Source organism: Pteropus medius, unplaced genomic scaffold (genome assembly GCF_902729225.1).
Source record: "Pteropus medius unplaced genomic scaffold, Ma_sr-lr_union100, whole genome shotgun sequence".
NCBI classification, from domain to species: Eukaryota; Metazoa; Chordata; class Mammalia; order Chiroptera; family Pteropodidae; genus Pteropus; species Pteropus medius.
Genome location: NW_024351732.1, coordinates 271,125 through 343,213, shown reverse-complemented (window position 1 = coordinate 343,213; position 72,089 = coordinate 271,125). Strand labels below are relative to the sequence as shown.

At 38.0% G+C, this 72,089-nt stretch overlaps 1 protein-coding gene across 1 annotated transcript; it reads right to left on the bottom strand.

Annotated features, from left to right (window-relative positions):
• Positions 1–38,972: 38,972 nt before the first annotated feature.
• On the bottom strand, positions 38,973–67,225 carry ZNF527 (zinc finger protein 527). Its single transcript, XM_039846242.1, has 5 exons — positions 67,074–67,225; positions 64,338–64,412; positions 60,561–60,687; positions 59,853–59,948; positions 38,973–41,479 (listed from the first exon to the last, which is right to left on the bottom strand). Exons 2-5 carry the CDS (start codon positions 64,368–64,370, stop codon positions 39,924–39,926), a joined length of 1,812 nt encoding a protein of 603 aa, XP_039702176.1. The 5' UTR covers positions 64,371–64,412; positions 67,074–67,225; the 3' UTR covers positions 38,973–39,923.
• Between the last annotated feature and the right edge of the window lie 4,864 nt (positions 67,226–72,089).

Sequence of the window (72,089 nt, the reverse complement as noted above, 5' to 3'; positions counted from 1 at the left end):
TCTGCTGGTGGGAATGTAAATTGTTACCGTCAGTATGGAAAACAGTATGGATGTTCCTCAAAAATCTAAGAATAGAGTTACTATATGACCCAGCAATCCCTTTTCTGGGCATCTATCCAAAAATTTGAAAATATTTATTTGCAGAGATGTATGTTCCCCTATGTTTATTACAACATTACTAATATAACCAAGACACAGAAGCAACATAAATGTCCTTTGGAGAATGTGTGGTATATATACAACGGAATACTACTCAGACATAAGAAAGGATGAAATCCTGCCTTTTGCAACAACTTGTATGGATCACAAGGGTATCGTGCTAAGTGGAATAAGTCAGATGTAAAATGAGAAAAACTATATGATTTCACTAATATGTGGTATATAAAACAGAAAGTAACAAATGAACAAACAAAACAAACAAACTCATAGACACAGACAATATGAAGGTTACCAGAGGGGAAGGTGGGTTGGGGGTTGGATGAAGAGGGTCAAGGGGATTAAATAAATAGTGACAGAAGAAGACTAGACATGAGTGATGAGCACACAATGATATATACAAGTGATGTATTATAGTATTATACTTGAAACTTATATGTTATTAACCAATGTCACCCCCAGTAAGTTTAATTAAAAAAGTGAGCATTTAAGTCTAAATTTTTAAGAATGCTCTTAAAGTATGGTGTTAGAAGAGCATTCTACAGATAACTTGGACCACCAGAAAGTGGGTCCTAAAGAAAACTAAGCCTGGAATATTACTGAGCACAAAAATGACAAAACTGAAGGTTTCCTATTTCGAGCACATCATGAGAAGGCAGTGTTTTTTAAAAAATACAATAATGCTGGGGAAAATAGAAGGCAGCAGGAAATGAAGAAAACTGAATATGTGATGGAGTACTTCTATAAAAGAGATCATAGAGGCTCTGAGGGGGTCTTGGTCAAAAATGGTGTTGACAGCAGGGTCCGGGTTTTCTGGGCTGCTAAGTCAGTTCCGGCCACAGCTGGCGCGACCCATGTCGGGTGGGGTTCACGGGGAGGAGGGCTCAGCTGGCATGAGGAAGACCCTCACCTACTTCGTCGCATTCCCCAGGGTGGGAATGAGCATGCTGAACATCTTCCCGAAGTCACACCACGGAGCACAAGAGACGCTAGTTCGTCGCCGACCCCCATCTCCAAATCAGGTCCAAGGTCTGGAATGGAGCCAAGAAATCTGCATTTAAATAAACATCTTCTCCCCCATACCTACCTCTGCCATTCTGATACTGCCCTTTCCCTGGGGAGATGGTAACCATAGTCTATTCTCTAATCCTCATGTGAATCCACTTCCAACTGGCTATGAAGATGAACAAAGAGAACCTGGATCACTACTCAGTGGGGACCAATGCACTGTTTTGGACCATTACTCTAAACATGGACCAGAAAAGTGTATGGGACTTTAGAATGACTTTCTCTGTATCAAATGACTATCAGTATACTTATCTTCCAGCCCTTTGCTTATGGCAAGAGATGGCTTAAATAAATAACTTCGATTGGTCATTAAAAAAAAAAAAAAAGACCATAGGCATGAGTCTACAGGTGCTGAGCAGGGCTGTGGAGGACAGGACATTGTGGACATCACTCATTGATAGGATTACTAGTAGTCAGAGCCAACTCAACAGCATGTGACACATACATTCAATTAAGTCTCCAACTACTGCTGTAGAACTATTTCTCCCTTTAATTCTGTCCACATTTACTTCACATATTTTGAGTCTATGTTGTTTGATGGATATTTATCTTAATGATAAGTTGACTCTATTATCCATATATAATTTCCTCTTTGTCTCTTGTAACAATTTAGATATAAAACCAATTTTGTATATTAATATAGCTACTTCAGATCTCTTTTGATTTCTATTTGCATGGAATGTCTTTTTTATCAATTAATTTTGAACCTATTTGTTTCTTTGACTCTAAAATGAGTCTCCTGTGAGCAGCATATAGTTACATCAGTTTTTAAAATTATCCAATTCTGCTTACTGTTTTTGTTAGTTTAATTTACTTATATTTAAAATGATTGCTGATAATGCAGAATTTACTGTCTTATTTGTTTTCTATGTGTCTTAAATTATTTGTTCCTCAACTCATAATAATACCTTTTCCAGTGTGCCATTTTCATTCCCTCTTTATTTTTTTAGTATATTTTTTAGTTATTTTATTAATGGTTATTATGGGGGTTATAATTAGCACCCTAAATTTAAAGCAATCTAGTTTGAATTGATACCAATTATTTCAATAACACATTAACTCTGCTTCTATCTATCTGTATCTCAAACTTCTGTTGTAATTTCACAAATTACATCTTTATACATCAAGTGCCCATTAACATAGAATTATAATTATTGTTTTATGCAGTTGTCTTTTTAATCATGTAGGAGACCGAAAGAGAGTTACAAATGAGAAATGCAATAATACTAGTGTTTTAAGTATACATCTATGTAGTTACCTTTATCGGTGATCTTTTTTCTTTGATCAGCTTTGATTTACTGTCCCATGTCCTTTTATTTCAGCCTTAAGAATTTCCTTAGCAATTCTTGCAGGGCATTGTCTAGTAGCAACTCTCTTAGCTTTTATCTGTAAATATGTTAATTTTTCCTTCATTTTTATGGAACAGTTTTGACAGTATAGAATTCTTATGTGGCACATCCCCCACCCCCATCACTTTAAATATTTCATCCCACTGCCTTCTGGCCTCCATTTTTTTCTGATGAGAAATCATCCATTGATCTTATTAAGGATCACTTGTCTATGATGAGTCCCTTCTCTTTTGTTGTTTTTAAGATTTTCTTTCTTTGTCTTTTGACAAATTTATTATACTGTGTCTCAATGTGGATCTCTCTGAGTTTATCTTACTTGCAGTTTGTTGGGCTTCTTGGATGTGTAACTTAATATCTTTCATCAAATTTGGGACATCCACCATGGCTCACTCATATGACTGTGCCAGCCATTGACTGGGAGCTCAGTTGATACAATTGACAGGAACACCCGTATATGTCCTTAGCGTGGCTTTTACTTCTCACACTATAGTGGCTGAGTTCCAATATGGAACATCCCAAGAGTGAGTGTTCTAAGACAGCTAGGCAGAAGGATCAGGCTTCTTATGACCTAGCCTCAGAAATCACATAACATTACTTATGCCCTATTCTATTGGTCAAGCAAACCATGAAGAGCATCCAAAATTCAAGAGATAAAGTATTAGATATCTCCTCATAATGGGAAAAATGTCAATTAATTTGTGGCCTATTTTTAATCCACCATAGATATCCTGTTATTGCTTGCCAGAGCAAGCAAATGATAGAGAAGAACTGTCAGGAATATGTTTCCTAGAGAGACTAGCCAAAATGGTGTAGAAGCTGGATGCTGTGCATCCTTCTTTTGCAATCACACCAAAATTACAACAAAACTATAGAGCAACCATAACGAGGAGTTGCCTAATGTCTAGCTGAACAGAAGTCCTTCAAATGGGAACCTACATAAGATGAGGCAGGTAAGAGAGGCAGATATGCAAAACGATGGGTCTCACAACAGTGTCTGGTGGTCAAGAATCGGGAGGTTTATCTTGGCTGCAGAGCCCCCTCCCCCACCCTAGGAGTGAGGGATCCCGGCCCCATACTAGGCTCCCCAGCCCAGGGTTCCACTGTCAGGAAGAGAAGTCCTCACAACCTCTGGCTGTGAACAACAGCAGAGATTATGGCTGAGTGAGATAGAGGGCTGCAGCAGTCACAGATGTTTCTTTTCAAGGGCCCATGCCTGGACTTACTTACTGACAGACTTGCACTGAAACCCAGCACTAGGATATACAGGAGCACCAGGGACATACAGGAGCACCAGGGACATACAAGGAGACACTGAGTTATCAGGATTCAGGGCAAGGGCTGAAGAGGTGGCTTTCTCCTGGAAAGAAGTGCTATCAGTATCTATTATTCATTAGTTGAGCCCTTCCCACTCCCAGTGTGTGGAAGCAGGCAGCTACCACACCTGACACAGGTCACTCTGCCCAGATGATATCCTGAGACTCCACCCCTCCCAATTTGCAGGCCTACCCAAGCTACCTCCAGTGGTTTCTCCATACAAATGACCTGGTTCAGCCCATGCTGTGGACTTCCCTAAAATCTTTCAAAGGCTCACAAAACCCAAAGAAGAAGCATCTGGCTTTGGCATGCCCTGTACCTCTTGATGAGCAGCACCAACCTTGGCACTAGTGGCAGCTGGCCTCGGTTTCTGGCTTGGCCTCTCAAGGCACCTATAAGCCCAGAATGAGTGGCATCAATCTACAGATTGCTTGGTGACTCTTACCAGGTGGCTCAGTGAGTGCATAAGCTGTGGCTGAACTTGACCTGTAGCCGGGCCTCTGCCAGGAGGCCCTTGGGCTGGCACACCCATTGGCCTACTTTGACCCGAGATAGAGCCAGAGCACCACCCAGGGCTGCACCTGAGGAGGACACACCCTAAGGGCCAGAGCCCTGCCAAAGTGAATCCTGCTCCATAGGGTCAACACCTCACTGGCCAATCCTCACAACCAATCAGCCCAAGGGTCACTCCCTCCCATTGACATTCAAACAGCAACCAAGGCTCAACTACATCAGGAGGGCACACACCACTCACACAAGGAACATGCCTTGAGCACCTCACTCAAGTGATCAGGGAAGACTGTGCCACTGAGCCCCACAGGACACCTACTATATAAAGCCACTTTACTAAGACTGGGAGATTTAGGAGTCCTACCTAATACATAGAAATAGAGACAGGGAGGCAGCCAAAATGGGGAAGTAAAGAAACATGTCCCACATGAAAGAACAGAACAAGAAAAAGAAAAATAACTCAACAAAGTGGAGAGAAGCAATCTACCAGATGTAGAGTTCAAAACATTGGTTATAAGGATGCTTAATGAACTTAGGGGAAGAGTAGATGAACTCAGTGAGAACTTTAACAAAGAGATAGAAAACATAAAAATAAAGATAGAAAACATAACAGGGAATCAGTCAGAAATGAGAACTACAATATCTGAGATGAAGAGTATATTAGAGGGAACCAACAGCATGGATAAAGCAGAGGATCGAATTAGCAATTTAGAGGATAGGGTAGTGAAGGACACCCAATTAGAACAGCAACAAGAAAAAAAAATCAAAAAAAAAAAAAAGAAAGAAAGAAATGAGGATAGTTTAAGGAGCCTCTGGGACAACACCAAAGGGCAATATTTGCATCATAGTATTGCCAGAAGAAGAGAAAGAGCAAAGAATTGAAAACCTACTTCAAGAAATAATGACTAAAAACTTCCCTAACCTGGTGAAGGAAATAGACATACAAGCCCAGGAAGTGCAGATAGTCCCAAACAAGATGAATCCACAGATGCCCACACAAAAACACATCATAATTAAAATGCCAATGTTAAATACAAAGAGAGAATCTTAAAAGCAGCAAGAGAAAAATAATTAGTTACCTATGAGGGGGCTCCCATAAGACTGTCCACTGATTTTTCAACAAATTTTGCAGACCAGAAGGGCTTGGCACAAAATTTTCAAAGTGATGAAAAGCCAGGACCTACAACCAAGATTACTCTACCCAGCAAAGCTATCATTTAGAATTAAAGGACAGATAAAGAACTTCCCAGACATGAAAAAGCTAAAGGAGTTTATCACCACCAAGGCAGTATTACAGGAAATGTTAGAGGGACCCTTTTAGGAAGTAGAAAAAAAAATGTATCAAAAATATGAATAAAGAATGACAATAACTACATATCTATCAAGTACTTCAAATGAAAAAGAATTAAATGCTCCAATCAAAAGATAGGGTAGCTGAATGAATAAGAAAACAAGACCCTTAATATACTGCCTATAAGAGACTCACTTCAGCCAGGCAATCAAGGGGTATCCCTTGCATAGCACCCACAAAACTGGGGCATAGACATGTATACAAGCTCCTTTCCAGGAGATACTGACACATTGAAGCAAGGCAGAGTGGGGTAACACAATGACGAAGCTTGCTAGCTTTTGTGGTATTTCAGTAGGCCCCTAGATGTGTGTTCCATTAGATAACCTACCCCTCAGGCTGAAAATTTAAGATAAGCAAATGGACCTCTTTCATAGAAAGATGGGGTGTTTAAGTTGGCTGCTTCTGTGTTGGGCTCTGAGGGGTAAGCTAGGTGAGTCTGCTTGAGCCCTTTAAAAACACTTTCTCAGTTTGCTACAGCCTTGTGGGTCTCAGGGATGTAAGCCTCATTGGTCTTTAAAGCTAGATGTATTGGGGGCTTGTCTCCCAGGTGCAGGCCTTAAAAGTTGGGGTGTCACGTGGGGTTCAAGTATTTACTCTTCAAGGAGAAGCTCAGAGTTGTGATTCCTCCTGCTTATGGATTGCCATGGGTGGAGTGTATGGTGAAATTGTCTCTCCTACCCATTTTAATGTGGGTTTTTTTTCTTGTTTGTGCTGATTGGAGTAAGTCATTTAGAGAAAGACAAATGCCATATGATTTCATGTACATGTGGAATCTAAAGAACAAAATAAACCAAAAAATAAAAAAAAACTCACCCAAATTTATAGATACAGAAAACATTTTGAGGGTTATCAGATGAGAGTAGGGTTAGGAGTAGATGAAAAAGGGGGAAGGGATTAAGAAGTACAAAATAGTAGTTACAAAACAGACACGGAGATAAATAAAATAAGGAATATAATCAATAATATTGTAATAACAGTATACAGTGTCAGATGAGTAATAGATTTATTGGGGTGATCATTTCATGAGATATATCAATGACTAATCACTATGTTGTACACATGAAAGTGACATTGTATGCCAACTATAATTGAAAAATAAAAAATATTATTTTAAAAAGTATATGTTTCATCTCCTGCATGGGAAGGGCAGGATTTGGAAATGTCCTACACCTGTACCAGTGGGAGAAACTACCCTGTATTAAAGTCAGAGATACAAGGAACTCAGAGATGAAAATGAACAAAGACTCTGCTTCCTTAGGATAAGAGAAAAACGAACTATCTCAATGATGCTTTTTGGGATGTAAAGCGGGAAAAATTATCAATAGGTGCAAGAAAGTAATTTGATTGAATTTAAGGACTAGTCACTAAAAAAAACTCTCTAACAAATTAGGACTAAATTAGATCCTTCTTAATGATATGTAACTTACACACCACAATCTCATGCCAAAATGTAGTTCATAATGAAGAAACTTAGACACAGGACAAGAATGACTGCTACTGCTGCTACTGTTTAACATTACTAGAATGCCTGAACAATGCTCTAAGACAAGAAAAAAGGATGTGTGAGGACTGGAAAGTAAGGAATAAAATTGTTAATATTTGAAAAAGTTAAGATATACTTAGAAAATCCAACCCAATCAACATGTAAACTATTATACAATTGTGAGAATTTGGCTAGTTTGCTAGATTCAAGATCATTTTATTAAAAACATTCGCATTTCTCTATATTAGCAATGAGTATCTAAGTATTAATAGACGTTTCTGTTAGAAGACCACATAATGAGATCTCTATGGAAAACCTTTAAACTCTTAAAGGAGTTTTGAATAAATGTAAAGATATTCCATGTTCTTGGGTCAGATGACCTAACAAAATAAAGATGTCAATTATTTCCAAATTAATATATAAATTCACTGAGATTCCAAATAAAATCCCAGGGAGGTTTTTTGAGCTACCTTATATTCTTACTCTAAAATCTATTTAGGGCAATAAAATCCATGAACAGCTAAGTCAGCTTTGAAAAGGAATATTAAGAAGTCACTTGCTTTATGAGATTAAAAGACACTGCAAGTCTGAAGTAAAAAATAATATTATGATGGCTTAAGATCAGACAAATAGAAAATTTAGCTCTGCCCAGAAAGAGATCTGGCCTTTTCCTTTGGCTTCTGGGAGGTAATATCTAAGCCCTTGAATGTCATGCCTTATAGGAATATTTTTGGGGGGTGCCTCGGATCACACTGCATAGTCCAATAATGTGATTTATAGTGGGGGCTGGCCACACCACGTAGTAACAATGTAGTTTAGAGTAGGGGTTTGGAGTATGCTGTATCAGTCAACCTCTGGATGAACTGGAGACAGGAAACTGAGGTCAGCCGTATGGACAATCATGCCTACATGCTGGAGTCTCAATACAAACTCTGAACATAAAGGCTTAGGTGAGCTTCAGTGGTTGGCAATACTCTGTGTGTATCATTACATGTTGATGCTGGGAAAATAACACTGTCTGGTGTTTGATGACGGGATCATAGAGAAAGAATAACAGAAGTTCCACATTTGGTACTTCTTCTAGACTCTTCCCTATGCACTTATCCTTTGACTAATTTTAATCTATATCCTTTCCCTGTAATAAACTATAATCATGGATATAAAAGCTTTCAGAGAGTACGGGGTGTCCTTCTAGCAAATTATCAAAACTGAGAGTAGTTTTGGGAACCCCTCAAACTTGTAGTTGGTGTCAGAAGTGAGGACAATTTTGTGTGGATTCTTCCCTCTAAGTTAATAGTTGCTAACTTTTGCATAGAGCAATGTAACAGAATAGAGAAATACACACCGACACACATTCTTTAGCAGTGAGGAAATGGCAAACAATTAGAAAATGATATTAAGAAACTAGTGTTGTAGCTGCCAGCCTCCGATAGACACACAGACCACCAGAAATCAATGAGTTATAGGAAACACACTCTTTATTCAGCCAGCTGGGTCTGCCAGGGGTACGCAGACCCCAAATTAAGCAGCCCCGAAATGTAGAGGTATAGGGTTTTTAAGCCCTAAACCCCATTCTTCATCCTGTTTGAACACACAACTCTATTTTTCTTCTTTTTACTAACTGTCAACCCACAGGTCGGTTGTGCAAGCGGGGGTACAGAAGCAGAAAGCTTATTGTTAGAGTGTTATGTTCCCATGGGCGATAGCTAAACAGTAATTTTCCAGCCAGCACACTAGCTCATTACATGAGAAAAATAAAAATGGGTTACTACCTTGTACCATATACCAATGATTCCAGGTGGAATAAAAACCTAATTGTAAAAGATAATACTAATGGGAGGAAATCCTGTAGAATATTTTTGTTACCTGATTTGGGAAGACCTTAAAACAAAATTCAGGAAAGCACAAATTATAAGTAAAAAAAGAATTTCAAAGACGGCTTTTACTACACCAAAATTGTTTATTAAGCAAAGGACCCCAAAGTTCCAGAACAAAATGATAGGTCAAGAGAAGATATTTGCAATGAACACGTAATATCAACTAGACTATCAACTAAAATATATAACTAAACCATACCAATCAAAAAGAAAAAACTAGATACTTCCAATAAAAAAATTTAAAAAGACATTTTTTCAGAATGGGAAAAACAAATAGTTAACAAGTCAAAGAAACAATGTTCAAACTTTTCAATAGTCACATAACTAAAATTTAAACAAGATGCCAATTTATACATATCTGATTGTGAAAAGTTAGAAAGTTGAATAATGCAAAGGATTGGTAGTAGTGGTGCGGAAAAAGAGGACCTATTCTACACGACTGACAGGAATATATCGCCATTCTGAAGAGTGGTCTGGGACTCCTCAGTCAAATTAAATATGAGTAAACCCTGATACCGCAATCCTGTTCCTGAGTATATTCCCCAGAGAAAACTTCACATTTCCATGAGCTATGTACAAGAATTTTAATCATAGTCTTGTTTGTTCTGTTGTTAGAGGGCTGGTGTTTGATGATGGGATTAAAGGCAATCTAGTATTCCTCACTCAGAAAATGGAAAAATAAAATCATGTAAAATATTACAAAGCGATTTGAAGAAAACAACTAGACATGGTTTTTGCTGAGTGAAAGGAGTTACAAAATGTCTATTGAGCAATGTTTTTTTATATAAATTTGTGCTGTCTGGAAAATTACTGCTTAGCTATCGCCCATGGGAACATAGGCTAACACTCATGGGAACATAATGCTCTAACAATAAGCTTTCTGCTTCTGTACCCCTGCTTGCCAACCAACCTGTGGGTTGACAGGTAGTGAATAGGAGAAAAATAGACCTTTGTGTTTAAGACAGAATGAGGAATGGGATTTAGGGCTTAAAAACCCTGTACCTCTACATTTCGGGGCTGCTTAATTTGGGGTCTGCGTACCCCTAGCAGACCCAGCTGGCTGAATAAAGAGTGTGTTTCCTATAACTCACTGATTTCTGGTGGTCCGTGTGCCTTTCGGGGGCTGGCGGCTACAACAAATTAAAAATGAAAGCTACAAAAAACGTTTCTGTTTTTTTATGTCATACTTAAACTTAAGGAAAGGATTAGGGATGGGGATAAAAAGGAATTGTGTGCACCTGAGTTCTAACAAAAATTACAACTCTGTAACTTTTAATATGTTACAAAGAGCATGAATACTCTAAAAGAATTATTTTAAATGGAAAAGCTACCCTGATAAATGTTTTTAATACAACACAAGGCTCTGAGACAGCAGAAGAAAGTATCTGACCTAGCTCTGGAGAGGGTATGAAGCCTTTCCTGACTAAATAAACAGATTAAACAGATTAAATAAACTCCATGTGAACTGAGAGCAAAGTAACAAATATTTTAATTTTGGGTAAAGGAAACTTCATGTACAGTAGCAAAGAAGTGGCACAATGAATAGGGATTATGCAGACTGTAAGAAAATCATATGGAGTCCAGAGAGATGAGCTTAGGTAATCAGAGGACAGATGATGAAGTATTTAGTGTATCATACAGAGAAGTTCAGGCATTATCCAGTGGATAATGGGAAGCAATAATAGATAAGCAGAAAAGTAATTGTATAGACAGACTTACTTATTGTGAAGTGGTAGTGATTCTGTAACAAATATTTTTTAAAATGTGGAAGTAGCTTTGGAACTAAATGATGGATAAAGGCTATAAGAGTTTTAAGACTTGATAGAAATGGGAATATTAAAGTGATTTGAGTGATCTCTGAGATGGAAATTATGAACATATTATTGGAAACAAAGAAAGACAATCCTTGTTAGAAAGTGACAAAGAAGTTTGCTGAACTATGTTCTAGTGTTTCAGAGAAGGTAGAAATTATGAGTGACAACCTTGGATATTTAGCAATAGAGATTTCTAAAAAAAAAAAGTGTTAAAAGTGTGGCCTGGTTTCTTCTTACTACTTACTGTAAAATACTAGAAGAGAGATCAGTTGAAGGAATTGTTAAGCAAAAGAGAACCAGAACTTGAAGATTTGGAAAATTCTCAGCCTATTCATATTGGGGGGGAAAGAGTGTGTTTTAGAGAGAATACCAAGAGTGTGGCTGGATAATTACTCCATAAAGAGATTACCAGTGATTAAATCAGACATCTCAGTTGAAGCCAAAAATAGAGATGGGATTATACCTGTAGAAACACTGCCAGCTGACACTAAACGAGGCAGAGAAAATGGGATGGAGTGAAGGAAGTCTTTTGGACTTCCAAGATTCTACAGGACAGGTCTATCTGGCTTTGAACAGACATTATCTTTTAAGAAAATGTAAGGATTAGGTTCCAATTCAAGATGGCAACATAGGAGGATCCTTAACTCACCTCCTCTCACAGACACACTGAATCTACAGCTCCATATTGAACAATTCCCCTTGAAATAAACTCAAAAAACTCACTGAGCAACAACCATACATTAGACAAAACATGAAAAAAAAAAACCTCACATTAAAATGGGTAGGAGAGACAATTTCACCATAAACTCCACCCACGGTAAGCCATAAGCAGGAGGAATCACAACTCTGAGCTTCTCCTTGAAGAGTAAATACTTGAACCCCACGTGACACCCCAACTTTTAAGGCCTGCACCTGGGAGACAAGCCCCCAATACATCTAGCTTTAAAGACCAATGAGGCTTACATCCCTGAGACCCACAAGGCTGTAGCAAACTGAGAAAGTGTTCTTAAAGGGCTCAAGCAGACTCACCTCGCTTACCCCTCAGAGCCCAGCACAGAAGCAGCCAACTTAAACACCCCATCTTTCTATGAAAGAGGTCCATTTGCTTATCTTAAATTTTCAGCCTGAGGGGTAGGTTATCTAATGGAACACACATCTAGGGGCCTACTGAAATACCACAAAAGCCAGCAAGCTTCGTCATTGTGCTACCCCTCTGCCTTGCTTCAATGTGTCAGTATCTCCTGGAAAGGAGCTTGTACGCCCTCAGAAATTTTATTGCCTTATTCTTAATGAGATGTTGAAGGATGAAGGTCTGTTTTCTGTAACTTCTTCAAAGCTGAGATGGGCTGTAGTCTCTGCCTACCAGAAATAAAAATCTCTGGAAGTCTATTCTAGGAGCTCTGGAGGCAGAGAACAGGTTGTTCTGGCATGTACAAGTGGTAGGAAGCCTTGCAGCCTAGAAGATATAAATTTAGTAAAAAGATAGAAAATACAAGTCAAAATTAATAATAGAGGTAATTGACAATAAAGTTACTTTTTCATGGCGGTTTGTTAATTCAAAGTAAAGATATCAAGTGAAAAGAAATTGAATGATTTTGAAGAGAGAAGTGGCAGAGGCACCAGGCTAAAGAATTATTATTCAGAAAAGTCCCTGATTATCGGGGGCATGTGGATTTATCTATTTTCTCGAACAAGAGCTTAAAATCTTCTGAGAAAGGAGAGGAGGCATCTGAAAGTAATAAAAAATACAAAGGAAAGGGCCTGCAGAAATAACCGACTCAGCCGGTTAAAACTGCTCTCTTCCCCCATTCTGCCCTATTCTCTTCAGTTAAACATGTTTTCCACAGCTGCATCCCCCACCTTCAGGATCCTCCAGCCCCTTCCCTAGCTCTGTAGCTGTATAGGAATGTCAAGACTGTGGAACTGTTTGCTGTTTTACAGCGATTGCTCAGCCTTTGGATAAGGAACCTGCTGAGCGAGCACTGACATCAGTGAATGCTTCTCCCTATCTGTAAGTCTAGGATTCCTGTCTCTCTGTTCAAGAATCCGATAAAGGTGCTGATAACACCAAGGTCTCAGACTCTACAAAACAAATGACCTGTAAGACCAAGGGTCTGGAAGTTCCTCCCCTGAAGCTTCCACCCAAAGCTCTCCCTCCCCATCCTGAGTCACTGAGCACACGTGAAACCTCAGACAAAAGAATCACACACCCCTTGCATGGACACTGCAAGGGTATATAAGCTGTAAGAAATCTAACCAAGGGGAGATTGTGCTTTGGGTCTGTTGAAAGCCCCACACTCTCCGCAGGCAATAAATTCTCTTTCCTCTAACAAAGTTGTCTGAGCGTCCAAATTCTTTCGTCGGGTGTCGTGGGTGTTGTTTCCTGCAACACTTCCACGGGTTCACAGGAATGGGTTAGACTTTTTAGTTTATTTTCTGAAGGAACCTATGAGGACTCATAAGAGACTGGTTTTCCTCAAGCCAAATGTACCCTGAGAGTCTTTGTAATTTGAGAGCAGTTGGGGAACTTAACAAAACTTGGAAGGGCCCTTTCTGTTTGCCTTGAGGGCTGACTTTCAATAGATCACAGGGAGCTGGCTGCTCTCCTTTTGGGAAACCCTGACATAGAAGCAGGTCATCTACGAATGGTTTAACCTTAGCTTCCCTACAAACGTGCTTTGTGTGATGGGCAAGGTGGCTGCCCCCTTTTTGGCTGTGTCCCAGTTTCCCGGGATGAGGGGCTCTCTGCACCGGACCCTGGTCCTAATGTGTGGCGGAGAATTTCATTGCTAGTCCCGGTCTCACAATGGGAAAAGTAAATTTTCTTACAGTTAGTCTAGCTATTTATTCCTGTTGCTGTGTAGTTAACATGGGAGAGAGGCCCATGGGATGGGTCAGGACAGAGAACGTAGCTCAAATATCTAGTAAAAATTCAGTTTTCCCTTCCTGTCATGTCGAGGGTGACCTGAGGCTCCACTGTTGTGATTTCAATGGATTTCTCTGGGACTGAAGCCAGTGAGCACTTAGGGCTCTGTTTTTATTGGAGGGAGCAGCTCTCTCATGAGAGGCTTGCTATGATAGGAGAAGTCCTATGAGGTCCACCCCTCCCTGGCTTCTAGGGCTGGATGGACACTCGCACTTCCACTGTCCTTCCTTCTGCAGTTTGCACACTGATTATGCCCCAGTCCTGATGATACCAATTGTGGCCAACCATGATCAAGGCCCTCAAGGCCTGAAAGGTTTTTATTTCCTAGGGTCACCTCGAGATGGTCCTTGTATTATGGCAGCTAAAACTTGCGTCCTTTCTGTACTCTGCTTCCTTCTCTGCCCAGTCCCAGTTATTGGACACCTCAAAGACCTCTGGCACCAAGGCAGCCTGCGGGGTTAAGGTCCAGGCCCCAACTCTGGGAGCTTCCTTTTGAATATTGGGCACAGACCGAATTATGAAATGTATAGCCAGGAGTGTCTGGCCCTCAGACTTTGGGCCAATGTTAGTATTTTCATTGAAAGCCTCAGAAAACTGATCATAGCAACAGAAAACACAGAAATTATTTTGATGAAGCACGAATACTCAGTAACAGACCAGTACAATAGTCTAAGGAACATTAAAACACAACTCAATTTTGCATTAGCTTACTATTGACATTTAAATTTCCAATCTGGTTTAGCTCAATCACATAAAATTTCCTGTCAGGATTTCTCTTCACAAACCTTCTGCAACTTTCCTCATTCCCTCATTTTGCCTCTTCTCACTATTCAGAAATGACTAACTTTAAGAGGAGCACCTTTCCTTCATTTCCTTCAAAATATATCTCCATACTTTTATACCTTTGTTATCAAAAACATATTTTCCTTTCCATCATAATAATTCTTAACTCAACTACTATATTACATAAAACAGTGACCAATACAGGTCAGAGGTCATGCACATACTCTTATTCTTTCTCCATCATCAGTATTTGTAACTTCCCTGGGGGTGCGTATTGAGTTTCCTCAGAAAGTGATGAAATAGATGGGGTCCCCAGAGAACTCGTTCCCCGCTCAGAGTCTGAGGGTGAAAGGGGAGGAGAAAATTCTGATTAATTTGAGATCTCTGGGAAGGCGTTCTCATCGTTGGGTCATCTAATAAGTCTGTGTCTTGGTAAAGGAGCATAGCAGGTTGTACATAAAGGACTTCTTCCCACTTTTCCTGTTTCTTGTAAAGCAGATCTAATTGTAGAGTAGTATTGAGTTTAGCAAACTGTTTACGGCCAAACTTCTTGGTCCCCCTCCCATCGTTGGTTTGGAAGGAGAAGTCCCTAGGGGTACTCCCTGCCGCTTGTTTCACTGACTGCTGGGCCATGGGGATGGGGTTCCTGCCTTCCCCACAGAGTGGGAGCTGGGAAGTGCCCATGCCGCTGGGGAGAAAGGAGGAAAAATATTCTTTCCTTACTGGGAGTTGAACCTGGGCACCCTGGGTAAAAGCACTGAACCTTAACCTTCAGGCACAATCCTAGCTGTGCCTGAATCTGAAAGCTCATTACTTACCCTGAAAGGGGTAAACGTACACCCTGTGGTTCTACACGCCCTGGAAAGGTGGGAGGAAGGGCAGCACGAGTCTGGGTCCGTGGCTGCCAGAAGGGGCGAATGCAGTAGAGGTCTGGGCCCACTACTGCTATGAGTGTGCACCTGAGCCTCCAACAATAGGTACGCAGGCCGGGATCCCCACCCCACTCCCCCACTGCCAGAGGAGAGGACTGGCAGCACAAGTCTGGGCCTGCAGCTGCCTTGAACATGCACGGGGTACTTGAGGCTCCAAGGGAGAAAGACAGAGAGACACAAAATTCAGGGATAGACAAAGAAGGCTAGCTTTTCAGGAAAAAAACTACCATGAAGTTCTGCTCTGTAGAGGACACAAGCCAGGAGACCCGATGCAGCCGGGCTGGCTGGCCCGGTCCTCAGCTCTGAGCTATTTGGGCCCACTCTGAGATTGCTCCAGTGTCCCAGAGCCAATGGAGACATGAGGACAGGACAGGTAGGAGAGTTCAGTGTAGCTGCTACCGTGACCCCGCCTACTTCCCACTAGAGTTCCTGCCGAAGAGGGTGGGGAAGGAGGGAAAGGCTAAGGGGCAAGGTGGGGGAGTGAGCCCGGCCAAGCTTCCGGAGCCCGCAGCTTCCCCGGTTGTGAGCCCCCAGCGAAAATGAAAGCACGGGGCGGAGAGGAAGGAACAGAAGAGTCCCACGGGGCCTTACCCATTCTGCTGTGGCTGAAAGGTGCTGCGCAGTCTTTTAATTTGGAGTTCGGACGGGGTCCCTCAGTACGCCTTCCCTGCAATTCCAACTTGGTGATACCAAGTCAGGGAAGTTAGAGGAAGTTAAGTAGGAAAAGCAGACAGGACCAGGGGACTCCTCTGCGGACTCTTTCTCAGTTAGAGAACAAGTCTCTCACTGCCCCCTAGAAACGGCATTGACTATTTGCCCAAGGCCAATTGATCTACGTGGTAGGGAAATGAATCCCAGCTACTCTCAGATGAGAGGAGCCATGGCAAACTTGGATGGGACGAGTATATATCCTTTGGTCCCTTTGTGGTCTTCAGAAAAGATGATGCAGGACAGGAAAAATCCCCCCAAGTTGGTGAAAGGGGTGAAACCAAGCCCTGTACCGAGAGAAGAGGGTTCTGTAGTGGAGAGTGTAAAAAGAATTCAACATACACACCAAAGTTGGAGTCAAAAGTAAAATTTATTTGAAAAGGGAAAATACTCCACAGAGTGTGGTCTCCTCTCAGAGACAGAGAGTGAGAGAGACAGTGCAAGAGACAGGGATCCTGAGTGTTCAGGGAATTCAATTTACATGTCATTCTTTAGTTCCCATTTCCTTTGTTTTGGACATATAGTGAGGTAGGAGAAGAGTAAGTAGCATAAAAAGGTAAGAATATGTAGAATAAAAGGCCTGCTGGCAATTTCCAGCCTTTAATCCATAGGTTCCTCAAGGTTTTAGCTACAAGGAATGACTCTTGGTTCCTGTTTCCCCTTCACAGGTGTGGGGAATGGGCTATTAGCAATCCCAGTAGAAATCTTCCTTTGTTCTGAAGGTGTCCTCCTGGCCTGGCTGCAGGCCGATCAGTACATGGCAGTCTCTGATTGTGGCTTGATTAAAATTCTCTTGTCTCCTCCCTACATTACCCAGATGATCAGCTGTATGGCCAGACCACTGGGAACCTAGGGAACAAAGAAGATTCCTGACAAGATTACTAGCAATTGTTTATCCATACAATGAAAACAGGAAAACAAAGATTTTAAGCTATACCTTGCACAAGTTAAAGATAAACCCAACCATTCATTCCATTCTTTACTCCCTAATAATGTAGGGAGGAGGCAAGAGGATTAAAATGTTAAATCAACTTACATTCATAGACTGCAATATACTGATCAGCTCGGCAGCCAGGCCAGGCCAGGCCAGCTGCAGAACAAAGGAAGATTTCTGCTGGGATTGTTAACAACCCGTTCCCCACACCATGAAGGGAAAACAGGAAAAACAGTCTTTAAGTGACTGTCTACACAAAATAAAATTGTTCATTCCCTATGGCTAAAACCATAGAGAATCTATGGAATAAAGACTGGGAACTGATAGCAAGCTTTCATGCTACATATTCTTACCTTTGCAGGCTACATACCCTTCCCCTTCCTCACTGTATGTCTATATCAAAGGAAATGGGTAACAAAGTCTTTAAACTGTAACTCATAGGAACTGAAAAATTATATATATAAACTGAATTCTCTGACCACTTGGTGTCCCTCTCAGTGTCTTTTCTCAGCCCCTCTCACTGCCTTGACTCTCACTGTCCCTCTCACTGTCATTCTCTGGTATTTTTTACTGTCTCTCTCACCGTCCTCATTTCTTTTAGTCCCTCTCTCTGCCTCTGAGAGGAGACTACGCTCTATCTCTGGAGTGTTACTCCTTTTCTAATAAAATTTCCTTTTGACTCTAACTTTGGTGTGTGTGCTGAATTCTTTCTACACTCTTCACCATAGAACCCTCTTCTTTCAGTGCAGGGCTTGGTCTCCCCACCACCACCACCACCACCACCCTCTCCTGCATCACAATAATCAGTAGTTTTTCATAGAAACTAAGAAACAGATATAAACCCAATTCCCCAAACAGTCAGAGTCTCGTTCTCTGGGTCAGAGAGGAGACCGTACTGTCTACGGAGCATTATTTCTTCTCTAATAAACTTACCTTTGTCTTTAACTCTGGCTCACTCTTGAAATCTTTCCTGCAGGGAGCCAAGGGCCCTATCTCAGCGGCATAGAACTTGAGTCCCCATGCAGGGGGATTTGCCCCATCCTGCAACACAAACACAAACTGAAAATGAAGGGATGACAGAAGATATTCCATGTAAATGGAAACCAAAAGAGAACTGGGGTACCTATATTTAGACAAAACAGATTTTAAGATATAGATGGTAAAAGAGACAAAGGTCATTATATGATGAAAAAGGGGTTAGTCCTACAAGAGAATATAACATTTGTAAATATTTATTCATCCAACAGATGTTGTGGCGCGAATGATTCTGAGACCCACGGAGCCAATTGAGATTAATTATGAGCCTTTATTAGCCGGCCGGCGACTGACTCTCTACCATGCAGGGTTAGAGGAGATCAGCCCTGAGCTTTTCGAGCAGGCTGCTTATAGGGTTTTTTACTACATCTTTGAATGAACAGATGACAAGAAGCAGAAGTTAGTTGTAACTCTTCGTACACAGATAAATGTATTCAGGGGAACTCCCAGCAAACAGGGCCTAATAGACAGTTTTATTACCTTTGCCTTGGAATGTTGCGCTTCCCCCTGGGGCTGGCGCCTGGGGAAATCACCTACCTGCAACTGAGTTACTGCTCTCCCTAAGAGATGGCATCTGGAGATAACCTCTTCCCTGAAACTGGAGAATTTCCACTTTTACACAGAGGAGCATCTAAATATAGAGAGCAAATATTAACAGAATCAAAGTAAGAAATAGACAGCAATACAATAATAGTAGGAGACTTTAATACCCCACTTTCATCAATGAATAGATCCTCCAGACAGAAAATCCATAAGGAAATATTGGTGTTAAATGACACATTAGACCAGAACGTCTCAAATAAAGCAGATGGCATGGTGTGAGGTACTGTGTAGGTGCTTTATAAATGTGAATTCCTTTTGCCTTTCCCACAAATCGCCAATTAAAAAATAATACTGGACTTTGGGGAAATATGGCAGACTGAGAGACATCCTCAGATCTCTCCCCTTGAAACGACAATAAACTGAACATCTAAAACTGAACAAAAAACAGCAAAACTGCACACCAGCACGTCTGAGTGTGGGATCTGCGCATAAGAACTACCACAGGTCAGAACCCCGGGTGTCAGGAAGTGGACTGGGAGAAATAAAGAAGCTGCCTCTTGCAGCAACTGAAACTCCCTGCAGGTGAAGGAGGAGGGGTGAAGGTGCGGCGACTTCTCTGATCAGCCTGCCTGGAAGGGCCAGGACTTCTACGCAGCTGGCAGCAGGGCCCAGTCATCAGGGCAGAAAGCAGAGAAAAGCATGATGGGACAGCAGAGAAACAACAGTTGACTTTTACTGGCCCCCAGTTGCAAAACCGAGGCTGAGCTGCAGCCCCCAACCCCCAACCCAGAGGGCCCCTCCCCCTCATACCCTCCAAGACTGACCACTGAGCACCAGGAGAACGCTGCAGCGTTTGCTCAGAGTCAGAAGCTACCTCATGCAGCCTCTAGAGGTCCCTGCAGGAGGAGAGGAAGGGGAGAAAGTGCAGCGACTTCCCTGAACAGACCTGCCTGGAAGTTCCGGGACTTCTATTCAGCCGGCAGCAGGGCCCAGTCATCAGGGCAGAAAGCAGAGAAGTGGGATGGGTCTGCAGAGAAACAACAGTTGATTTTTACTGGCCCCAGTTGCAAAACTGAGGTTGAGCCGCAGCCCCTAACTCCTAACCAAGAGGGCCCCTCTCCCAATACCCTCTGAGACGAAACACTGTGGAGCCCTAGGGGAATCTGAGCAAAAGCTACCAAAACAGTTTGCTAACACTGACAGGGACTGAAACTGAGGTAGCGAGTGTGATTAAATTTCTACAAGAAAATAAAAAAAAAAATATTAAGGCTTTATATAAAGAAGGGATCCGAGAGGCTTAGATGCCACCTATAGAAACCAAAAGAAAAGCACCTTTTATGCAGCAGGCTAAAGAGAGACCTTTATATAATACATCTTCTTACTGGAAAAACAGAGGAATACACTTCCATTAATGCCCAGGCAGAGAAATAGTCCATTAAACACCATGAACAACCAAGGTGACAAGGCATCTCAGAAAGAAAGAGAAAAATCTCCAGAAAATAAGCTTACAGACATAGAAATATGCGACTTAAATAACAGAGAATTCAGAATGGTACTTCTGAAAAAAACTCAATCAGATCCGAAATGAATCATATGAACAATTTCAAGAACTGTAAAAACAACTAGATGAGAAGGTAAGGAGATTGAAACCCTCAAGAACAGAATAGATCTTCTGGAGACAGAAAACACACTGCAAGAGTTGAAAAATGAAATAACAAGCTTGGAAATAGAGTTGACCAAATGGAGGAAAGGATCAATGATATCGAAGACAGAAATCTAGAAATAAATTGGAAGGAAAAAGAGAGAAACCAAAAAATGAAAAATAATGAAAGAGAAATACAAGAACTAGCTGATACTATCAGGAGAGGAAACATAAGAATAATGGGCATTCTCGAAGGTGAGGAAAAGGAGCAAGGACTACAAAGTATTTTTAGATAAATAGTGGATGAGAATTTCCCAAATCTAAGAAATGAGCTGGAGCTTGGAATTCAAGAAGACAACAGAACACACAATTATCTCAACACAAAAAGGTCTTAACCAAGACACATTGTATTAAAGTTATCAAAAATTAACGACAAAGATAGAATTCTCAGGACAGCCAGGGAGAAGAAAACGGTAACTTATAAAGGTAAACTCATTAGATTATCATCGAACTTCTCAGCGCAGACCTTAAAAGCCAGAAAGGAATGGAATAAAAAATTTAAACTATTAAGTGAAAGGAACTACCAGCCTAGAATAATGTATCCAGCTAAGCTCTCCTTTAGATATGAAGAAGAAATTAAGACCTTTCCAGACATACAAAAATTGAGGGAATTCTCCATTCTGAGGCCTGCACTACAGGAAATAATGAAAGGGATCAACTCACCTAAAACAAAATAACGACAACAACAAAAATACATTATTAGGAGTAAAGTGACTATCAGGCATATAGAAGCAGAGGAGTGCAATCCTTGCTAAGAACAAGGCATTATAAACTTAAATAAGAAGAAGAGAATTGCTATAGCAAGATAGTAATGAACGTTCAGCATACATAGGGACAAATTGAGATAACAATGACTGAAAAGGGGAGGATTCAAAGATCCAAATTCGCAAAGGGTAACGGGACAGAGAAAAAGACGACTCTCTCTCTCTCTCTCTCTCTCTCTCTCTCTCTCTCTCTCTCTATATATATTTATATATATTTATATATATATTATTCTTTCAATTTTATATATATATATATATATATATATATATATATATATATATATATAAAACTATCCATTTCATATTTGTAATGGTAACCACACACCAAAGAAGTATTATAACATAAAACAAGAACTAGAGGCAAAACGCACAAAAACAAACCAAAATAAACAGAAACACAAGAACAAGGGAGCAATGAAAACACTGAGCTAACAGAAAGCAAAAGATAGAATGGCTATAGGAATACCTCATATTTCACCCTAAATGTAAATGGACTGAACTCACCAATCAAAACACACAGAGTTGCAGATTGGATCAAAAAACAAAACCCAACCATATGCTGCCTCCGGGAGACACATCTGAGTTTCAAAGACAAATATAGACTCAAAGTGAAAGGGTGGAAAATGGTATTTCAAGCAAATGGCATTCAGAGAAAAGCGAGAGTAGCAGTACTAATATCAGACGAAATAGATTTCAAAATAAAAAAAGATAAAGAAAGATACTGGGGGACACTTCATAATGATAAAGGGAATCATGACCCAAGAAGACATAACACTTATTAAAATCTATGTTCCCAACCAGGGAGGCCCAAAATTTGTAAAGCAGTTACTAACAGAAGAAAAGGGAGAAACAGACCAAAACACTTTCATAGTAGAGGACCTAAGGACCACTGTCTGATATGGACAGATAATCCAAACAAAAAATCAATAAGGAAATAACATCCTTAAATGACACATTAGACCATCTGGACATAATTGACATATATACAGCCATCTATCCCCAAACAGCTGCTTATACATTCTTCTCTAGTGCACATGGAACATTCTCAAGAATAGACCACATAGGACACAGAGAGAGCCTCAACAAATATAAGAGGGCACAGAGAAAGGACACAGAGAGAGCCTCAACAAATATGAGAGGGTTGAAATCATACCAACCATATTCTCTGATCATGATGCTTTGAAACTAGACATCGATTGCAAAAAGAAATCAGGAAAACCACAAATACATGGAGATTAAACAACATTCTACTAAAGAATAACTGGGTCAGGAAAGAAATAAAAATAGAGATCAAGAGATACATAGAAAAAATGATAATGATAGTACAGCATATCAAAACTTTTGGGATATGGCAAAAGCAGTCATAAGAGGAGAGTTCATATCATTACAGGCCTATCTCCAAAAACAAGAATGAGCCCAAATAAACAACCTAACACTTCATCTTAAAAAACTAGAAAAGAAAGAACAAATGAAGCCTAAAGTCAGCAGAAAAAAAGAAATAATCAAAATTAGAGCAGAAATAAATGAAATTGAATACAGAAAAACAATAGAAAAAATAAATGTAACGAAGAGCTAATTCCCTGAGAAGGTTAATAAAATTGACAAACTCTTGGCTAGACTAACTAAAGGAAAAAGAGAAAGGACACAAATGAACAAAATCAGGGATGAAAGAGGGGAAACTACAACTGACATTGGAGAAATACAAAGGATCATACAAGAATACTATGAAAAAGTATGTAACACCAAATTTAATAACCTAGAAGAAATGGACCAGTACTTAGAAAAATACAGCTTCCCTAGACTGAATCAAGAAGTTCTGGAAAATCTAAATAAACCGATCAGCAGTATGGAAATTGAAACAAATTACCAAAACCCTAGCAAAAAGTTAAAGTCCAAGATCAGATGGCTTCATCAGTGAATTCTACCAAACATTGGAAGAAGATTTAATAACTATTCTCCTCAAATTCTTCCAAAAAATCAAAGAGGAGGCAATACTTCCCAACTCATTTTATGAGGCCAATATCACCCTGATACCAAAACTTGGTAAAGATAACAAAAAAATAGAAAACTACAGACCAGTATCTCTCATGAACACAAATGCAAAAATTCTAAATAAGATACTAGCGAACCAAATAAAGCAACATATTAAAAAGGTTATACACCATGATCAAGTGGGCTTCATCCCAGGGACAAAGGGATGGTTCAACATATGCAAATCGATTAATGTGATCCACCACATAAACAAATTAAAAAATAAGAATCTTACGATCATATCAACAGATGCAGAAAAAGCCTTTGACAAGATATAGCATCCATTTATGATCAAAACACTTCACAAAATCGGTATAGAAGGAAAGTACCTTAATGGAATAAAGGCCATCTATGACAAGCCCTCAGCCAACATTATACTGAATGGTGAAAAACCAAAAACCTTCCCTCTAAGATCAGGAACAAGGCAAGGCTGTCCACTATCGCCACAGTTATTCAATATAACATTGGAGGTCCTAGCGAGTGCAATCAGGCAAGAGAAAGATATAAAAGGCATTCAGATAGGAAACAAAGAAGTCAAACTATCACTATTTGTGGATGACATGATTCTCTATATAGAAAACCCTAAAAACTCCAACTGGAGTTTTTAGGGTTTTCTATATACTAGAAAAAATAAGCAAATACAGTAAAGTCTCTGTATACAAAATCAACATTCAAAAATACGTAGCATTATATACTCTAATAATGAAGTGTCAGAAAAAGAAGTGGATAAAATAATTCCTTTTGCAATTGGAACAACAACAACAAAAACAACCTAGGAATAAATCTAACGAAACATGTGAAGGACCTATGTAATGAAAATTATAAGACCCTATTAAAAGAAATCGAAGAGGATACAAGGAAATGGAAAGATATTCCGTGTTCTGGGACTGGAAGAATCAACATAGGTACAATGACCATATTACCTAAAGCATTATACACAGTTAATGCAATCCTCATCATAATCCCATTGGCATTTTTTAAAGAAATAGAACAAAAAAATCATCAGATTTGTATGGAAACACAAAAGACCCCGAATTGCCAAAGTCACCCTGAGAAAAAAGAATGATCCTGGAGGCATCACTCTGCTCGACTTCAAATTATACTACAAAGCAACGATAATCAAAATGGCATGATCTTGGCAGAAAAATAGACATGGACAAGTGGAATAGAATCGAAAGTCCAGAAATAAACCCATATTTACATGGACAAATAATTTTGAACAAAAATGCCAAAAATATACAGTGGAGAAAGGAAAATTTCTTCAATAAATGGTGCTGGGAAAACTGGAAAGCCACCTGCAAAAGAATGAAACTAGACTGTTGTCTATCACCACACACCAAAATTAACTCAAAATGGATTAAGGACCTGAATATAAGACCTAAAACAATAAAATGCATAGAAGAAAACATAGGAACTATACTCAAGGATCTTGGCTTAAAGAAGATTTTATGAATTTGACCTCAAAGGCAAGGGAAGTAAAAGCAAAAATAAATAAATAGGATTACATCAAACTAAAAAGCTTCTGCTCAGCAAAAGAAATCTTTAACAAGGTAAAGAGACAACCTTCCAAATGGGAAGATATATTTGCAAGCAACACCTTCGATAAGGGCCTAATATCCAAAATATACAAAGAACTCATATGACTCAATAACAACAAAAAAACAAACGATCCAAACAAAAAATGGGCAGAGGACTGAACAGACACTTCTCCCTAGAGGACATACAAATGGCCAACGAATATATGAAAAGATGCTTAACATCGCTATCTATTAGGGAAATGAAAATCAAAACCACAATGAGATACCATCTCACACCTGTTAGAATAGCTATAATCAACAGGACATATAATAACAAATGTTGGAGAGGATGTGGAGAAATAGGAACCCTCATACACTGCTGGTGGGACTGCAAATTAGAATGGCCACTATGGAAAGCTGTATGGAGGTTCCTCAAAAAACTAAGAATTGATCTACCATATGACCCAACAATTCTTCTACTGGGTATTTACTCCAAAGACTTGAAAACCCATATCCGAAAAGATATTTGCACACTGATGTTCATAGCAGCATTATTCACATGGCCAGGACTTGGAAGCAAACAAAGTGTCCTACGATAGATGTTTGGCTAAAGAAGCTGTGGCCCATACATACAATGGAATATTACTCAGCCATAAGAAATGAAATACTGCCATTTGCAACAACATGGATGGACCTTGAGATAATCATGCTAAGCGAAATAAGCCAGACAGAAAAAGTTGAAAATCACATGATATCACTTATACGTGATGTGGGATATAAACCTAAAAGCAACAAATGAACAGGACAAACAGAGACTCAAGAACATGGACAATGTACTAGTGGTTACCAGAGGGTAGCGGGTGGGAAAGGAGAAAAGAGGTAGACGGCATAAAGAGTCAAATATAGGGGATTTAGGGTAAAGTAAAGTGGGTAAAGGGGATCAAATATATGGTAGCTGAAGGAAACTGGACTCTGGGTGGTAATCACACAATAGAATATATAGATGTCAAATTATAATGTACACCTGAAAATTATATAATTGTATTAACCAATGTTACCCCCAATAAACTTAATAAAAATGTCTATGTGCACATATTTATTTTATAGAATCTTTAAATATTTATATTTTTCTTCGTATATTAAATACAGTCGAATTTCAGAAATATCCTGGTTCATCGCTGTGACTATTATTTAATATTTTTTATACTGATGCTTAATTTAATTTTTGTCTATAAGTGATTTATTTAAAAAAATAGGAAAAAAATTAAAATATTTACCTATGTCAAGAGAATGAGAAGACAAGCCACAGACTGGAAGAAAAATTGCAAAAGATATATCCAATAAAGCATTATCCAAAATATACAGAGAACAATAAGAAAACAATCTGATTTAAAAATGGGGAAAAGACCTGAACAGATCCCCTCACTAAAAAAGATATACAGATGACTCATAAGCATATGAAAAGATGCTCCACATCAGATGTCATCAGGGAATACAAATTAAAATAACAAGATATTACTACACAACTAGTAGAATGGCTAAAACCTCGAACACTGACAATATCAAGCACTGGTGAAAATGTGGAAGAACAGGAACTCTCATCCATTGCTGGTGGGAATGCAAAATGGAACAGCCAGTTTGGAAGACACTTTGGCAGTTTGTTACAAACCTGAACTTTCTTTTACCATACAACCCAGCAATCATCCTTGGTATTTACCCAAATAAGTTGAAAACTATGTCCACACAAAAATCTGCACACTAATGTTTATAGCAGCTTTATTCATAATTGCCCAAACTTAAGCAGCAATCAAGATGTCCTTCAGTAGGTGAATGGAGAAATTGTGGTACATCCAGGCAACAGAATATTACTTAATGCTTAAAAGAAATGAGCTATCAAACCATAAAATATATGGAGAAAACTTAAATGTATATTACTAAGTGAAAGAAGTCAATATGAAAAAGCTGCATACTATATGATTACAACCATATGACATTCTGGAAAGGCAAAACTATGCAGACAATAAAAGGTGGCCAGGGTTGGGGGCAAGGGAGGGATGAAAAAGAGGAGTACAGAGGTCTTTTTAGGGTGGTGAGAACACCGTATGATACTAAAATGGCGAAAACATGTCATTATACATTTGTCCAAACCCATAGATTGTACAATACAGTGTGAACCCTAATGTAAACTAAGTACTTTGCATGGTTATGATATGTCAGTGTAGATTTATTAACTAACAAATCATCACTGATAGGGGATGTTGATAATAGAGGGGGAGATACACGTTTGGGGAGAGAGAGTATATGGGAAATTTCTGTATCTTCTTCTTAATTTTGCTTTGAACCTACAAATGCTCTAAAAAAGAAAATTTTTCTTTAGAAATCTACCTATGCTTTTTAAAAACATTTTTAATTGTGAAAACTTTCAAATACACAAAAGAGAACAACAAACAAGAATATAATAATAGTCTGTGTTTAATGATTGTTCATACAGTGCCATATTTGATTTATGTATATTTTGCTGAACTACTTTAAATTAGATATGCCAGCATTTCAGCTCTAAATATTTCAGGTTACAACTCTAAAAAGTGGCACCTGACAAAATGGCACCACACCTAACAAAATTAACAACAGGTCCTAAAATAATCTAATATCCAGTCTATATTTAATTTTAACTAATTGTTGAACAATTAAATATGATTAAAGGCTGTATAAAGTTCTATGATATGCATAAAACATAAATTACTTGGCTACACATTCATCGTAGGTACCAATTAGGGCAAGATGATTCCAAACACACTTGCCAGTTCTTACAGTCTGGGATTCTAGTTCAGGGGTTCTTAACACTTAGGGGGTTCTTATGGACTGAATGTTTGTATCTTCCCCAAATTCCTATGTTGAAATTTAATCCCTAATATGATGATATTTAGAGCTGGGACTTTGGGAGGTAATTAGGCCATGAGGATAGAGCCCTGATGAATGGGATTGGTCCTTATAAGGTAAGGAACGGAGCAAAGTGCTCTCTTTGGACTACGTGAGGATAAAAGAAGTTTCCAGTCTGCAACCTGGAAGAAGGTCCTCACCAAAACCCAGCCATGCTAGCACGCTGATCTGACTTCCAGCCTCCAAAACAGTGGGAAAGAAATGTTTACTGTTTTAGCCACCCAGTTTATAGTATTGTTATAGCAGCACGAGCTAAGACGGGTTATATATCTCTTTGGGACTCTAAGTCAAAGTTTAGACCTAATCTCAAAAAATACATACTGGGCCACAAAATGCAACACTACCTACAACTGAGAATTCAAGAGCCTCTGGGAACCTATCCAGGGAGTCCCCATACTTCAAGTCAAGGAGATGAGCTCCTGATTTGTGACTGTTAACTGTCCATTGGGTCATACTACACCCTGAGGAACAGAAAGCCAGTAAGGCTGATCCAGAGTTGCATATACATGGTCATTACCCAAACTTCTTCAACTTTAAACTGGACCCTTGGGGAACAATGAACCCAGTGTTTCATCTCCCTTCAGTTCCCTGATTTATAGACCCACATCTCTGTGCTAAAGATCTTAATCCAAAACTTCTTTTAAATTCTTCCTAAAGCAGGTAGCCCCTGTCAGGACTATCTCTTCTCTGGCCTTAAAAACTACTATTTATGAAAGCATATAATATTACTGTATTTCATCATATCAAAGACAGCATCACTTGGAAAAAAGGCAACCTAATTTCAGAAATGTCAAAATACACTGTCAATCTTAGAACCTTACAGACTCAGCAGCTGGTAAATAGCTGCTGCACCAACCACCCTCCAAATTCTAGAGCCCACTTGCCCAATTTCCTCCAATCTTGAAACTAAAGGGTTAATATCAGATCTAGAAGGGGGCTTCCAAGTCCTTGTTCCATCTCTGGCCTCTCTCTCTCTCTGGCTGGTCAGTGCCAGTGCTTCTAGGCTGGTAAATATTTCATATGACATCACAGGTTGCAAAGCTTTCCAGTTCCCCCCCCAGGGCATGTATTTCTGTATCATCAGGGCTATGCAGGGCACTAAGTGCAGATATAATTTCCTGACTAAATACATGAAGAGAGGGTGAGTGGATCAGGGATAATAACAATGGGAATTGGCCAATTTTAGATCATATCTTTAGTCCCCTCATGAAAGGAACTGAGGACCAATTGCCCAGAGAAGTCTGTAGACAAAAGAAAACATTGCACAAAATGTTGAGCATGTCATGAAAAACAAGATAGTATTTGAAGAAAAAGGGGAAATACCAACTCCTCTAGGCTATGGTTTTAAGTACAAACTTCTTCCTTCAGTCTCTTCTTGTCAGAAATAGAATCTGTAGGTCTCGAGAAAGAAAAAGAAGATAGAAGGCTCCAGGCCTGTTTTGAAGCTTCAAAACACATGATTCGAAATTCATTCTTGCCTCCTTCTCTGGCCCCTGATACACATGAAGATTCTTCAGCCTTCCTCAACCCCCCAGAATCTAGGGTTGACTCTGTAGACACCAAAGAATAGCTTGTATCCCTGTCAAAGTGGCTGCATTTTGCCACAGAACTTGACTTACGCTCTAGGGGGTAGAGTTCACAACTTTCTCTCCTGAAAGTGGAGTTGGGGGAAACAAAGCAGAAATGCTCAAAGATTTTGTTTAATCACCTTAATCATTCTAATAGCAATGACAATAAAACTAGCAACTAGGTAAGAACTTTGTATATATTATCATATACAATCTCAAAAAAAGGGGGAAAAAGACCGTAAAATAGAAGTGTGATATTAAGTATTTTCCCCCATTTTACAAATAATGGAAACGAAGATGTTCAGTTAACTCATCCGAAGCCACATAGTCTGTAGATGGAAGAACCCAGAGTAGAATTTAGGTTTCTCTGACTATGAAACTAGCCCTCTTTCAGTAAGACAATACAAACTTGAGAATAACATGCTTCAGCTGTCTATCTGTTATATGGAGTCACATTTGTGAATTCTCATTACAAGTCCAAGTCTGCAACGTAAGAGAATCTCTTTGTGCTTGGAATCTTCAAATCCAGACTCAACATCCTGTCTGAGGACATTTCCCCAGAGATTCTCTAAGGCTATGAGGGGAAAGGAGGAAGAAGCAGGAGGGATTCAAAGCTGTAGACATCAGAGATCCTAGAAAAGGCCAACCCTAGAGTGTCATTATACTCTACAAACAGGTCCTGATATCTCTGCTTGAGCCCACCTTTTAGGGGAGGCACTGCAGGGAAGAGGAATCAGGCATGATGGCTCTCGCCTTCCCTCCAAGAAAGCCAGAGTTTCAGACATTCACCTATTCTACTTTGGCAAAGTCAGCCACTATTTGAGGCACAGAAGGAAAGTGCTCCTATTCACAAACCCATGAACTTCTTGGGTTACTAAGGGTTACCCCAGCGGCAGCCATACAAAAGCTGTCACACATTGCATTGGCATAACTACACTTGGGGACAGGGTCACTTGTCACACTGGCCGCAACACACACTACACACACACACACACACACACACACACACACACACACACACACACACACACTTTACGTGAATGCACTACTATCATGCAGAGGCCCCACAAACCTTAGGTTAGCTATGGCCTCACACGGGCGGGCTGGATACGTCCCAGTGACACAGCTCTGCTCCATGCAGCCCGAGGAGCTATGGCTGGGGCTGGGGCACCAAACGGTTTTCTCGCACAGAAAGGATCGCTGGGGGGCGGGGAGGGACGGAAAGCACCGAAGTAGGTGGAGAGCAATTAGCTCCGTTGGGTGGGGCAGGGAGGGTTCTATAGACACTCGGAGCCCCCGCCCTGCCACTGTGCACACCAGCACAGCTCCTCCATGTTGTTGTCAAGATACCCTAGAAGTGGGAGAATCCTCCCGGGAGAGGAACACTCTTATTATGTTGTTTGTCCAAGGGGACCAACAAGCCAAGGAACCCGCAGTTGATTTTGGCAGCACATTGCGTTATAACCGGGCTCAGAGGCTGGAAGAGAAACTTTGGGAGGTTCGGTTTTCCTAGTATCGCCGTCTCAGACCAGGCAGAACAGGAGAAAAAGACTTGTGAGGGCTGCGGAAACAATGAACATGCCTGTCTTCTTTGAGGAGGCGGAAACCCCACCTCCCAGCTAGGAACCGATGATGTAGATACAGTCTTTCATAGGTGTTGGGCTCCTGGAGGATTGGTGGAGGCCGGTATCCCCGGGCTTCCAGCACCAGGGCCCATCAACCTTTACGTCAGGGTGCCCAAGGCAGGGCTATGGCTTTCTAGCCTGCATCCACTATATGCCCAACTTTTCTCCAAGAATTGAGGGTATTCAATCTATATCTGAGGACTAGAATAAGCCAACTACCTGGATGGCTGGGAAGGAAAGGATTTCCTTTTGATGACACTGAGGAGGGATTAGCAAAAGGGACCAAGAAGAAATGGTCCAAATCATAGTGTTTCCTAACATTCATCATGGCACAAATAGAAAATGGTAATATTTGTACGGCACGCTGGAATTTTATAAGTTAGGGGATAGATTAAGCTGCTATAATAAAGACCTCATAATACAGTGACCTAAATATCAGATATTTATTTATCCCTTGTCTAGGAGTGAGCAGTTCAGGGCTGGTGGGATAGCTCTCCCTTCCTGAACAAGTAGTTTCCATCTTTGGGGAAAAGAAGAATGTTAAAATTCTCAGTATCTCCCAGCCAGTAAGGCAGAGGGAGGGCAGACAAATGAGGCACAGGAATGATAATCATCTCTATTGCTCACCTCTCAATGGTTAGGTAAATTTGACTTAATAAAAATTTAAAACTTTAATGTATCAAAGCACATTTCCAAAAAGTAAAAAGATAACCTACAGAATGGGAGGAAATATCTGAAAATTATGTATAGGATAAGGGTCTAGTGTGTGTGTGTGTGTGTGTGTGTGTGTGTGTGGTGTGTGTGTGTAACTCTTTATGACTCAAAACCAAAAGACAATCCAATTAAAATTTGGGCAAATGACTTGTATAGACATTTCTCCAAAGAAATATATACGGATGGCATATGAAAAGATGCTTAACATCATTAGTCATTAGGAAAATGCAAATTCAAAAACACTGTGGCAGCCTCACCCTACCTGACCATTTCCTGCTCCAACGAATTAGTTCCTGACTGCATCCCACCCCTCACCTCCAATCCCAGGACTCTCCGGGCTCACAGGGCAGTCTGTGAACCTGCTTAAATGATTAAGCTGGTTTCCTTATAGTTTGGCAGCCAATCAATGTTTTCTTTATGTTCTCTTTCCTTATATGGAATATCTGTAGCTGTGTAGGAATGCAGAAGTACAAGATTGTATAAAGCTGCCCGCCATGTTATAATCCATATTACAATCGGGGCTCAGCCTTTGGATAAGAATCCACTGAGCTGGTGCCGGCATCAATAAACGCTGCTTCCTGCTTATAGCCTTGGTGCCCCATCTCTCTGTTCAAGAATCCCGCAACACCACTTCACAGCCACTAGGATGGCTATAAATTTAAAAAATTTTAGTGAAGATGTGGAGAATGGAAACCTTGTACACTGCCTGTAGAAATGTAAAATGCTTCAGCCACTGTAGAAAACAGAGTGGCAGTTCCTCAAAAAGTAAATATAGAATTAACATATGACTCAACGACTTCACTCCTAGGTATATACTCCCAAAGAACTGAAAGTAAGTATATGTACCCATACGTTCATAGCAGCACTATTCACAATAGCTAAAAGGTGTAATATCCTAAATGTCTATCAACAGGTGAACAAATAATAATTGTGGTATATACATACAGTAGAATACTATTTAACTATAAAAAGGAATGAAGTAAATACAGATAATACTTAACATGGATGAGCCTGTAAAACATTATGCTAAAGAAGCCAAATACAAAGGTCATATTATTGTATAATTCCATTTATATGACATATCCAAAACAGATAAATTTATAGAGATGGAATGCAGACTAGTGGTTTCCAGGGGCTGAGGGGAGAGAGAATGGAGAAACTGCTTAATGAGTAAGCAGTTTTACTTTGGAATGATGAAAATGTTTTGGAACTAGACAGAGGTGGTTGGTTGTACAACATTGTGAATGTACTAAATTATTAATTTAAAATGGCTAATTTTATGTTATGTGACTTTTACCTCAGTAAATTATTTTTTAAATGTGAATGGTCTAACCACCCCAAATAAACAGCAGAGATTTTTCAGATTGAATTTTAAAATGTCCAGTTGTATTCTGCTTATGAGAAACCCATTTTAAACAGAAAGACACAAATAGGTTAAAAGTAAAAGGATGGGGAAAGATATGCTATGCTAAGACTAATTAAAAGAAAGATAGAGTGGGCAATATTATATCAGACAAAGATTTGAGAGCAAAGAATACTACCAGGGACAAAGAAAGTCATTTTGTAGCAATAAGAGGATAATTAATTAAGAGTACATAACAATCCCAAATGTTTGAATTTAATACAAGAGCTTCAAAACACATAAAGCAAAATCTGATAGACCCGAAAAAGAGAAATAGACAAATTCACAATTATAGCCAGAGATATAAAAACCACTCTCTCAAAAACAATTAGAGATAATAGACTTGAACGAATAAATCAGTGCAACACAAAATGAAATACATAAATGTACTCAAATTATTTATTTGTAAATGGTGCAGAGAAACACAGTAAAATTAGATTCTTACACACAAAAATTTTAAATGTAAAAAAATGAAAGCACAAAAGTAACAGGAGAAATCAGAGAAAATTTTAAATTATCTCAGGATACAGAGGGCTTTTTAAACATGAATCAAAATTCTTAAGCCTTAAAAAGAAATATTGGTAAATTAGGTAACATAAAAATCACTTTTGAATGGCAAAAGAGGACCATGAGCAAATTCAAAAAAAACAAATAATAAACTGGAAAAAATTTGCAAGTCACATCATAAGGTACTAATTTCCCTACAATGTAAGTAAAAGTTCACTTTCCAATTGAATATTGAGCAAGAGATAGAGACAGGTGAAAGAAAAGAAGCTCAAACATTCATAATAAAAAAGCAAATTAATACTATACTGGGATACCATTTTCCATCTATCAGATTGATAAAGATCCAACAGTTTAATGGTTTGACCTAATAGATGAGAAATTTATACCCCCAGAATTCAGTATACTTTTTGAATGTACATGTAACAGTTATGAAAACTGATCACATATGAGGCTATGAAGCATCATTCAATTCCAAAGAATCAATATAAACATCTGATGACAATGCAGTAGCATTAGAAACAATAACAAAAAGACAGCCAAGACTTTTAAGTTAAAGAATACCTAAAGTAATTACATGTGGAAATGAATAACAATGAAAACACTAAATGCTAACATTATGCAGTAAAGGAAAATGTATAGCTTTAAGTACATTAATCAGGAAAAACAAAAACAAATTCTCAATTCAAAAATGTAGATTAAGCACACTTAAATAAAAAAGAAATTATAAAGGGCAGAAATCAATAGAGAATTAGGAGAAATAAGACAAAAGGATAACAAAACCAAGAGATATTTTTTAAAAGATCAACCATCAATAAGTTATCTAAACTTCTGTCAAAGTTGATAAAAGAGCAAAGATGCAAATAAGAAAATGAGTAAGAAACCAAATGAAGTCAGAATAAAAGAATCTTATGAATGACTATTGCAAATTTGACAACCTAAACAGAGTGAATACATTCCTAAAAATATATAAAATACCAAAAGTGGCACAAGAAACAAAATCTAAATAAACCTGATAAATTAAAATGGTATAGAAATATTCCCTCCAAATAAGAAAAAGCCTAAAGCCCAGATGGATTTATAAGTACATTTAAACTAAACTATTATGAATGGATTTGATTACTTGATAAGAGATGAACAAGGGAAGAAAAAATACTTAATAGAGATTCCAAGTGACTGAGAAGTATATGGAGATATGCTCCAACTCACCAGTAGTCAACAATAATAATGCAAACTAAAACATCCAAGGAACATAATATCAGATGATTACAAGGACATAGAAAGAGGAGCTGCTGGTGTGAATGTAAATAGTTGTAGCCAATCTAGAAAGTAATCTGGTTGTATCCAGTAAAATTGTGCAAAAAAACCTTTTTACAATATTCCAGGGTAAATATCCTAATCTAGTTCAGGTCCACAAGGGGACACATACTAGAATGTCTTTTGTGGCAGTTATTATCCATCATTACAGGAATGAATGAATGAATGAATGAATGATAGTAAAAAATACTATGGATTACTACACAAATGCAAGAAGTGATGAATAATAGCATTAGACTCTGTGCACAGAGGAGCATGATAGATCTAAAAAGTGGTGCTGAGTAGTAAAAATGACTCTTTTATAGCATAATACTATTAATGTAAATTTCAAATACATGTGACTTATTTGATAAGGGATATATACACACACATATACATACACACATTTAAGAAGGCATACCAAACATAACTGTGTGCATGCCTCTGGAGAATAGGAATTGGGAATCATGGGAGAAAGAACCAAGAAAAGAGTGTTGGACTAAACAATATTTATAACATATTATGAATAGAGGTCCAAAAACATATATGCAAATCTAAAAAACCAAGAGCCATACGCTTCCTGGCCTCTATCTTAATAGAAGGCATAGTCCTAACCTCAAATATCCAAACAGAGGGAGCTTTGGGAGACTGTGGAGCTGCAGATCTCATTCCAGGATCGAAGGGAAAGAATGGGAGCACTCTGTTTCAGACTCCATACTCTGGGGAGCAGGACATAAGAGTTGAATTTACAATTCTGTATCACATGAATAGCTTGCTCTCAAGAATGCAATGCAACTTCCTGCTTGATTTCATCATTAATAACTGCCATGTTAACTATTTACATATATTACATTAACACAGGTAATTCTCACAAAAATTTGAAAGCCTGGAATTATTTCATTTTCACAAATAAATAAACTGATCCTGAGAGTATAATTATCTTTTCCAGTTTTCCCAACTAAAAGAGCTGACATCCAGAGCTGACAAAGGTCTAACTCCAATGCCTATACTGTGCCAGTAATGAAAAGAACAGATACTTCTACTACTCTTTCTGCAAGAATGTGTCAGGAATTACCATGCAAACACCTTTAAGAAAGCTGACCAGGAAGGTGACTCATTCCCTGTCACTAAAGTACTCTCATCTCGTCGCTTCAATGAATCTGCTTTTCTCCATCACATAATATATTGTCTCCCTATCTTGAGGTTGTGAATAAGTAGAAGTATCTTAGTAGGGTACAACAAATTAATATGCTAATAGGAACTTGAAATCATGTTTTAACAAGGAAATACTTTTTCTAGCTGTTTCTAAAAGGGGCTCAATCACAACAGCAGTAATTTTGCTCAAAATTCATGTGCAGTCCTAGCATCCAAAGAGAGTAACCACATGACTCAGTGGAAAATTTAATTATATATCACACAAAGTTTTGCATTGTCTTTGCTCAGGAAGAAATGTCTGAAATACTTTTTAAAAGAAAACCTGTAGGAAGAAGAGAAATGGAATTGCAATGCATCTGAAGCAGCAGAGCCACATTTTCCTTTAAGTCATTTATATCAATTGAGGCAATTTAAAATTCAAATTAATTTTCAAGTGGTCATTTTTAAATTTCAGTTATTGAAACAATGTTTCAAAAATTCTGAAACAACTTAGTTTTATAAAACATAATTAACATATACTACTTATTTAAAGCGAGCTCTGCTGTGAAGCTGGGCTTTTTCTTCTTGGGAACAGGAACAGTAGAAAATACAGTATATAAAGAACATGCAATCTTACTTTAGTGTCTTTGTTAGCCCCCTCACACCCATGTCCAGCTAGGAAGACTTTTTACTGAGAAAAAGTATTTCTCTTTTAAGTTTCTTTACTTTTGTTTCATATCCTCTTTCAGGTGTACATGCTTGTTTTTCGCTTCCTAAATTCCTTGGATGATAGCTAACTTCATGACTTTAGGCAGAAAACAGTGAGGATGGGTTTGGAACCTTTTATTATTACTAGAAAGTAAGGATGCTTGCAAAGATGTCAGGGCAGTGCTGAAAGGAGAAAGCAGTCAGCTCAAAAGTGGCCACCAGCAGCTAAATTCTATTCGAGTATCAAAAATATATACATTATAATTAATTGAAATGTGTTAAGACCGTAAAAGGCCATGAATTCATAAGACTAAAAAGCAAAATGTTAAAATGCAACACACAAATACATAGGCATAATAAAATGAGAATAAGTTTAGTAAGTACAAAGTGTAAATATATATGTAAATATATATATGCACACACATATGGATTTCCTTTCTGTTTAGTCCATAAGACATAGAAATGTGTACATGTGTATGTGTGTGGAATTGAGAGATCTCTTATCTCTCCCAGATCTTTAATCAAGTCAACTTCAAAAGAGGCCAAAGGCCTTCCCTGGCCTCACAATCTAATAGATCAATAAGCTCCCCTACCTCTTCATCTTTTTCTTCACATTTACTCTTTTATACAGCATATATTTTATCTATCTATATCTATCTGTCTATCTATCTATCTATTATCTGTCTATCTACCTACTTAATTTTTATTGCCTGTCTTGGTCATTTGAAATCAGATCAATAAAGGCAAGGCGGTTTGTCTGTTTAATTCACTACTTTTATCTCCAATGCCCAGATTAGAACAAAGCTTAGCACACGGGAGGCACTCAATACAAAATTTTAAAATAAAACACACACAGACACACACACAAATGCAAACCTGCTTAATGAAGCGTAAATTTTTAAAAACTCTTAAATATGACCAGCAAAAATTATATAAACTATAACGAGGCAGAAAGATATGTTCAGTGTAATAATCAAATTAAAAAAAGAATCCAGTGGTTCACCACCACTGATCAGACTCAACAAAGTGGAAAGGGTTTTGCCAGTATGTTCTAAATTAACTGAATAGACTCAAACCCTCATTCCTTAGGACAGGAAATCTCTAGCTGGTCTTAATATCTATAAGATAGTAATAAAACATGAGTTTTTAATAATGCTAAAAGATGGGAGTCGATATATCACAATAAGACAATGGGTTGTATAGTTGCAAATAAGCAACAAAAAAGTACCTCATTGTGAGGAGAAACACCAGATTGTAAATTACGAAAACCTACGCTAAAGGCATGGGTGTAAAAGATTTTACAACATTACAAATGAAGTTTAACTGTAAAAAGCAATCAATCAGTGGCTTGGGCCACCTTGGAGGAAGAAATCAGGTGCCATACGTAGATCAAGAATCAATTAGTAACTTAGACTCTTCAATTGAGTCATTATTCATTTTCCTTTAGGCCTGGTAAATTTATTGTAACCTTGGAGAGCTTTCCAAAATAAGATATTACTCAATTCTTAGAAAGTATTAAAATAGCTATTCCTATACTTCCAGGAAATATAATAAAAAAAGATGATGTGAATTTAGGTTTTGATATTAACATATTTTAGATGTAATATGTCTGACATTATTTTATAACTTTTACATTTGTTTCTGTTCAAGGTTTGAAATATTCAATTATGCTAAATCTGTAGTTTAAAATGTTTATAGGAAATTTGTTTTAATACTTAAGAAAAAATAATTTTCAGATTTTTGTTAGCTATTAGTTGCCTTAAAGAAATTATAGTAGTCATTGTTTTGCTCCATGCACATATATAAATCCTTCACTCTTTCCTAATTCATCTGTTCTGATCTGTTTTTATAGATGCTCTCCAGACAAGACCCAAGATTCTAACCAGTTCAAAATGTTCAAGGTAGCTAAGTTTCCATATCATCAAGGTTTACCTCCCTATCTCACTCATAAAACAGAAATCTAGTGCCTCCCACTTTTATGATCTTCATTATTCCAAAGAATAGTAATGATTTATTCTCTAAATATTTTAGGTTCCAACTTATTTTTACCATTAGTTGAAAATGGATCATTCTGTCTACCAGCAATGTTTTTATCTGGTATCTCTAGTTCCAAAGAAATTATATTAAACTTCTTAAACCAAGTTTACAACACACCCACAAAAGTCCTCAATATCAATTCTATCTTATTATATTCTATCAAAACATATGTTTAAACCCACACTGAAAGCAGAAAATCAATTCCTTTAAGATGAAGAGCCATTCATTAAATCAATGGATCCATTACTCTCTTAGCTTGCCATTCTTTATTTGAAGGCATATAGTGAGTCACTGCCACAAATTTATTTTAATTCCTTACAAGAAAACCTGTTAAGGATTTTACTAGGTGAATTTTTAAAAATTCATCCATGTTGTGAAACAGACTAATAAGTACTGAATTAATTTTTATCAACAAATAAAATGAAGCAGCTCTCTCAGCTTTATGAAGTCTGTGTATTCAACTCCTTAGGATAAATAATTATGCCATATAAAAGATCAAGGCTTTCTTACATGTATAGCAAACTTAGGGTCAAGTAATTCCAAAAGGCAAAAATCCAATTCAAATTAACTAAAGCAAAATAGGAAATTTATTGGATCACAAAAATGAAAAAGTAAAGGATTGAGAAGACTTCAAGCATGACTGGATCCAGGAGATCAAACAATTTCATCAGATTTCTCTCTCATCTCTATTTTCCTTTGTGTTGGGAAAACTTTCATGTAATGGCAAAAAAAAAAAAAAATAGAACAACAAAAAACTGCTGGTGAGTTTTTAATTTTATTAAATTCTTGAAACTTGCAATTCCTGGAAAAAACAAACAAACAAACAAACACTTCTCTTACTAGTCATAACAATATCCCCTAGGGCTCTCTTTGTCTGGACAGGGCCATTTGCTAATCCTTTATTAATCACTAGGTTGAAGGAAATAACTGGCCACCTATGACCAATCCTCTGCTCTCCCTAATTAATAGTTTCATCATAATCGTATGCATTGAAGGTGAGGTAAGTCTCAAATGGGACATAGAACAGATCACAAAGTAACAGATGTCTACTACTCAGGCTATTTCAAATAAGGGATGCTCATGAAGTGATGGCTTTTCCATATGTACTACATTCATAGAATTACTAACCAAAGAATTCACTGATATTTAATAAGGACTGAGTGGTAACTAAATGTTTTCTTTCTTATACTTGCTATAATCAGAGAGTTTTGCTATTATGAATTTTCTGATGTCGTCTAAGGGCTGAGGCACAGCTAAAATTATTCCCACATTTATTACAGTTATAGAGTTTTTCTCCAACATGAATTCTCTGGTGTAGCCTAAGGGACAAGATCTGATGGAAAGCCTTCCCACATTCATTACATTCATAGGGTTTCTCCCCAGTATGAAATCTCTGATGTTGATTAAGGTATGAGCCACAACTGAAGGCCTTCCCACATTTGCTACATTCATAGGGCTTCTCTCCTGCATGACTTCTCTTATGATGAATTAGAACCAAAGCATCACTGAAGGCTTTCCCACATTTACTGCATTCAAAAGGTCTCTCTCCAGTATGAATTCTATGATGTCGATTAAGTTGTGAATCAGTCCTGAAAAACTTTCCACATTTGACGCACTCATAGGGCTTTTCTCCAGTATGAATTCTTTGATGTTGATTAAGGTGTGAGCGATAGCCAAAGGTCTTTCCACATTCATTACATTTAAAGGGTTTCTCTCCTGTATGAATTCTTTGATGCAGAGTAAGGGCTATGCGTCTACTGAAGGCTTTCTCACATTGATTACATTTGTAGGGTTTCTCTCCAGTGTGAATTCTCTGATGTTGATTAAGGTGTGCACTCTGTCTGAAGGCTTTGTTACATTCCTTACATTCATATGGTTTCTCTCCTGTGTGAATTCTCTGATGTTCAACAAGGAAGGCATAACGGCTAAAGGCCTTCCCACATTCGCTGCATGCAAAGGGTTTTTCTCCAGTATGGATTCTCTGATGTTGAGTAAGGTGTGCACTCTGTCTAAAGGCTTTGTTACATTCCTTACATTCATATGGTTTCTCTCCAATATGAGTTCTCTGATGTTCACTGTGAAAGAAGTCATGGCTAAAAGCTTTTCCACAGTCATTGCATGCATATGGTTTCTCTCCACTGTGAATTCTCTGAGGTTGGGTGAAGAATGAATAACAGCTAAAGGCATCATTGTATCCATGGGGTAATTTTCCCAAATGAGTTATTTGATGTTGAGTAAGTAATGAGTGGAAACTTAAGAAATTTGAAAAATCATAAGGTTTCTCCCTAGGAGGAATTCCCGTGTCTTTACTAAGGTATGTACTTTGGTTGAATTCTTCACATTCATTACCCCTTAAAGATTCCTTCTCAGCATGTTGTCTTTTATGTTCAATTAGGACTGAATTTGAAGAGAATATTTTATCATAAATATCAAATTTATATACTTGTTCTACTGTGGGAACTCTCTGTTGTGTTAAAAATACTGACTTCAAGAGAATGCTTCTCTCTGAATAATTATATTCTCTGTCTCTTTTCACAGAAGAGATTCCCTTAAGACTTCTCACTTGCCTGAAATTCCTCTCCTGATTTCCATGATGCTGTTCAAATTCACTCTCATATTTCCAAGCTCCTTGGAAACTGGGGCATTCAAGGTCAGAACTTGTAATTCTTTCCATTATGATCCTCTGGGATATTTCTTCTTCATCAGTGTACCGTTTTGGAGATAATTCCTTGATTTCATACCAAGACTCCCAGTCTGAAAAATATCAAAAAAGCAAATGTCTCCTTTTTTCCTTTGCAAGGAGAATGAAAACTGTTATAGAAGAGATTGAAAAATTTAACTGGGGTAAAGTACATGGTTCTGACATCTCTCAAATATGGTCATGCAATATTAACAAAATACAAAGAAAGCAAAAAGAATGAAGAGGGCTGACAGAGGAAGGTATATATATTGGTGATGAGGAGGAGCTTGGAAAAATGGTAAATGTAGGGCATCAAGATGCAGACAAAGCTAAATGCCAAGAAGATAAGGAATTGGAGATAACTGATTAGACCATAATTACAGTTTTTCTGCCTCTAGTCTTTAAAGTCTCCAGTCCATCTTGCACTGTCCGGTTCTATTAATAAGACTAAAGCTCCAAGAGGGCAGAGATTGATGTTTACTTCTTTTTCTTCTTACTGTTGCTTCCAGTGCCTAGGACAATGGCAGCATTTTGTTGAATGAATGAATGCTGACAGAATGCTCAACAACTTCTAAATTTTATCAGGGATCAGAGGAAAAAAAGTTCTTTCTCAGTGTCTAGAAGGAATCTGGAGGTCAGCTTTACTCATCATTGAGAGAAAAATGATGCCACAGAGTACATGCCTGATACTTTCTGGAAAGGATACTGGTTGAAATAAAACAGAAAGAAAACTAAAACAGAAAGAAAACTACTGTTTGAAAAATGATCTCAAAAAAGAAAATGAATAAGTCCTTTTTATGTCGCACCACAATAATCAGCTAATATATTCACCTATAGACAACCTACTACTAGAGCACCTAGTAGAAGGGGGAAAATTCTGAGACACAGGTCCTTTTCCCTTTCTAAACTCTAAGGAGAAAGATAAAAATTCTGAGTACAAAAATTTAACATGGCACACAAAGAATGATTAGTTCACATGATACTGATTATTAGTTGTATAAAAGAAAAACAGATCAGAACTCTCTAGCTTGTTAAGGAATAATTTCTGGAGAATGTGAGCTTGATTTTCAAAGCCTTGATAGGCATTCCAAAATACAGTCATTCCCATGGTGGAGTCATTTTCATGTTTTGATATGCTTAGAGATTATTTTAGAACTGCATATGTTAGCATTTGGGGGTTAATTAGATATATTTTTTCCATAACTTTCTCATCTTTTGAAAACAAAGTGCCTCCACACTAGGTCAGTACAAAATTGAAAAGTGAAAAACATATTATGTATCTATCTTTCTTCTTTCTGATATACCCTCTACTTCAAGGAAAGCTCCCACTCCTACCAGTTCTTCCTATGCACAGCTGTGGACTTCCTCTTACTTGGACCCCTATCTTAACCTGGGCCCGAGAGGGCTTTGTTCACTTATCCTCTGTTAGGTCCACACTGTTGTTCATTCTTCCTGCAGAAGTACAACTACTTCTGTTCCCTCACTCTCCTACAACCTTGTCTCCTATATCCATTGCTCAGGGCCACTATATTCCCTCTTATCAAGAATAGATCTTTTCTCTACTCCAGGTAAATGGCAGTTTTATCTAATGCTTAATACAATGCTGAGTTTAAAAAAAAAAAAAAGCCTGATGGGAGAAGAATATTATATTAGTTTCAGGTGTACAGACATTTCTGATATAGGGGATTTTGAGGTGCCTGGAGCCTCAACCACTCTAAAAAGAAAAAAGGATATTCTAGATTTAGGCAGATAAATACTGTGAGGAAAGGAACTCTATATGGGTATTTCCAGGGAAAGTAGAGAACAGGAATAAATATTGTATATGTGGAAGATATACTATGACTGGAATAGAGAAATACTTAGAGGTCAATGATGGCATTCAGCAAGAGAGAAGACAATTCACCCTTATCAGTAACTGACTGAGGAAAAAGGGAAGTTATGGATTCAGGCAAAATGGAAGAGAGCTAAATAGGCATCCATGTTGCACACTGGAAACAACACAGAGTTTGGGGTCTGAAAAGGTAGGTTTGAATCCTAACTCTACATCTAGTTAGCCAGTTATTCTACTTTTAACAAATGGATTAACCTATCGTTTGAGCCTCAGTTTCCTAGCAGGCAAAATGAGATGACCTTGCAAACAGGGTATAAAAACAAGAAATAATATATTTAGAATATATCTAGCAGTGTTTGGCTCATTATAGATATTCAGTGATACTTATAAAATGTAACAATATATACTCATTAAGTAATTCTTATACCTATACCACTAGTAGGCTCAGATATCATTACATATGATTACATAATAGGCTGATGTGATATCTGATATCTGTTACATCATGGGATTACGAAATAGGCTGACAGCCAAGTGGCAAGACTAAGAATGGGAAAGGTAAACCCTTTAAGATTAAAATGTATCCAGGCAATGTATTAGATATTAGAGATATGTAATTTCTAGCTGTAAATGAATGGAAGTTATAAGTCAAAGTGTGATCAACTTTGGCATGCAGCCAGAACTACATAGTAAGTAGGCTTATGTATAATGCTAGAAGAGGAAAAGATCTTACTAGATTGTGGACTAGTTTCCCACATGCTCAATTGGTGAGCAGTAGATAAAATGGCAGATATACTGATGAAGTAAATCATCTGGTATGAAACCCAGGAGATTTCATTGAAAGTATGAGTAAAAATGACAAGAGTTATGGGGAAATCATTTTTTTTTTAGTATAGTTGATAGAATATTATATTAGTTTCAGGTGTACAACATAGTGATTTAATATTTATATTCCTTTTCATGTGATCACCAGAATACATCCAGTAACCATCTGTCACTAGGTGTTATTACAATAATATTGACTATTTTTCCTATGCTGTACATTACATACCTACAACTTTTTTTTTTTTTTTTAACAACTGGAGATTTGTACCTTATCGGGCACTCTTAAGAAGACAGTTTGCTGCTTATGCCCACAATATGTTCCAATGAATAACTTGACCAATGACACACAGACCTATAGATTGGATCCTTTTGTAAAAGACTATATAGAGCTATGCCATCCAATATATCATCCACTAACCACATAGGGTGATTTAATTAAAATTAAAAAATTTAAAAATTTAGTTTATTGGTCACACATAGTCATATTTTAAGTGCTCAATAGCCAAACATGGCTAGTGGCCATTGTATTGGAAAGCACAGATATAGATCATTTCCATTACCACAGAATGTCCTATTAGACAGTACTGCATGGGGATCCAGGTTAATATGACAAAAATCATATGGTGAATGAAGACAGAAAAATAGGGACAGGAGACAGTTAAAGGGAGAGAGAAACAGAACACAGCTTTGGACAGAGAAAAAGAATTGGGGTCAGAACTATCTTATACATCTCATTAGGCTGAGGAATATGAAAATGAAGAAAGCACCTGGATTTAGTCAAATTAGAGGAGCAGAAGCCAGACTGCAAGTGGTTAAGATAATGGAAGAGAATTTAAAGTAAAAGTAATGAGTGAAATTACAATTGGTATATAAATAACTGAAAAAGAGAAGGGAGTATGGTACAGAGGAACACTAAAAAGTTATGAAATTAAAGAAAATTTAAATAAAAATATGACATAACTACATAAAATGAAAAAAATACATATGCATGCTTGATTACCCCGTTAATTCATATCAAGTTGATTTCAATAAGAATTCCATGAAGATTTTATTTCTGAACTTATATTTTGAAGGATACATAGAAAATAATCAGTAATATAAAAGAAAATTCTGAGGAAAGAAAGAAGTTTCTAAGACCAGTAATATGACCTAAGCCTTCCTTGCATTTTATACCTTCCTTCCATTAAAATCCCTGTGAAAGGACTGAACCAGGGTGATTTGTAAAATTCTGTCACTATGGGGAAATGTCAAGAGAAACATACCTGAAGCATAAAAAAACTTACAGGATGCAGAGCAGAACACAGCAGAGAGGAGCATGAACCTCCCATTCTGACCACAGCTGATTGAAAGGACTATCACAGGAAAAACACATGGAAGAACTTCTATATCAATTTGGATCTGTGTGGGAGCTACAGCTGAGGTCTAGCATTAGGGCTGCTCTATAACATTTTTCCTTTTTTCTTATAAATAGAAATGATATTTATTGTAAAATATTCAAGGAATTTAAAATGTATAAAGTAGAAAGTATTCTCTCTTGGGATGTCATTCCAAAGACGACTACTGTTCACAGTTGAGTCTATATCCTTCTGGAATTTTCTTTGTACATAAAAACACACAACTAGCAATTTTTATATACATACTATTTACAACTTGCTTTAATTTTTTTTTAACTTAAAACATTGTAGACATTTTTTCATATTAGTACATCTAAAGCTACCTCACTCACAGAATGGATGAACTATAATTTAGGTAACCAGCCACATTAATAGGTTTTTTGCACTCGTATACCAAAAGCTGAGTTGCTTGCCAAAATTCAGTTGTAGTCTCAACCTGGTTTAGTTCAGTTGTACTTAGCATTTATAATTACATACTTTAATTACATAATTGAGTGCTGAAAGAGAGTTGTTGTTTTAATGAAATTAAGTTGAAAGCTTTAGAAAAACAGGCTAATAGTTACTTAAAACATGTTTTTAACTGTGGATGAAAATGGTGAAAGCCTGTTAAAAACCTAAAACTCTACAAAGATTCTATACTCACTTTGTTTTGCAAGTGTTTTGCTTCATTTTAAAAGAAATCAACTGGAAATTGTAGATAGAGCATTATGAGTGTGGTAAAAAAGACAATGCTGTACTCCAATCATGTTCGAACAAAGGCCTAAAAGGCCTTAGCACTATATCAAGACTAATGAATGTTCATTTAAATGTTATAAAGTTAAAATAAAATGTCTTACATATGTGTATATATGTTTTATAATTTCTTATAAGCAACTTGTAAAAATTGATCACAAAGTAGCTTCTACAATGTTTTTTGTATAATTTATATTTTTATAGGATTCATTCCTGAAAGTGGAAGTGTTAAACTATATACATATTTTAGACAGTAATATCCATTATCAAACTGCCCTCCAAAATAATTTTCATCAATGTGCATTCCTATCAGCAACATAAAGTACATGTCTTCAAACTCATACACATTAACATCATTCTTAAATCTTTGCCCCTACAAGTAGAGTATCTCATTATTGTTTTAATTTGCAATTATCTGATTATAACATTGAGCATTTTTATACACTATCTTTTATACACATTTTGTGGTTTCTTTGGGGATTCTTCATTTGTATCATTTATACATATTTTAATTGCACCGTGGATCTTCTTTTAAGTGATTTATAGAAGTAATTTATAAATTTAGGGCATTAAGGTTTTATAACTATTTTTTCTCTCAAATCATCACTTTTTACTGTCATATGGTATCTTCATTTATAGTGCTTTTGATAAATTTTTAAAAAATTATGAAGTCAAACCTCTCAATTTTTCCATTATAGAGTCTAGCCTTGATGTTATTTTAAGAAAAACTTTCCAAAAGCCAATCTTATATAAACATTATCTAATGTTTTAAGAAAATCTCTTTGCACCACTGGTTTGAAAGCTACCTTTTAAATTCTCACATATACACGGTGTATTTCTGTATTTTATTGTTCCACTGATCTATTTCGCTATTCTTACAGCAGACCAATCTCCCTTATAAATAACAGGCAAAATTCTTAAATATTAAAATCAAATTAAGCAGTACATTAAACAAATAATACACATGACCAATTATGCAATCCAGAATAGAAAAATAGTTCCCTGACAGTTGTTGTTTTGATGAAACTAAATTGAAAGTTTTAGAAAAGCAGCCTAAATACATAAATATGTATTTAAAGTATATATAAATATGCATATAAATATATAAAAAATTTCCTAACAATAGGAAATCCTTTACCATAAATTGTTATAGAGTTCTTTTATTAATAGCTATAGAAGAAAAAGTAAAAAATGAGAAAAAAATAATTGCCTTGTAAGATGGTGAAAATATATAAAATCCAAAAGCCTCTCCTCATTAAAATATATACATACATACATACATACACAAAGCTAGGAATAGAAGAAAATGGACACAGTTAGTGTGAAATACCTGAAATAGTCCCATGATGTCAGAAAGAAAAAGAAAAAAAAACAGATAGCAACTGTTCAAAACAGATATGGAAATTATGGTCAATAAAGTAAAATTGAAAATGAGAAAAGGTAAAGGGAGACATAACTACTAGAAAGAACACTATATCTAGCAAATAGTTTGCCTTTGCCTTCTCTTCCTAGTTACACAGGAAACTGCCTGCCTCTCCCATCCTCCCTTTGCAGCCATGTGACTGAATTCTGGCCAGTCAGAAGTGATAAATGCCGCAAATGCTCCTTCCAGGCTGGTCCATTAAAAATGACTGGAGAGGTGCGCTCTCTCTCTCTCTCTCTCTCTCTCTCTCTCTGTGTGTGTGCGTGCGTGCACACGCGCACGCGTGTGTGTCTCCTCTCTCTTACTCTCACTGACTGGCTTCAGAGCACCTAGCAGAGGACTCCAAGGTCCTTAGAGATCATGAAGACAAATAACCTAACCACAAAGAATGGGTTAAAAATATGAGCAGGTAATTCACAGAAGAGAAAAACTAAATGGACAATGCATTTCTGGGAAAATGCTCAATCTTACTAAGTAAATCAAAACAACTCCAGGAGCATTTCTCTCCCATCATACTGGCAAGAATTTAAGTTAGACAATATCAAGAACAAACAAAAACAAACTGGAGAATATCAAGAGAATAAAGAAACAGAAACTCTTACTCACTGTTAGTAGAAGTATAAATTGATACAATCACTTTTAAGAACAATTTGAGTATCTAGTAAAATAAAATATGCACTCCTATGCCCCAGCAATTTTACTTCTAGGTACAAATCCTTGACAAACGTTTATATGCATGTGCATGGAAACATACCATGCTACTTAAGTGAGATACAAAAAAATGGCAACAAGCTAAATGGCCCTCAGTAGGGAAATGTTTAAATAAAATGTGGTAAATTCAAAACATGGAATACTATATAGCAAATAAAAAAAAAACAGAACTATATTATATGTAGACTCATCAAAGATAAATCTCAATGTTGAGTAATAAAAGCAAATTGCTAAACAAAATGTAAAGAATACTACCTATGAAAATAAAACTTTTTTTTACAGATGCATGTTTACAAGAAATGTTTTTAAAATGAACTGGAAGGACATGTATCAAATTCATGACTATGTTTCTGAGAGCAAGAGGTATATGAGGAAAAGTAAATTAAGAATGAAGAACAAAGGGAACTTGTACTTAAAATAGTTTATCTCTTTATCAAAAAATAAAAATGTATCAAAAATTAACAATTCTGGCTGGTAGATATTCATTATATTATTCTATATGCTTTCTTATATTTTTAACTTTATCAATAAAAAAGAAAAAATATTTCCTATTTTAAAACTTGACTCTACATTCTGAAAGATAGCACATTATTGGGAAAAACTGACCCAAAATGGTCAAGACTGAGAAATACCTTAATAAAATGATTTTATAATTAAAGAACCATCTGGGAGATCAACAGATATATATAAAACTACCTATACATAAAGGAAAAACATCAAGCTGGCATCAGATTTCTTCATAACAACATTCGACACAAGTATTAAATAAACTATACTATTTTAAGGAAAAAATGGCCAACTATAAACAAGGTAGAATTTGGGGGACAATGTTTGTATGAGCTCTTTTTAAGGAAACTGCTAGAGTACAAACTTCAGCCAATCAATAGATGTCTAGAAAAAGTTCAGCAAAAGGACTAGGTGAAAACATTGAATATATTTAACTATAAAACTAAGACTAAGTGAAAGGTTGGAATAAATGTGACAAAACAGCATGTAAATATAATATGCTTTGACAATAAAAAAAAAGCAGATAACTAACAAAATTGGAAAAAGAACATGGGAAGTAAAATAAGTGTATTCATCTATAGCAGGTAAAAGTCAAAGACTAATTTTTAAAGTGGACCAATCAAGTAATAGAAAGAATAAATATTGTCTACATAAACAGGAGTATAACCATGAAGATAAACACTAGAACAAAAGAAAAAAATTCCTGCTTATTATAAAAAGTGAAATATTACATGACCAAAAAAAAGGCTAAGAAAACAAATGTTAAAGTATCTTTTTAAAAACTATACAACCAAAAATTATAAAACCATATAAAGAATTAGTTTAAATGTATCAAAAATGCAATTGGACTTTCACTTATAAAATTGAAATGATATTTAGGTTGGTTCACAAAGTGAAACAATTCTATATTGCATATAAACCCACATTTAAAACAAAGTGATTCTACAAAGTTAGAAATAAAAAAGGCAAGGAAACAGATTCTATCCAAGGGCCTTCAGAAGCAAGGCAGACTGTTGATATCCTCATTTTTGCCCAGTAAGACACATATTTAACTTACAACATTCAAAGCTAAAATAATAAATTTGGAACATGGAGGAGTGAGAGAGGTCCCCAGATCTCTCCTGTTGAAACAACAATAAGCTGAACATCTAAAACTCAATAAAAAACACCCTAACTGCACACCAGCATGTCTGAGCATGGGATCTGCACATAAGAGCTACTACAGGTCAGAACCGCGGGTGTCGAGCAATGGATTGGGAGCAACGAAGAAGCTGCCTCTCACAGCCACCAGAGCTTCCTGTAGGAGGAGGGGGAAAGGAGAAGATGCGGTGAGTTCCCTGAACAGCCTGCTTGGGAGAGCAGTGAGCTCCACACGGCCGGTGGCAGGGCCCAGTCATCAGGGCAAAAAGCAGAGAAACTGGACAGTGGAGAAACAACAGTTGACTCTTACCCGCCATAGTGGCAAAACCAAGGCTGAGCCAAAGTCACCATCCTCCAACCCAGAGGACCCTTCCACCCATATCCTCTGAGACTGAACACCAAGGAGCCCCAGGGGAATCAGAGCAAACACTATCTAATCTGTCGCTAACACTGATAGAGACTGAGACTGAGGGTAGTGAGCGGGATTAAACATCTATAGGGGAAAAACGGCATTATTAAGGCTTTATATAAAGCAGGGATCCAAGAGGCTTAGACGCCACCTACTGGAAACCAAAAGAAAAGAGGCTTTTTTGCAGCAGGTAAAGAGAGACCTTTATATGATAACTTTTCTTTCTACAAAAAATCAGAATACACTTCTGTTAATGCCCAGGCGGAGATATAGTCCATTAAACACCATGAACGACCAAGGTGACAAGACATCTCAGAAAAGAAAAGAAAAATCTCCAGAAAATAAGCTTACAGACATAGAAATATGCAACTTAAATGACATTCGGGATGGTATTTCTGAAAAAACTCAATGAGATCCAAAAGGATTCATATCAATAATTTCAGGAATTGAAAAAACAACTAAATGAGCAGAATCAGTTCTTTAGCAAGGAGAATGAAACCCACAAAAAGAACTGAAAGACCTTCTGGAGATAAAGAACACACTGCAAGAGTTGAAAAATGAAATAACAAGCTTGGGAAATAGAGTCGACCAAATGGAGTAAAGGATCAGTGACATCGAAGACAGAAACCTAGAACTGTATCAGAAGGAAGAAGAGAGAAACCAAAGAATGAAAAATAATGAAAGAGAAATACAAGAACTAGCTGATAACATCAGGAGAGGAAACAAGAATAATGGGCATTCTCAAAGGGGAGGAAAAGGAGCAGGGACTAGATAGCATTTTCAGACAAATAGTAGATGAGAATTTCCCAAATCTATGGAATGAGCTGGAGCTTGGAATTCAAGAAGTCAACAGAACACTCAATTATCTCAATCCAAAAAGACCTTCACCAAGACACATTGTATTAAAATTATCAAAAATCAATGACAAAGACAGAATTCTCAGGGCAGCCAGGGAAAAGAAGATGGTAACCTATAAAGGAAACCCCATTAGATTATCATCAGACTTCTCAGCACAAACCTTACAAGCCAGGAAGGAGAGGAATCAAATATTCAAACTATTAAGTGAATGGAACTACCAGCCGAGAATAATTTATCCAGCTAAGCTCTCCTTTAAATTTGAAGGAGAAATTAAGACCTTTCCAGACATACAAAAATTGAGGGAATTCTCCACTCTGAGGACTGCATTACAGGAAATAATGAAAGGGGCCAGCTAACCTAAAGCAAAAAGACAAAAAAATACGTAATTAGGAGAAAGGTGTCTAGCAGGCTGATAGAAGCAGAGGAGTGCAACCTTTACTAAGAATAGGGCATTATAAGTTTACAAAATAAGAAGAGATTTGCTATAGCAAGATAGTAATGAATGTTCAGTATACGTAGGGACAAACTGAGACAATGACTGAAATGAGGAGGATCCAAAGATCCAAATTCACAAAGGGAAATGGAGACAAGGCACATGCAGAAGAAAATGGATGACTGTAGATATATATAACTATCCTTTACGTATTCATAATGGTAACTACATGGCAAAGATTAAGAACGGAAGTATAGAACATAAAACAAGGACCAGAGGGAAAACTTATACAAAGCCCAAACAAAATAAATACAACAGAAACACAAGGACAAGAAAGCAATGGAAACACCGAGCTACCAGAAAGCAAAAGATAAAATGGCTATAAGAAGACCTCATATTTCAATAATCACCTTAAGTGTAAATGGACTGAACTCACCAATAAAAAGGCACAGAGTTGCAGAATGGATCAAAAAACAAATGCTGCCTCAGGGAGACACATCTCAGTTCCAAAGACAAATACGGACTCAAAGTGAAAGGGTAGAAAATGATATTTCAAGCAAATGGCATTCAGAGAAAAGCAGGAGTAGCAGTAATATCAGATGAAACAGACTTTACAATAAAAAGAGAAAGATACTGAGGAACACTTCATAATAATAAAGGAAATCATGCACTAAGAAGACGTAACACTTATTAATATCTATGCTCCCAATCATCCAAACAAAAAATCAATAAGGAAATAACATCCTTAAAGGACACATTAGACTAACTGGACATAATGACATATATAGAGCCTTTCATTCCAAAACGGTTCTTCATGCATTCTTCTCTAGTGCACATGGAACATTCTCAAGGATTGACCACATACTGGGACATAGAGATAGCCTCGACAAATATAAGAGAGTTGAAATCATACCAACCATATTCTCTGATCATAATGCTTTTAATCTAGAGATCAACTGTAAAAAGAAAGTGGGAAGAACCACAAATACATGAAGATTAAACAACATGCTATTGAAGAATGACTAGGTCAGGGAAGAAATAAAAAGGTCAAATGATAATGACAATACAACATATCAAATCTTTTAGGACATGGCAAAAGCGGTCATAAGAGGAAAGTTCATATCATTACAGGCCTATCTCCAAAAACAAGAATGAGCCTCAATAAATAACCTCATGCTTCATCTTAAAAAACTAGTAAAGGAAGAACAAATGAAGCCTAAAGTCAACAGATGGAAAGAAATAACCAAAATTAGAGCAGAAATAAATGAAATTGAAAACAAAAAACAATAGAAAAAATAAATGCAACGAAGAGCTGATTCCTTGAGAAGGTTAATAAAATTAACAAACCCTTGGCTAGACTCACTAAAAAAAAGAAAGGACACAAATAAACAAAATCAGGGATGAAAGAGGGGAATTTATGACAGACATCACAGAAATACAAAGGATCATACAAGAATACTATGAAAAAGTATATAACACCAAATTTAATAACCTAGAAGAAATGGACCAGTACTTAGAAAAATACAGGTTCCCTAGACTGAATTAAGATCTGGAAAATCTAAATAGACTGATCAGCAGTATGGAAATTGAAACAATCATCAAAAACCTACCAATATATAAAAGACCAGGACCAGTTGGCTTCACCAGTGAATTCTTCCAAACATTCAAAGATGATTTAATACCTATTCTCCTCAAACTCTTCCAAAAAATCGAAGAGGAGGCAATACTTCTCAACTCATTTTATGAAGCCAATATTACCCTGATACCAAAACCTGGTAAAGATAAGACAAAAAAAGAAAACTACAGACCGATATCTCTCATGAACACAGATATAAAAATCCTAAATAAGATACTAGTGAACCAAATACAGCAACATATTAAAAGGATTATACACCACAATCAAGTGGCATGGGGAGGTAGATGGGGTAAAGGGGGTCAAATATGTGGTGATAGAAAGAAATCTAACTATGGGAGGTGAACCCACAGTGTAAATATATATGTCTTACTGTTAAAGTGTACAGCGGAAACTTATTAGATTTCATTAACTAATGTCACCATAAGAAAATAAATAAGTAAATTCAAAAAATTAAAAATAAATAAAATAAAATAAAATAGTTGTTTTAAGCTATTAACATTATCGTAATTTGGTATAGCAGCAATAGGAAACTAAGATAGAAATAAAGCTGGTAAAACCATTCTGATGGGGATGTACTTAATCAGGAATCCACCCTGAATATAGAGCCTCAACAATACAAAAATACATATGTGCAATGTTAGTCATTGTAGCATTGTTTGTAATTGTGAAATATTACAAACAACCTGTCCACATGTCAGAGAGTAGTTGAGTACATGATGATAATATCTACATAATGGAGTAATTTGCAGCTGTTAAAAAAATGAGAAAGCTCCCTAATAACTAATATGGAGTGATTTCCTACATACATAGTAAAGTGAAAATGCAATATGCAAAAAGTATTTATGGCATGCTACTCTTCTGTAGCATACAAGATGATACAAGAAACTACAAAAGATACAGGAAACTACATATATATCTATCTGCTCAATTGTATGACAGAAACAAAAAGGACAAACCTGAGAATAACGGGATTGTTAATCTACAAAGGATGGGTAAGAAATGGGGTAGAAAGAAGTAGAGAATACAAACAGGATAGTAGGGATGAGAAGGGAGCAACACTTTTCTGAGGATATATTTTCAAAGAGCTCTGACTTTATTTTTGTATTGCATAATAATGTTTCAGATACCAAAAAAAATAAACATAAAACCAATCAGGATGTTGTAGGAACCCAAAATAGAATACAAACAGTAACAAATGAACCTAAAATAACTAACCTAAAGTCGCTTTGGAAAATAGTATTTTGACTGAATACTGTCAGACTAAAGATCAAAAAAGAAAAAAAACAAACATATACAAGTAGCAGAATCTAGTTAATAAATTTGTTTCTCATAGAGAAATAGATTGGAAATTCTGAAATTATTTATGTGAATATAAAATTGAGCAAATAAGTAAATATGCTGTTTCTCATTGTCATAAAAAGAAATTACAAATAAGTAAAAGAGGAAGGCTACAATAAACCCTGTGGAGCAAGATTAGAATCAAGGTATCAATATAAACTGACAGTTTTAATATATAAGAAGGTAAGGCAGAAACAAATACAGAGTGTGTGTGTATGTCTGTCTGTGTATGTGTGTGTGTGTTAGTATACACACATGTAATGGCTCAATGTGCTGTGAGGGCCCAGAAGCTAATGATATCCTAGTAGCATTGAGTACATCTAACACCCAAACCTTGGTTTCTAAACATCATTTCCCAATTAAAGGAACCAGGACTCTCTGGAGAAGTGGTTGATTCAAGGCTGCGGTAATAAAAACAAGATGAATCTGGAAGATGGTGGAGTAGGTAAACACTGCTTGCCTCCTCTCATGACCACATCAAAATTACAACTAAACTACAGAATAATCATCATTGAAAATCGCCTGAAGTCTAGCTGAACAAAAGTCCTATAATTAATGATATATAGAAGAAGCCACCTCAAGACTGGTAGGAGGGGTGGAGACACAGAATGGGCTGGTCCCGCTCCTGCGGATAGCCATTAAAAACTGGGAGAGATATTTTGGCAGCAGAGCTCCCCTAAGAGGAGCGATGGGTCCCAGCCCCACACCAGACTTCCCAGCCCAGGGTACCAGCTCCAGGAAGAGAAGGCCTCACGAAATCTAGATGTGAAAATCAGCGGAGATTTTGGCTGAGTGAAAGGGAGGGCTGCGAGAGTCCCAGGCATTCCTCTTAAAGGGCCTACACGTGGACTCACCCGCTGATGGACTCACTCTGGGCTCTAGCACTGGGGCAGCAGCTAAAAGACACCAGGGATATACGGGGAGGAACTGAGTTGTCTGGCTTCAGAACAAGGGCTGGAAGGGAAGCTTTCTCCGAGACAGAAATACTGGGAGAAGCCACTGTTTCTTTGTTGAGCCCCCACCCCGCAACCCAGTGTGCAGACACAGGTGGCCACCATATCTGTCTTCATCGACTTGTCTAACACTGGTCACCCTGCCCTGGCGTTTCCCTGCAAGCCTAACCAAGCCACTTTTAAGGACTTCTCCATACAAATGGCCTGTCTTGGCTCATGCTATGGACTTTCCTAAAGTCTCTCAAAGTTTCACAAAACCCAAACGGGCAGAATCTGGCCTCGGCCTGGCTAAGCAGCCTCAAATCTGGCACTAGCAGCATCCAGCCTCAGTTCATGGCTTGGCCTCTCAAGGCACATCCAAGCCCAGTGTGGGTGGCAGCCATCTAAGGATTGCTTGGTGGATCTTGCCAGGTCACCCCAGGCAGGGTACAGGCTGCAGCTGAACTTGGCCTGCAGCGAAGCCCCTCCAAGGAGACCCCGACCTGCAGACCCAGTGGCTGGCTTCAGTCTGAGCTGGAGTACAACCCAAGGTCACATCTGAGAATGATACACCCAAAGGGCAGACTGGGCAGGCACCAGAGCCCTACTAAAGTGAATCCTGCATTGTAGGGTCAGCCCCTGTACAACAGCTCCTCCACTATAGTCACAGGCCAACCTCACAACTAATCAGCCCAAGGGGCAATCCCTCTAGCTGACATGCAAATAGCAACCAAGGGCCAACTACAACAGGAAGGCACACACAACCCATACAAGGGACACACCTGGAGCACCCAGCTCAGGTGTCCAGGGAGACCATGTCACTGGGCTCCAAAGGACACCCACTTACTACATAAAGCCACTCTACTAAGACTGGGAGACATAGCAGCCCTCCCTAATACATAGAAACAAACACAGGGAGGCAGCCAAAATGGGGAGACTAAGAAATATGTTCCAAATGAAAGAACAGAAAAAAGCCCCAGAAAAAGAACTCAACAAAATGGAGACAAGCAATCTATCAGATGCAGAGTTCAAAATGCTAGTTATAAGTATGCTCAATGAACTTAGGGGGAGAGTAGATGAACTCAATGGGGACTTTAACAGAAATAGAAAACATATAAATGGAGATAGGAAACATAAAGAATACAGTCAGAAATGAAGACTACAATGACTTAAATGAGAAATCAACAGGAGATGAGAAAAGCAGAGGATCAAATCAGCAATTTGGAAGGTAAAGTAGCGGAAAACACCCAATCAGAATAGCAACAAGAAAAAAGAATCTTATAAAATGAGGGTAATTTAAGGGGCCTCTGGGACAACATCAAGTGTAACAAAATTCGCATCATAGGGATATAAGACGGAGGGGAGAGAGAGCAAGGAATTGAAAAACCTATTTGAAGAAATAATGATGGGCATAGACATACAAGCCCAGGAAGTGCAGAGAATCCCAAACAAGATGAACCCAAAGAGGCCCGCACCAAGACACGTCATAATTAAAATGCCAAATATTAATGACAAAGGGAGAATCTTAAAGGCAGTGAGAGAAAAGCAGTTTAGTTACTTACAAGGGAGCTCCCATAAGACTGTCTGCTGATTTCTCAACAGAAATCTTGCAGACCAGAAGAAGTTGGCAAAAAATATTCAAAGTGATGAAAAGCAAAGACCTACAATGATGATTCGTCTATCCAGCAAAGCTATCATTTAGAATCAAAGGACAGATAAAGAGCTTACCAGACAAGAATAAAGCTAGAGGAGATCATCAGCACCAAGCCAGTATTACAGGAAATAGTAGAGGGACTTCTTGAAGAAGAAAAAAGGAAAAAAGATAAAAAATATGAATAATAAAATTGCGATAACTACATATCTATTAACAATGAGTTTTAACTTAAATGGATTAAATGCTCCAATCTAAAGATAGGGTGGCTGAATGGACAAGAAAACAAAACCCTTACATATGCTGCCTACAAAGACTCACTTCTGATCGAAAGACACACACAGATTGAAAGTAAAGGGATGGAAAAGATGTTTCATGAAAACGGAAACAAACAAAAAGGCTGGGGTAGCAAACAAACAAAAGGCTATAACAAGAGACAAAGAAGGACCCAGTAATTCCACTTCTGGGTATTTACCTGAAGAAACCCATAATGCTGCAGTGAATCCATATGTTCATTGCAGCATTATTTACAATAGTTAAGATATGGAAGCAACCTGGGTGTCCATCAGTGGATCAATAGATAAAAAAGAGATGGTACACATATACGATGGAAGATTACTCCGCCATAAAAAAGAATGAAGTCTTGCCATCTGCAACATAGATGGACTTAGAGGGTATCGTGCTGAATAAGTCAGATAGAGAAAGACAAATGCTATATGATTTCACTTATATGTGGAATCTAAAGAACAAAATACACAAAACAAATGCAAACTCATAGATACAGAAAACATTTTGATGGTTGCCAGATGGGAGGGGAGTTAAAGAGGTGGGTACAAATGGAGAAGGAACTAAGAATACAAATTAATAGTTACAAAATAGTCATGGGGATGTAAAGTATAGCATAAGGAATATAGTCGATAATATTGTAATAACTATATATTGTATCAGATGGGTACTAGATTATTGGTGTGCACTTTGTAAGTTATGAATCACTATGTTGTATGCCTGAAACAAATATAATATTGTATGCCAATTGTAATTGAAAAATAAAAATATATTTAAAAAAAAATATGAATCCGGACACCTGGAACCACGAATGAAGGAAGGATGTGCTCACAACATGGATGGGGGCATGTCAAAATGTCAAAGAAACCAACCTGAAGATCTCAATGGTCAAAGCTGGAACAAATTGAGCAACAAAATAATGATTCATTGGATTTACCTCAGAGAAAAAATAAAAATCCACAGTTCCATAAACACAAAGAAATAATTGAATATACAACTAAATGGGAATGAAGAAACAGCTCTTCTCTACAGAATGATCCTAATTAATATACATAAAGAAAAGAAGAAAATGGAAAAATTAACATTAGGTCAAGACCACGGTAATAACTGCTGCAGATAAGATCTAATAAGCCAATGGATGCTAAAATTAGTGGACAAAAGTTTTAGAAGATACTGAATAGTCTCAAAGTATCTCCTACAAAATACTTATTAGATACAAATAGAAAAACAGTATCCTTACAATGTAAAAACAAGGCAGACACCACCTTCACCAAATCATCAAAGTTAACATCATGAGACTCATCAACATTATGAATCCCTTGGTATGATGCCCTGAGAAGACACAACATTATTTCTGTGGCACTCCTTTCAAAATGCATTACCTCAATCTAATCATAAGAAAACATCAGATAAACCCACATTCAGTGGAAGCAGATATAATGAGCCATTTGTCCAGAGTAAATCATATCTGAAGACTCTGGGAATTTCTCCCAGAAGATGAAAATAACAGATTACCTAAGTGTCTGAATGTCTTAAGAGACAGATAATTGATGAGGAGTTGGAAATTGAGTAAGGAATATGTATGTAAAAAGTTAAGCAAAAAACAAACAAACAAACAAACAAACAAACCCTAGTAATTATTAACTATAGGCAAAATAAAAAGTTGTACAGAAAAAATAATCTTGGTATCCGCACAGCATTGCTATGACAATCACTTAATGAAAGTTACTATCAAAGTTATATATGCACATTGTTTAAAGAGTCAAGTAGTTTTAAAAGGCTTATTCTTTAAAAAAAAAAAAAAGGCAGTCTCTTGCCTTGTTTCCCAGTTTCCTTCTCTCTAAAGGGATCCACTTTCTTATCTTTTGCAGTTTCTTCTGGTGTTTCCTTCATGTCTCTAATAATTATTTTTATGTTGCCATTTCTTGTTTTTTTTCTAGTTTAGTCTTTATCCAATATTTTCTCACCCAAAAAAATTAGAATTTAGTATTTGTTTATACTGAATCCAAAACAATATTCACAAATAACACTGATAGTAACTTTCATAAAAATAAAAACTCTAAAAAGAAATCTATAAATGTATATAATTCTGACTATAAATAGGAAAGAAGAGCTGAGAAGGACTGGGATTCTAGGTATAGGTAGAAGTACTATAGAGAGTACAATTTGATAGAAATAGGAAGGAAAAAAAACAAGGTATGAAGTTTCTAGGGAAGTAAATGCTAAACAGATTTCAGTTTCCTTCGGAAACCAGGGAAGCCTCAAGTGCAGGGCAGCCTGCTCATGATCACTTGGGTTGGCACCTTATAATAGCCCTCCCCGCCCAGTTCCCCATTACTCACTTGTATATTGACCATCTGACATCTCTCTTTCCACCATCCAAGGTTCCTTCCCTTGCTCCAATAAGAAGATTATGTTGGGCTTAGAAATGGAGAGTCCTGTTTACAGAAGAAAAATGAGAGCAAGAGAGACAAAGAGAATATGCTATAGCTGTCCCAGCACTCATACTCAATCTCTTGGTTATTAGGCAAGAAAGTACATTAGAGGAAGGGCTAGAGAATAGAATGATGCTTATATGAAAGATGAGGAAGATGTAGCTTCTTCCATAGCAATGGTTCTCAAACTGCTAGAACAGAAGCACCATCACCTAGGGACCTACTAGAAATGCATATTCTCAGGCCCCAACTCAGATGTACTGAATCAGATATACCACAGAGGTTCTAAAACTTTCATGGGCATCAGAATAATTTGGAGGGGTCACTGAAACCCAGACTGCAGGGCCTATTTCCAGAGTTTCTGATTCTGAATGGTCTAGAGTGAGACCCCATAATTTGCAATTTAACAAATTCCCATACCATACTGATGCTGCTATTCCAAACCACAATTCTACAGCAAAGGGAGCTATTCATTTCTAACTCTACAAAACTACTTCAAATCATTTCCTGGGAACAGGAAATAGAAATTCAGTTAAGCACTTCAGATAGTCCCAATGGAGGAAGCAAAAACACCCAAAGGAAAGATTTTGAATAATGGGGAAGAGACATTCTTACCAAGCCATACCAAGTTCCTGTAGTTCTCCAACATGACATCTCTGTATAAATCCTTCTGAGATGGGTCTAGCCATTCCCACTCTTCTTGGGAAAAATCTAGAGCCACATCCCTAAAGGTCACCAACCCCTAAAATTAAAAATTAAAAATTTATTTGCCAAGTGCTCCATATAGTCCCAGAAAAAAAGGAAGGAAAAGGAAAAGGAAAAGGAAAAGGAAAAGGAAAAGGAAAAGGAAAAGGAAAAGGAAAGAAAGGAAAGGAAAGGAAAGGAAAGGAAAGGAAAGGAAAGGAAAGGAAAGGAAGGAAAGGAAAGGAAAGGAAAGGAAAGGAAAGGAAAGGAAAGGAAAGGAAAGGAAGGAAGAAAGAAGGAAGAAAGGAAGAAATTCTATCAGAGTTCCAATCTCTAAGTGGTCCAAGGAAAATAATTATTGGGGAACAAGTACATGCCCAGGTTAGTCAAATATTTTGAGAGAAAAAGAAAACTATCAGAAACAGACTTACTCATTGAAAATTATGCATTTTTTGAAATGAAAGAGAAAGGGCATATACACAGGAAAAAAATTAGCTTATAGCATGAACCGAGTTTTATGACATGAGAGTACATGAACAAAGGCTAAATTTTATGTTACATCTATTAAGCATCAAGACATTCTTATAGGGAGAATTCCTTTATATTACCCAAACAGGAATATCAGATGGCTCAGAGTAGTGAAGGAAGGTCTTGAATTAGGCTTTAACAATAGGTCTAAAATTCAGACTTTATATGTAAGGAGAAACTTCCAGGAGTGTCTCTTGAAGAAATAATGAAATGTATGTGAAGAAATTTAGATTGAATTTTCACTGGAACATTATATAAAAAAATCTGGAAAAAATGTACATGTCCAAGTAAGAGTTTGAGCTATACTATAAGCTATGTTAGGGGAAGGACATATGTTTTATAAGCTCATGTATATCCAGTGTCTATTACAAAACCTGTCACATTATAAACACTCAGGAAATATTTGCCACTTAGTGAATAAATGGTGAAGTCTCCGATAATACATCCATATGAAGAGTACTCAATGCTTAAAAATGACAGAGTTCCATTTTGCAGAGAATGGTCTCATTTTGTATAAAAAAATAATAAAATATCAAATATAGTTATCCTACAAAGTAAAAATAGATGAATGTGGCTATAGAAAGAAAAAACACAACTACATAGTATTGTATAAATTCTGTGTGCCCCTCTACACTTCTCTGTGTCATGGGAGACTCCCTTTTCCCATTCCATTTTCAGTTGGGTTAATCCAACATGCAAGACATGGGAGGGAGGAAAGTGAGGTACAAGATTTATTCTCCTGGCTCCCTCCTCGCAGCAATGCCCACTGTGGTCTCTGTCCTTCAGTCAAAGGTCACAGTGGCTGTCAGGGGCCCTCTCTGCTCAAATATCTCTATCCCTGGGTTCAAGCCTACACTCAGTAAAGGAGCTCTGTTGTTATGAGCCCCAAGCTATAGCACTATCCTTTGTAGTGTCTCTATATACTTGTAAATAGTTCCCTTTTGAAAGGTTTCTTGCCAGAACCCAGACTGATAAACATGTTGATCCAATGTACTTCTAGGATATGACCAGAGATCCCACCAAAAGCACCGCTAAGCAACTCTACTCCACTTCCTTAGTAAATTCACTCTCTCACTCCCCGACTATTTCATACCTTCTATCTCTCAAATCACCACCAACACCTCTCTGTTCTTGCTTTGAAATTCTTCATCCTCTAGCCCACCATATGTATTTATTGACCTGATTCCATGCTCATTTTTCTGACTTCTCTCTGTTACTACAGATAAAACTCTTGGCTTCCTATCTAAGACCAATCCTTCCATTGTCCATACAAGAACACTATTACCCTCTCCCTTGTAAACATCAGGGAGATATCTATCACCAGTATTTTCTCACTTTATTGGAATATTCCTATCAGTATATAAGCTGATGCAATATCGTCTATCGTATAAATAAATTCCCTTCATGACTTCATTCTAGCTATTGTCCCATTTTTCTACTCCTCTTAATAACAAAACTCTTTCAAAGAGTTGTTTAGATCAGTGATGTCTAACAGAAATACAATGCGGGCCACATATATGTGAACTTTTTCATTAAAAAAATGCACATAAATTTAGTAAAATTTTTATTTAATCCAATATATCTAAAATGTCATTTCATCTTGCAATCGATATAAAATTATTAATACTTTACATTCTTTTTGGTATTGAATCTTCAAAATTTGGTATGTATTTTATACACATAACGCATCTCAATTCATAGTCATATGTGGCTACTGGGTACATTATTGGACAGCACAGGTCTCGACTGACTCTAATCTCACTTTTTTTGCCTTCTATTCTCTCTTGAATCTACTGCAATGATGCTTTCATCCCAACCACTCTATAAAGTAGCTCTTCTCAAGGGTATCAATAGCTTCCATGTTACCAAATCCAGTGTCCAGTTCTTGGTTTTCATCGTCTTCAATCTCTCTCAAAAGGATTTAACTCAGTAGATTATCACCTCCTTGAAAGATTTTCTACTCTTGACTTCCAGGACTCATATTCTTCTGGTTTTCCTTCCATATCAGTCTTTTCAGTCTCTTTTGCTGGTTCTTTCTCTTGTCAGTCTCTAAATGATGAATGCCCTAAAGTTGATCCTTTAACTTCTTTCCTATCTACATTCACCGCAACCCTACCTTCAAGATAATCTCATTTTGTCCTCTGGCTTTAAATACACTATTGACTCTCAAATTCACATCTCCAGTCCTGAACTCCAGATATATAATCAATATTCCACTTAGATATCCAACAAATCTCTCAAACTTATTATAACTGGAACTCAATTCTTGATTTCTATCTCATCCCACCTAGTCTTTCCATGTCAGTAAATGGCATGACCATTTACACAGTTGCCCAGATCAAAAATCTCTGTAGTCATTCATCATGTCTTTCTTCCTCTCATATTTCACAACCGATCCCTAATCAAGTCTCTTATTTTCTATCTCCTATATATATCCTGAATCTCATCAGTTCCAATGCCACCACCAAGGTCCAGGCAGCTATCACCTCCCACCTGGATTACTGCTGTAGTCTCCTGGATGACTCCCCTGCTTCTACCCTTACTTCTCTTTTCCTTTTAAAACATAAATCAAACATATCACAAACATTCCAATGGTTCTCCTCCTCCCTTAGAACAAAACTCAAAGTTCTGATCATGACTTTCAAGGGCTTACATAATTTGTTCCCTACCTACTCCTCTGACTTCACAGTGCTCATTTGCCTCCAAGGATACTGGCTCAGTGTTAGTCCCATAACACATCAAACATGCTTCCACCATAGTAACTTCATACTTCCTATTGCTTCTACTTTTAAAGTTCTTCCCTAGATCTCCACAAAACTTCCTACTTTCACAGAGGTATTTCTTTGCTTAAATGTCACTTCCTCAGAGAGGCCTCCTTGACATATTTAATAAGGCACTTAATAATCACACTCTATCCTTTGTTTCACTTGTATTCATCTCCAACACAAAAAAATCATGATCCATCTAAAGAGAAGAGTTCTATTTCATCATAAATTTGAGCACAATACTGGGTAAAAGAAATACTAAATGTTTTTTTTTTTTTTAAGGATTATATGAACAAATGGTGGCAATAGAAAAGTAGAAAGAGTGCTTACTGGGCTATTTGTGACTCTCTCCGTAGTCTAAAGTCCTGAATATTGAAGTGGAATTTCTGGAAACAAAGCGAAAACATCAACTTACCTGGGACATGGACTTACAAAGTCCAACAGCCATTCCTCCTTCCTTCTTCAATTTTCTCTCTTAGAAAATAAAGTCCTGTGAAGGCAGAGTTAAGGAAGAAAAAAATAGCACACCAGCCCTATGTTGCTGATCTGAGACTTACACAGATAGAACTATTGCCCTTTTATGGTCCCCCTAGCCTCAGGCCTACTCCTTTCCAAGATCTGAGAAAAAGGCCAAAGCTGATCTTAACCCTTTAAGTCTTGAATGATATTAAGGACACATAGCCTGAACTCAACATAAGCTAAAGTCCATCCTATGGCCAACAAGACAGTTTATAATCTGGCCCTGGCTGCCCCACATACCTCATTTCCTACCCTTCTCACTCCTGTTCACCCCACTTTAGGCACAAAGGTTTCCTTACAGTTCCTCAAACACTGCATACACTCCTTCTTCAAGGCTATTGTCTTTGCTTTTCCTTCTGCCTGGACATGGCTCACTCCCACTCTTCATCCTTATCTGTGCTCAGTTGCCACCACATAAGAGGAGCTTCCTTGAAAATTCTATCTAAAGAAAACCTCCCTTCCTTATCCAGTTTCTTTTTCCTTATCCAGATTTACTTTTCTTCTTAGCTTTTATCACCATTGAGTATGTTACTTATTTTTTTCTGTTTACTGTTATCTTCCCAATCAATAGTTGTCTTCTCAATCTAAGAGAGCTAGGATTTTGGGGTTCACTGGTGCTAGAATGCCAGAATCACGATAGGTGCTCAAAAACTATTTGATAAATGAATACATCTTACTGTGCCTCAAAACCACAAAGGCACGTGCTACTATCCCCATGTTACCAACAAATGAAACTGAAGTTCAAAAAGCTTAAACAACTAACTCAAAGTCCTAAGAGTCGAACTGCAATGTGACTCAAAAACTGGTCCTCTTTCAACAGACCACAGTCTTAATGAAAAATATTCAACATAACATGAAGAATCAATGCCATATATTTCTTAGAGAAGCATCTTCAGAGAAGGCAAATGTTACCATTATTCTTCTTCAGAAATGCAGCCTGAGGCAAATATTGTAAAATTTTAACACTAAACCAGTAACAAACTCTACTGCCTCACATATGTTTCTTGTCCTCTCAGAGCCAACATTTCTTCATTCTGAAAACAAGGATAGTTGTTTTGACCTGGAATTTAGGAGACATGACTCCCAGTCTGTTCTACTCTGCACTAGCCAATTTAGGCTTTAATAAAGTTATTTCCTTAGGGCAATGTAGCTTGAAATTGTCCATAAATGCTTTTGCACGGAGAGGAGAATAGAAGTCTTATCAGCATCTGGGAGCCCTAAGTAGCATCTGCATAAAAAAAAATGTCTTTTAAATTTGTTTGCAAATAGCTGTGTATCTCTTGGGTAATATTTTCCAAGTTTGAAATGAGCCATCAGTCTCTGATAGAAGGTAGTGTTAGACTTGATTGAGCTTTACACAGCCCCCAAGCAAAGGCTGACTCTCCACTCCTTCACTCACTTGTTTACATGACCTTGGGCAAGTTAATCCATCTCTCAGAACCTTTATTTCTGTCAAAATTGCATGAGTCAACTCCTGGCATAAAGAAGTGTCACCCTTGTTCCTTCTTAGATTCTACACATATTTGGAAAGAAAATGAAAACATTTTTATTAACTGAGAAAATCAGAACGAAAAATTTAGCTCACTTGGTACATCAGAAAAAGAGCCATGGATTGGCCTCTCTCGACACCAAATATGGAAGAGTTTGACAAAGAAAATGCTAAAATCTCCAATTCTGCAGCCTAAGGAGAGGAAGACTGGGCTTTCGGGTCGGGCTTTCCTCCTCCATAGGAAGCCAATTTGAGGATGGTCTCATTACCAAGTCTTCAGACCGGGTCCTGTGACTCACTTGGGGACTGAAGGAAGAGACCCAGATTGTTACCATATCCCAAAGGTACCTAGCCCAAGACCATGGACAATCCTCTCCAACACTCTCAAAACCCAGGCTCCCCAATTTTCACTTTAGTAATTAAAAACAAGGGCTCTGGAGCCAAACTGCCTGGGTTCAAATCCTAGTTCTGTCACTTAACTGTGTGAACTTGGGCAAGTAATTTTAATCTTCCTGTGCCTCACAATCACACACTAGGTCACACGTACACAAAATTCTTACCTAGTCACACTCAAATACATGGTTGCACAATCACATCCATGTCACACACATACACAGTCGTATTAAAAGTAGAGATGATGATATACAATTACTCCAACAGAGAGACAGTCGCATAAAATCTCACACACTTATACACCACACAAGGTCACACATCCTGTCACAATTACTCATACAAAATTATACCTGCAGAGATAGAAGGGCATGGGTACACAATCACACCTGCTGTCACACAGTTACATCCACAAGAGGCAAGTAAGTGGTCTAACATAATCACAAACACACAGATTCACGAAGCGACACACAAACAATGTCACACTCGCAGTCTCTCACAAACCCATACAAAAATAACATACCTGCAGACAGTGACACACAAACACACAGTTTTATACCAGGGACAGGGAGTCACAATCGTGCACAACTACACACACACACACACACACGGTGACACACAAGAATCACACGCTGTCACATCCGTAGCCTCTTATACGTGGTAACACAGTCTCCCCAACGACGCCTGCCTGACCATTCTACCCTAAGCCGTTCCCTGACCGCTGGCTCTAGCGCCCAGCCAGGCCTAACTCACCCCCGGGTGCCGCGGGCTCCGAAGACCCGCCCAGCGACCTGACCTGTGACGTCGCCTCCCAGAAACCCCAGCGGGGCGGACAGGGGCGGGGACTGAGGCGCGCGGCATCCCGAGCTCTGTTGGGGGAACATCCAGCTGCAAGGTCCTGGACGAGCTACTCAGCTTTTCCTTTCGACTCCGCGAACCACCAGCCCCAGAAGGCTTTGCGCCGCGGCTTTCCCAGAGGGCCCGCAAGGGTCGCTTTCCTGTTAGCATTACAAGCAGCCGCGGCCTTAGGAGCAGGTACCGGGAGAGCTACGTGCGACCCTGGGCGATCCTAGTCACTCAAATGACCTTGAGCGACTGTGAGGAAATGGTGAAGCGGTGCGCATTCGTAACCGTATGCTTAGGTGTGGCGGTTTGTGTGTGACTGTCGCTGCACACTTTGGGCTTGCGCACCAGGGACGACGGGTTCTGTCAGTGCAGTGAGTTTCTGCATTTTAAATCACGTCCTGTGATTGGAGGTCGTTGTGTGACAGATTGTGGATCTGTCGCGCAGAGAATGTGCGAGTGGTTGTGGGTGTGTGAGCGGGACTGCGGCTGACTTAGGGCGTGACCGTTTCTGTAACTGTTGTTATCCCAGAGGTCTCAAGAGTTTACCTGTGACATGCAGTGGAACTTTGTTTCTAGTCTTGCCTTTAGGGTTGAGACCGCGGGAGAAGTCTGTGTGTGTGTGTGTGTGTGTGTGTGTGTGTGTGTGAGACTGCGTCCAGACTAAGTGTTCTCCCTCACTCACCTCATCCTCACCCATCCCCAACTCCAGCCATGGGCCAGGTCACTGTTATCTTCTTTTTTATATCCTTTCTGTACTTGCACCTGATGTGATGTAGGCATAGAAGGGCAATTGGATTCCATTTGTAGTAAGATGTTCATTTGCACCAAGACCATTTATAATGTAGCCAGTAGCTCTGGATTTTCCCTTGCTGCTCCTTACACCTTTTCGCTTTACAACTTCAATTAGGGCCCAGATTTAAGAAAACTGCCCACAGTCAGGAGGACAGATGTGAGTCCCTAAGTGATGTTAGAGAAAACCAGAGCTGAACAGTAGATGAAGTGATTAAAATAAATAAAAAGATTTTATTCAGGAACTATTTCAGTTAGGGAAGAGAGACTTCATATAGAACCGGGCCCAATTCCAAACGCAACAAAAACAAATGGGAATTTATAGGCAAGGAGCAGGTGTGTGGGGGGGGCGGGGCATGTCAGTAGATGGAAAATTATTAAGAAGAGACATCAGGGGGGAATTCTTGCTAGACTGACCAACAAGATTCTTGCTGAGGGGAGGCCAGGATGATCATAAACCACCTGAGTGGATAAGAAATTTAATTAGATATTGTGATCACATATTCAGAACTCCGGCTAAACCGACTTGACAGAATTCTTGCTAAAACAGGGTGATGCAAAGGCAAACACTGAAGCTAAAAGGTTAAAGGCAGGTTGGGAAGAGTGTTCAGAGGAGCCCAGCTAAAGTTTGATCAAGAAGAGTCTTTGCCAGTGACAGTTCTGAACAACGCAGCATTCTTCCCCATCCCAATCTCTGGAAGATCTGGAAAGTGCACCCAAGTCAAGATCTTGGTAAACAGGGATATGTGGAAGCAAGGGGGAAGTTCTTGAAACAAGAACCCATCCTTGGAGAGTAATCTCTCCAATCCCCTCCCCACAAAGAGCCCTCTGGCTGAAGCCAGAGTCATGGACAAAGAGAGTCTGGCTACTAGGGCTGAACTGATTTTCTTTTTACTCTGTGAAATTGGGCATTGTTACTTTCAGAAGAAAGCAAGCAATTGTTTTTTTAAGGCTCTACAAACATTTTATAGTTGGGTTGCTTTATGGGAAAATTTACCAGTTAAATATTATTTGGATGATAATTATGCTTTGGTAATGACAAACATATTAAACAGCTCTTCCCTGGACTTGATTATCATGCAGGTTAGAGATCATCTTAGACATTTCATACTAAAATGCTAAAAATTTAAGATATTCCATTCTTGACTGGCAAGGTTTACCTTCAGAGAAACTTTATATATGTACGACTATCTCTTCATATGTCAATAATTGATCATAGGAAGACTTTTTGTCCTTTATTTATTTTTCTTATCTCAGACCACCAAATTCAACACTGGTTTGACTCAGTCATGTCCAGTAGAGTAGGGCATTGGTCTTCAAAGTATGCCCACTAAGTAAGTAGTTATACTGCAAAAAAGAAAAGAGGTAGGACTGTCCATCAGAGCCAAGAAAGCAGAACTACACTGGGAATTTCAAACAGGAGACTAATTACAGGAAGTTAATTACATAATATTGAAGGAATGAAACAGAAAAAGGAGGATACTTCAAGAAGCAGCTAAATGCCCTGGAGCTTGGAGAAAAAGGGTAGGAGGTGGGTTTACTAGAATCTAAGATCTCTGAAGAATCTCGGGCTGGCTATTAATGGGGCTAGGTGGTCTAGTGCTGGTAAAACAGAGTCTGCAGGCCAGCTGTAGCCCTCTGTTGCTAGAGAGATGCTGAAAAACTGGAAAATAGAAGCAAGTTTTTTCTCCCTTCCTGCCTTCCAATTTCCCTTTAATTCCTCCTTTGGCAAACTAAAACAGTATGCCAGCTAGCAAGGGAGACTGCAAAATACCTTTGTCAGAGTGCCAGACCAAGCATCACAGAATAAAAGCATACTTGGAGCTGAAACAATGACAGGGAAACGATCACCACACAATCCTTTTTGTTTTTTAATAGGTTTATAGGATATTTTCCATTTACTTATTTTTTGTATTTACGTTGTACAATTCAATGAGATTTTTTTTTCAGTTATAGTCAGCATGCAATAATATACCAGTTTCAGTTGTATAGCATAGTGATCAGAGATCCACATAACTTACAAAGTGATCACCCCACTAAATCTAGTACCCTTCTTCTCCCTAACATATTTATTACATTATTAACCATCTTTCCCAGGCTACACTCTACATCTCCATGTCTATTCTGCCACTATCCATTTGTACCTCTTAATCCCTTTGCCTGTTTTTGTCTTCCCATTCACCCTCCCACGTAGTATCCCTAAAAATATTCTCTGTATCTATGAGTTTATTTCTGCTTTTGTTGTTGTTGTTGATTTTGTTCTTTAGATTCCACATGTACGTAAAATCATGCAATATTGGTCTTTATTTGACCCATTTCATTCAGCGTAATACCTTCTAGGTCCATCAAAGCAATACCTTTTTTCATTCCCTCCTTTTAGTCTGTGTGTCTTTTAATCTGAAGTGAGTCTCTTGTGGGCAGCAAAAGTAGGGGTCTTGTTTTCTTATCCATTCAGCCACTCACTCTGTCTTTTGGTTGGAGCACTTAATTCTTTTCCATTTGAGGTACTTTTTGATGGGAATGTAGTTATTACCATTCTTTATTCCTGTTTTTGATACATGTTTTTTCTTCTTAAAGAAGTCCCTCCAACATTTTCTGTAATACTGGCTTGGTGATGATAAATTCCCTTAGCTTATTTTTGTCTGGGAAGCTCTTTATCTGTCCTTCAACTCTCAATCATAGCTTTGCTCAGGATGGGAGACCACCTAGGAATACCAGGTGCTGTAGGCATTAAAAAAAAAAAAATTATATATATCTAAGGTAAATGACAGCTTTGCTGGATAAAATATTCTTGGTTGTATATTCTGGGTCTTCATCATGTTGAATATTTTGTGCCAGGCCCCTCTGTCCTGCATAGTTTCTTTTGAGAAATCAGCTGCCAGTCTATGGGTGCTCCCTTGTAGGTAAGTAACTGCTTTTCTCTTGCTGCTTTTAAGATTCTCTCTTTGTATTTAACCTTGGACATTTTAATTATGATGGGTCTTGGTTTAGGCCTCTTTGGGTTCTTGGTTTTGAGGACTCTCTGAGCTTCTTGGAGTTTTATGTCTATTTCCTTTACCAGGTTAGGAAAGTTTTCCATCATTATTTCTTCAAATAGCTCTTCGACATCTTGTTTTCTTTCCAGTAGCATATGACATGGATATTTTTACATTTAATAGTGTCCCATAGGCTCTTTAAATTGTTTTTACAGTCTTGGCTTCTTTTTTCTTGCCATTCCGATGGAGTGTCCTTGGCTTTCCCATTCTTTATATAGGTCATTTGATTCTCTTCTTTATTCATTCTGTTTGTTCCATTTAATATACTTCTCATCTCAGATAATGTGTTCTTCATTTCTGACTGGTTCCCTTTTATAATTTCCATTTCCATTTTTGTGTTTTTTATCTCTTTGTCAAAGTTCTCACTGAATTAATTTACACTTCCCCTAAGTTCATTGAGTATCTTTATAACCAGTGTTTTGAAGTCTGCATCTGTTAGATTGCTTGACTCCAGTATATCTGGGTCTCTGTTTTCTTTCATATGGTTTCTGCTTCTTTGTCCTCCCATTTTGGCTGCCTTTCTGTGTCTGTTTCTACGTACTAAGCAGTACTCTTAAGTCTCCCGGTCTCATTTGTGTGGCTTTCTGAAGTAGGTGTCCAGTGGCACAGTCCTGAGAGGGGTTCAGCTACAAGCCAAGTTTAGCCCCAGCCTGTTAAGATTCAGCAAGCAATCCACAGATGCTGTGCCTACAGTTGCCTCAAAAGGCCACGCCAGAAACCGAGGCCAGCTGCCACCAGTGTGAGTCTAGGCACTGCTCAGCAAGGAGCACCTGACTAAGCAAGGACACACCTAGATGTGTCTTAGGTGGGTCCACAAGTTGGGGGAGGTGGAGTTTCAGTAAATCCTCTGGGCAAAGCAACCTGTGTTATCCAGTTTGATGATGTCTCTGCGATGGTGGCACTCAGTCTTCGCACTAGGAGGGGGGAGTGCTCAACAGGGAACAATGGATACCGCCAGCACTACTGTACTGAGCAAGTCTCGCCTCAGCCCTCACTCTGACAACTCAGTGTCCCCCTGTAAGTCCTGGCGCCCACTGCCCAGCCACTGGTGCTCAGAGCGAGCAGGTCTGTCACTGTGAAAGTCCGCTCGCGGACACAG

Bases quoted from the DNA above. Each gene is read 5' to 3' on its own strand.
- ZNF527 (XM_039846242.1), bottom strand. From the start codon at position 64,370: ATGGCTGTTGGACTTTGTAAGTCCATGTCCCAG. The intron at 60,688-64,337 runs GTAAGTTGATGT...TTTTAATTTTAG, and splicing joins TTTGTAAGTCCATGTCCCAG to GGGTTGGTGACCTTTAGGGA. The intron at 41,480-59,852 runs GTGAGTAATGGG...GATATTTTTCAG, and splicing joins GTCAGATGGTCAATATACAA to ACTGGGAGTCTTGGTATGAA.